Here is a 72,089-nt window from a genome sequence, read left to right as displayed (position 1 = left end):
GGTTCGGAGGTACCTTGATTTCCTGCCACCTGCATTCATTTATCATGGTACCATGTCTCACCTATACATAAAATAATGCGCTTGTTAGGAGGCAACCTAGTTAGATTTGTGTTCTTTTCCTTTATTTGTTTTCTTTTACTGCATTCTATTCATTTTTTACGCATCAAAGACAACGCTTAGTTTAGGTTTTGGGGTGTGGGATTGAAATTTTCTATTTGCTTTTAGTTTTGGCTAAAGTTTGTTTTTGCTTACTATTGTGAATGTATATGAAGGCTATGTTTACAATCAAGACTATGGTGTTGTCATGAAAATGTTTCGTATCATAATTTTTTTCACAAAGCTGGTACTCTTTGACTTGTTATAGTGATAAAAGTATCATGCTCAAAATTCTGGAAGAAGGATAGTGGAGACTACCTTGGTGAGCTATTTTGAGCCTATCTACTTCTTTAAGATGGTTTAAAATGTTTCTAATCCTATCTTTTTCTTTCAGACTCAATTCAAATGATCTCATTATTTCTCTTTGATTGAATGCTAAGAATAATCATATGTTGCAAATACCATATGCTTGTTATCACTAATGAATGAACTCATTGAGGCAATGTTAGGCTTTGCATGTTTTAACCACTAAAAGGCTTAATTCACATCCTTTTATGTGCTCCATTCACCCTTGTTACAGCCAAACACTTTTAGCCTGATTCTTTCATCACCCCCACCAAACTTTACCCATCTTAGCCCATTACAACCACACCTTATAGTTTGGGGAATATTGAAGTGATGAAGACAATGATAGATTGAGCTCTGGATCAAGAATGTGGCGTGTACAAAGGTAACATGTGCTGGAATTGCAAAACAAGAAACAAAGTTTCAGAAATAAATAAAAAAAAAAAGAAGGAAAAGACAGATCAAAGAAGTTGTAATTTTCAAATCTTTATCACACATGGGTCCTGGACGCCAAGAACAAACAACGAAGACCATTTCAAGAGGAGAGCTTGCTAGTAGTACAAGGAAGACACTTTCATATGTCCCAAGCTTTAGTATTTCCTATCCATTCTTTCATGGCCTTAGCCTAAGCCTTACATTACAACCTTATGAAAGACCTAGTTGATATTTGAGGATGTATTCATGGGTGCTAGTAAGTATGTCTGTTATCCATATTCTTAGTATTTGATTCCTTTCATGAGATTTGTTCAAAATCGTGCTTTTGTCTCATATTTCGTATGTGAGCATTTTGATTCCATTTCACATAACTCCACTCACATATGTTTGTTTAGAGACTACACCTTAGGATCTGTGTGAAAATTTGAGTGATATCTATAAGGACTAGAGTCGAGGCGAATTCTAGCTTTGGCATTTAAGTATGGTGTCTTTGATGTCATGAGTCATGGAGTAATAATTTTCACTATACACATGATACGATTCATTGAAGTGGCAGACTTTTGGTTTGAATGTATGACTAAACTTTCATTGGTTCTTATTAGTTTGTTTTAAGTATGCTTTAACCAATTTATTTGCATAGTCTGTAGATGTTTGTGGGCATCATCGTTGTAAAGCCTCAGGAGACACAACTCCTCCTACTAGGGACACCTAGAGGTTTAAAAGCTTGTTGCACATGCTCAATGCAATTGTTTAGCCAGTGAAAGTGGTCTAGTTAGACTTTTCTTTGTTTTGTTTGTTTTTAGTTTTAGTTTTGCTCAAGGACTAGCAAAAATCAGGTTTGGGGGTATTTGATAACTCATATATTTCAACATTTATACCATCGATTTCTAGTCTCTTTATGATGGTTTTGAGTTAAATTGGTTGTGTTTTACCCTATTTTGTGTTAATATGCAGTTACATATGCTTTAGGATCAATTTGAAATCATAAGAAGTGAAAACATGCTATTTTTGGAGCTGGCCCTTATTCAAACGTGGAAAGAAGTTTAGTTGTTGTTTTGAAGCCCAAATAATGAATCCAAAACAAATCTGGCTTGCTCGAAGACCAAGAGCATAATGGGAAAGGAATTGAAATCTCTAGCCTAATTTGGAGGAGCCAAATAAAGAAAAACGTTCAAAAACTTGGCTTCATGGTTAGGACCACCTTGTAATCTGCTGCTGCCTTATTTAGCATATAAATACTAGGGTTTCACATCACTTTTACACAAGCCCCCTTTGGGGACGCCCAAAGCTCTCTCTCTCTCTCTCTCTCTCTCTCTCTCTCTCTCTCTCTCTCTCTCTCTCTCTCTCTTCTCTTTCTTTGGCTTTTCTTCTAGAAACAAACCCCTATTTCCCTTCACCATCCACTGCCACTGAAGAAACCATGCAGCCGCGATGTGCTTGAAGGAGTTCCACACTTGAATTGCTTTAGAGGGGTTCTTCTATGAATTTAATTTCACTCATGTTGTTCTTCATATCTATATATTATGTGATCATGTTGTGTAATAAGTTCATAACTATGGATTTTAATGTAGCCTTGCAAAACTATATTATGTTATTAAGTTAAAGCATTCAATTCATCAATCTATTTTCTTTTTTATTCACTGATTTTATAGTTTAATTTGTTTGTTCATCTTAATGTTTGATTACCATTAAGGTTTCCTACAGATTATTTGATCCAGGTTATAGTAAACATTGTTTGTATCATACTTCACTAACCCCGAAAGTACTAAGTACCAGTCAACTTCATACTTTCAAGGACCCGGTGAAAGAGCCATGTTGAGGCACCCCTGTCGAAGCACAAAAGTTTCTTTCCAACCAGGAGCCCAATCACTTCGTGACACGTGTCAATATCAGAATAAAGCTCCTAGAGTCCCACATCAACTGCGAATGGAAGCGAGTGACTCTCCTCAACTATAAAAGAAAACCATTCTCCTACAATTTGGGGTTAATGTCATTACTGTGCTTAAACTCATCATTAGAACCCCCTAATGATGATTATGCTTGAACCTATGTATTGTGTAAACCCTTCATTATTAATGAGAACTCATCTACCCTTTGGACGTAGCCAAACTTAAGGTGAACCACGTACATCTTGTATTAATTCCCTATTTGTATCTCTTTACATATTATCATCACTAGGTGACCGAAGAAACCGGACGAAGGTCACAAACTCGACACTTTACGTTGTTCCAAAGTCTCACCAATTTAGTGCATCAACTCAAGGAGCAAATGAAAGAAATGTAAGGAATGGAAATTCATCTTTCTTATATAGTTCAACATGAGGAAAGGAATTCAAACTCAACTCATGAAAAAGCCCCACATGTCAAGCTTTGGAAGTTCCGCACAAGCTAGGAAAATTCAAAGAAAAAAAATCCAAACCAATTAATTAACAAACTAATAATTATTTCGATAACCATTAATCAATTAATTAATTGTTAATTACTAATTAGTTATTTATTAATCAACTAATTAATCGATTATTAATTATTAATTAATTTCAAACATGTGGAGGTCAATAAAAGTTTCAACACATAGGAAGCAACTACAACATGTCAAAAGCTTCACAAGTTCTTGATCAAGACAGTGTGAAACAAAATCAATTTATATGGTTCTCTGAACCTTCAACACTCCAACATGTAGGAAGCTTCACACATAGGAAGCAACTACAACATATCGAAAGCTTCACAAGTTCTTGATCAAGACTGTGCGAAGCAAAATCAATTTATATAGTTCTCTAAACCTTCAACACTCCAACATGTAGGAAGCTTCGCACACTCTTGAGACTGTGCAAAGTAAAATCAATTTATGGTGTCCTACGACTAGCTTCACTTCAACCACTCAAGATATGTGCCTAACCAAAAGGCTTCAACACTACAATATGTAGAAAGCTTCACGCACTCTTGATCAAGACTGTGCAAAGCAAAATCAATTTATGGTGTCCTACGACTAGCTTCAACCACTAAAGTTATGTGCCTAAACAAAATGCTTCAACCTAAAAGTTTCAACCAAGAAGCGTCAACTAAAAAGTTTCAACCAAAAAGCTTAAACAGTACAAAATGTAGAAAGCTTCACACTATTGATCAAGACTGTGCGAAGCAAAACTAATTTATGAGGTCTTATGAACAACTTCAATTATTCAAACTATGTGCCCAAACAAAAAACCTACAATCAAAAATCTACAATCAATAAACATTCACTCATCAAACCACAACCATCAACTTTTACCTATTAAACCATTTTTCAACACATAAATCTTTGTCACAAATTTCAATAAATTCACAAAGCCCAACCATATGAACAGAAACTTTAAACATAAACTTTCTTTTTCTTTTTTCTCCATTCACATGGTCCCTAGTATATACTATGTAAAAGTATGTGTACATAGTTTCATACATATTATATAAACAGAGGTTTGACTAACAAATCATATTCTAAGTTTGAACTAAGCTAAACACAGCTTGGAATAAAAAATGCAAACAAATGATGGACAAAAACACAAGAGATTAACCAGTGATGAAGATGCTACTAAATTCTGAATCTTCCTCAAACTTATGAGCCTCGCTGACAGCGACAAAATGCCCAAATCATATCGTGACGGGGAGAGAGAACCCAGCAACTTGCAGACCCGCGACTCACAGAACCACTCCTCTTCTGTAAATCACCAGCACAACCCAGCTACAGCCACCCACCTGCGACCTGCACAACACAACTCAGCTTCTGCAACCCCTGCTAAGCAGCGGTCTCAGAGCAAAACTTGCAAACTCCCTTCGCAAATACTGCAGCGGTCTCATATCAACCTGCTCGTGCTCTTCTCTGTGTCGCAGCCTAATCGCATGAAGGAGGTGCAGAAGCTGGGTTTTTACTTCGAAGCAGTAGCTACCAACAGTTTGTGTTCTGAAGCTACGACACAGCAGAGAAATTAAAGAGCAATTTCCTTTGGGTTTTGGTGCGTCTGCATAAGGAACACCGAAGAGAAAGGGCACAAGGAAATGTTATGTTGATACAGACTGCACAGTCACATGCAGAAGGATAAAGAGAGCTGCCACTGTCTACCCTGATGCGTTGGGAAAATGATCATTTCCAAGGATTCTAAGGATGCCGCAATCGTGACTGTTCATTATACATCGTGCAGTCCATTTTTATTAGGTACTATTTATATTTAATTTTAAATTTTGAAATGATTTATGTCTGCACGATGTATGATGAACGGTCACAATCACAGAATCCCTAGGAAAAAGATCCGACGAGGATCCTTTTCTGATGCGTTGGGTTGTTGAACAAAAAAAAAAAAAAAAAAAACTTAGTACTGGTTTCGTACTGATGTGATTTTTAAAAAGTGGGTATAAAAAAAAAGCTAAACTCAAAAAGGTGTTTGGTAAACACTTAAAAACAACTTATTTTCACAGTTTTTTGGTGAAAAAAATAGCTGAAAACGTGAAACAACAAAACTGAGCTTATTGTCACAGCACAGCAAAAGCAGTTTTTTTTTAAGCACAGCAATATCAAAACAACCTTCAATAGAGTGGGGAGCTGCGCCAAAAAAAAAAAGAGAAATTAGAAAGAAAGGGGACGGATGGCAAAGGAAGAATGATGAGGCTAGTGTAAGATCCCACATCGCCCGGGGGAGTGATCCTTATATGTATATTCTCATCCCTATCTAGCACGAGGCCTTTTGAGAGCTCACTGGCTTCGGAGTTCATCGGAATTCGGAAGTTAAGGGAGTAGCGCACGAGAACACTCCCATTATGGGTGACCTACTGGCAAGTTCCCGTGTGAGTTTCCAAAAATAAAACCGTGAGAGCGTGGTCGATACCCAAAGAAAGGAGTGATCCTTATATGTATATTCTCGTCCCTACCTAGCACAAGGCCTTTTGGGAGCTCACTGGCTTCGGAGTTCATCGGAACTTGAAAGTTAAGCGAGTAGCGCACGAGAACACTCCCATGATGGGTGACCCACTGGGAAGTTCTCATGTGAGTTCCTAGAAACAAAACCGTAAGGCGTGGTTGGGGCTCAAAGCGGACAATATTGTGCTACGGCGGTGGAACGAGCCCGGGATGTGGTGGACCCTGGGTCGAGATGTGACAATTTGGTATCAGAGCCCAACCATGGTTGTGGTGTGCCGACGAGGACGTCGGGCCCCTAAGGGGGGTGGATTGAAAGATCCCACATCGCCTAAGAGAGTGATCCTTATATGTATATTCTCATCCCTACCTAGCACGAGGTTTTTTAGGAGCTCACTGGCTTCGGAGTTCATCGGAACTCGGAAGTTAAGCAAGTAGCGCACGAGAGCACTCCCATAATGGGTGACCCACTGGGAAGTTCTCATGTAAGTTCCCAGAAACAAAACCATGAGTGCATGGTCGGAGCCCAAAGCGAACAATATTGTGCTACGGCGATGGAGAGGGCCTGGGATTTAGTGGACCCCAGGTCGGGATGTGACAACTAGGGTTGAAAATCTAAAAAAATAAAAAATAAGGGCTTGTTTGGATATGTTTTTAAAATTACTAAATACGTTTTTAGAAAAGAAAAAAAAATTGGTTCCAAAACCACTTAAAGTGCTTCTAGGAAAAAGCACATAACTTGTGCTTCTTCCAGAAAGCACTTAAAGTGACTTTTCAGAATTTACTTACATTTTTACTAAGAATTGGTACAAAAATATTTTCACCAAAAGCACTTTCAGTCATTTCAAAAACACATCCAAACGAGCTCTAAATGAATAGGAAGGTAGTGCTGGGCATAAGTGACAAAAATGGGGAACACCCCGAAAAGGGCCCTCGGCCTCAAAATTTGGGCTGAATAAAGCTTGAAATAAAGAAAAATGGGTGTGGGCCTCTTCTCCCTTGGGCCTAACAATCTTCATTAAAAAAAGTGAGAATGGAGTTTTGGGCTGCCACTTAGAAAAGAAAAGGTAGAGCTTTGTTATTTTGACAACTTGGCTACAAGCAAAGCACCTCTTTCGGCAATCTTCCTAGCTGAGGGACTCTTACTATATAAAACTACACTTTGGTACTCAAAAGTTTTGTGATTACTCCACAACTTAGATTTTTGCAAGTCCCCAACCAAAAAACTTTCCAAACTCAGGGACTTGGGGAGTAATGTTTGTACCATAATTCACCAATTTTGTAACTACCAAATATTGGTCAACTTCGTACCTTCAAGGACCCACTGAAGGAGTCGTGTTAAGGCACCCATGTCGAAGCACAAGAGTTTCTCTCCAACCAGGAGCCCAATCACAATGCGACACATGTAACATCCTACATCGACCAACGAAGAGGGGGTGATGTGCCTTATATGCATGCCCACCTCCATATAGCACGAGGCATTTTGGGAACTCACTGGCTTCAAATTCGACTCCACTATAGCATGATATTGTCCATTTTGGACCCCGACCACACCCTCACGGTTTTCTTTCTGGGAACTCACACGATAACTTCCCAGTAAATCACCCATCATGGGATTGCTCTCGCCCGAACTCATTTAACTTCGGAGTTTCAATGGAACCCGAAGCCAATGAGTTCCTAAAAGGCCTCGTGATATAGGAGGTATGCCCCCTTTAGGGGCCCGACGTCCTCGTCAGCACACTCGCACCGAACGGCAGAGTGGCTCTGATACCATTATGTCACATCCCAATCCCGACTCCGCCGTAGCACGATATTGTCTGCTTTGGCCCCCGGCCATACCCTCATGGTTTTGTTTCTGGGAATTCAGACGAGAACTTCCCAGTAGGTCACCCATCCTAGGATTGACCTCGCCCGAACTTGCTTAACTTCGGAGTTCCGATGGAACCCGAAGCCAGTGAATTCCCAAAAAGCCTCATGCTATAGGAGGTGGGCATGTACATATAAAGCATATCACCTCCTCTTCGTTGGTCGATGTACATATAAGGCATATAACCCCCTCTTTGTTGGTCGATGTGGGATGTTACAACATGTGTCAACATCAGAATAAACTCCTAAAGTCCCACATCAACCGCAAATGGAAGCAAGCGACTTTCTTCAACTATGAAAGAAGACCATTCTCCTACAATTAGGGGCTAATGTCATTACTGTACTTAAACTCGTCATTAGAACTCTCCAATGATGATTATGCTTGAACCTATGTATTATGTAAACGCTTCACTATTAATGAGAAACTCCTCTACCTTGTGGATGTAGCCAAATTTAGGGTAAATCACGTACATACTTCCTTGTCTCTATCTCTTTACATATTACCATCACTAAGTGACCAGAGCAATCGGGCGAAGGTCACAAACTCAACACTTTACATTGTTCCAAAGTCTCACTGATTTTGTGCATCAACACACATCATGCTTAATCTTGGTGGACATGTGAATGAATGAAGAAAATGCTATGCAAACATCATGCCATGTGATTTCTTTGGTTCTTTGAAGTTTTCTTGTTCTTAATGGATTCTTAATTGGTAATCTAAGTTGAATATCACAACTAGGTTGCAAATTATGAGTACTTGACCACAACCGCACATCAAATGGATGATCATAAATAAGTAAAATGAACCCTACTTGCATATTGGAAGGTTGATTACGCTTGGAATTAATTTTCATGGAATTGGCTTGTAATGGTCAATCAGTATCCCTAGTCTCATCCCAACGTTAATCAATTAATCATCTTTATCTTGTCCTGCATTTTTAAATTAATTTAGTTTTCAAAAAAAAAAATCCAAATTCAGTTTGTGTTTTCATTGTTTAGTTAGGGTTCCTATAAAGCTAAAATTTGTAGAGGTCTAATCAGTCCCTGTGGTTCGACACCCTTATTTGACCCATTATACTATCCTTATATTTGCACTTGGAAGGAATACAACAACAATCATATAATCGCTCAAACAACTTTTTAAATTTTAGTGTTTAAGTGAGAGAAACATAGTTTTTATTTATTGGATAACCTTATATGACCAAGGGCTAGTTTCTGTTGTACTGTAAAAATAATCAGCTATGAAATAAAGAGTTAGGTATTTGGTAAATTAGACTTACAAAAGTATTTTGAGTTTTAAGCAGTATCAAAGTATTTGGTATATAAAAGTGTTGTGAATACTATTAATGACAAAAAAGACAAGCTATTCATCTATATTTTTTAATATTTTATTATTTTCCACAAACTCTACGCGTGCTCTCTCTCATCTCCCTCATTTTCTTCGTCCTCTCTCCCCATACCCATCTTCCCTCTCTCTTCGCTCTCTATCATCAAGATTCTTTGCAATCAGAATTTTTATTTTGAAGCAGCAATTGGAAAGCAATAAATTGAAAACAAGCAAAAGTTTGTGTGAATGAGCGGCTTTTGTGGTGTAATCTAGGCAAGTCCACGACTCCAAGATTGAATCCAAATACAAATTTCTCGCCATAAAAGATGGTGGTTTTTAATGATGTTGCACAATAAAAACAAGAACAATATTACCAGAGAATGAAGAACTAAAAAAGAAAATCTATCTTGGGTTGAGTAGAGGACAATGTCACTTTCTTTAAGACATTTTACGACTCTACCCAATGTGTGCAAGTAGTTCAAACAACACCACGCTGTCCCCAAGATAAAACAGCCCATAATCCTTCTCTCTAGACTTTCCTTGCACTGAGGAAAGTCTGAAAACTATCACCCTCAAACTGCTCAGAATGCTCAGTGTTTTTAGCTAGTTTTTTTTTCAGCTTTTCGTCCCTTATACTTCAACTAAAGAGAGGTCCTTATATTTATACAGAAAACCCAAAGTTAATGTTAAAGAGGTTGAAGAAAATGTGGCCTAAGAATCAAGCCAAAAAATCTGGAAGTGATCACCTAGTTGAGGAATACTAGGTCTTTACTTTTATCTTCAAAACAAATATGTTTAATAGAAAAGAAGTGGTCATCCCTAAAAATAGGAGAGCTAGTTTCTGAATAAAATTATAACTAGTTTTTAAATAAACACAAGGTTCCAACAATCCCCCACTTGTTTATTAAAAACAAAACTTGTTTATTGAACATTCACGTTATAGAGATGTGCTTAAGCATAGGTGTTATTCAACTTGAACCAGTACATAATGTCATTGCTTCAAAACAACAAGAGTAACACTTGGTTTTGAACTTTACCTCTGACAACAAAGCACACACAACTCTTCTAGGGTGAAGTTAGAAGCCAGCACATACCGGCCTTGTGCTTGTATCCTGGTTTAGTGATAATGCTAAGAAGTTTGCCCTTAAACCTCATAATAGGTAGCCTTACCTTCATTATCACATAGATGAAACTATCAAGGACATTCCTACAATGAGATGTCTCACTCAATAGAGGAGTATAGTTCTCATTAAGAGTATTATAAACTCATCCTTTCAATCGCTATAGGATGTCATGCTTCTGTAAAGAATTAAAATAACATTTCCCAGTAATATAGCAGGACTTCATATCACTTCATGACTTGTTATTACCTTTTGAACCAATTTCTTAGGATCTTCAGTCCATTGGTTAGATTACCATCACAAGTGACTCAACTATCCAAGGGTTTTAACCCCATTCCTGTGGAGGTTTTCCAAACTTTTTCACAAGCTAATCCTTTCGTCAAAGGATCAGCAATATTATCCTCGGACCTTACATGATCCACTCTAACAGCTCCACTGGAGAGAAACCTTCTAATTGTGCTATGTTTTCAACGTATTTCTAATTCCATTGTAGACTGAGCTAATATAGTCTGTTTCTTAGGCTTCTATGACAATACAGCTCCTGCTATCTTAAAGATGTAGCCATTTGTGGCTTTGGAGTCTTCTGACAGTGTGTTCCAATCAACATTGTTATATCCTTCAAGGACAGCGGGAAACTTCTCATAGTTTAAACCATGGTTAATGGTTCTTCTAAGGTATCTCATTACCCTTTCAATAGCCCGTCAATGCTCATCATTAGGATTGCTTGTAAATCTGCATAACACTCCCACGACATAGGTTATATATGGTCTAGTGCAATCAGTAGTATAATGGAGGCTACCAATAATGCTCGTATACTCAGGTTGTCTAACACTGTCGCCAGTGTTCTTGAACAATTTCATGCTAGCGTCATAGGGAGTGCATGCAGGTTTACAGTCAAAATAGTTGTACTTCTTCAGAACCTTTTCTATATAGTGAGATTGGTCTAAAAAGAAACCTTTTATAGACTTTGTATTCTTGATCCCAAGAATTACATTTGCCTCACCTAAGTCTTTCATATCAAAGTTATCACAAAGCATAGTTTTAACATCATTCACAACATGCAAATTGGACCCAAATATCAAAAAATCATCAACATATAGACATATCAATGTGCACAAATTACTTTCAGACCTTGAATAGATGCATTTATCACTTTCATTAATTTTAAAACCTTTAGAGATAAGTAACCCATCAAATTTAGCATGTCATTGCTTTGGTGCCTGTTTTAAACCATAAAGAGACTTGTCTAACTTACATACTTTATGTTCTTGGTTAGGTATTACAAACCTTCAGGTTGTTACATATATATCTCTTCTTCTAAGTCCCCATTTAAGAAAGTAGTTTTAACGTCCATTTGATGCACAAAAGATCATGAATGATAGCTAAAGCAAACAAAACTTGAGTTGATGTTATTCTGGTGACTAGTGAATAAGTGTCAAAGAAGTCAACATTCTATTTTTGTCTAAAACCTTTAGCTACTAACCTAGCTTTAAACTTCTCCACTGTATCATCAGGATTTAGCTTTCTCTTTAGCACCCATTTGCAACCGATTGCTTTACACCCTGGAGGAAAATCTACTAAGTGCCAAGTTTTATTTGATTCGAGAGAATCCATTTCATCATTTATAGCTTATTGCCATAAGTCTGCATCCAATGAAGTTAGGGCTTTTTGAAGAGTTCTTGGATCTTCTTCCAAAGTATATGCATGAAAATTTGAACCAAAGTCCTTGGCTACTTTGATTCTCTTACTTTTCCTTGGCTCGATATCAGTTTCGGCCGAATCAATTATGGCATGTTCATTAACTCTAGGTGCGTCCATATTAACAGAACCTGAGCCCCCACTATTTCTTAACTTGAAAGGGAACTTATCTTCAAAGAAATCAGCATCATTAGATTCAATAACAACATGGTTTTTCAAATCATAAAACCTATATGCTTTGCTATTATATGCATAACCAATGAACACAAGCACTCCCTAAGTTAAGTAAAACAACCACAGTTAGTTCACAAAGTGTCCTATTTTTTCTCTCAGCTTTGCCGTTCATTTCTGGGGAATAGGGAGCAGTAGTCTCATGTATAATTCCTAGTTTCTTACAAAATTCAGTGAAAACTCTAGATTCATACTCATGTCTTCCATCACTTCGTAGCCATTTAATTTTTTGGTTGAACTGGTTTTCTACTTCGCTTAAGAAAGATTTAAATATGTCTAGAGCTTCACTTTTATGTTTTATTAGGTAGACAAAACAGTAGTTTGAATGATTTTGAATGATCATCTATAAAAGTTATGAAGTATCATTTTCCATTTCTAGTTACTACACCACCAAATTCACAAATATCAAAATGTATTAGGTCTAGTAATTTAGTTTCTCTAAGAACTGACCTATGTGGAGCTTTTGTTATTTTAGCTTGACTGCAAAACTCACATTTCTCAAAATTATTACGTGAAAGTTCTAGTAATAAACCTAAGTTGCTCATTTGTTTTACTAGCCTTTTATTTACGTGACAAAGTCTTGCATTCCAAACATTAAATGAACACAACATGTAAGCAGAAGAAACAACTTTATTCATAGCATCAAAATTCAATTTGAACATTCCATCAGTGGCATACCCATTCCCCACAAAGACATCATTCTTTGTGAGAGTATACATATCAGCCCCAATAGTTTGAGTGAAACTTGCCTTGTTGAACAGATAGCTTGAGACCATGTTCTTCCTTATTTCTGGAACATGAAGTACATATTTCATAATCATAGTCTTCAAGGTGAACTTTAACTCCACTTCACCAGTTCCAGCAACAATCGTTGAGTGAGAGTCACCCAACAAAACTCTTCTGTCATCAGCTTCAATATAGAACTTGAAAAGTATGAGATCATAGCAGACATGGCGCGAAGCTCCAGTGTCTACCCACCACCATTCGGATCCGTCAACTAGGTTGAGTTCTGATATCATGGTAATGAGTTGATCCTCAATCAGATTGGCTTGAGAAGTAACCCGACGTTTGTGACAATTCCTAATCAAGTGCCCAGGTTTGTCACAGTTGTAGCACAAAAATGGTACAACAGCTTCATCCCATTAAGAGGGGATACCTTCCTATTCTAATTTCGCTGAGGATTCTGAAAGTTTGAAGGGTTTTTGTTATTGTTGCGATTCTTGGTGGAATTCTTCATATTCTTACCCATGGGTTTGAGCACTACTGCTACATGAGTCCTTGTATGAGCCTTCCTAAGATTGTTGTTGTTTGAAACAACCAGCACTTCCTCCCTCATATCATGTTTCCTAGCTTCTTCCTCAATTTGATGGCGAGTGATCAGACTTTCCAATGAGAATTCATTTGTTTTGTGCCGCAGATCTTTCCTGAACTTCTTCCAACTTGGTGGAAGCTTGTCTATAATCACAGCAACTTGGAACTGTACATCCAGATTTATGCCTTCAGTGATAATCTCATGAGCAATCTTCTACAGCTTGTATGATTGCACTTCCACCGACTTGTCATCCACCATTTGAAACTTCATGTAGCGACTGACTGAAAATTTCTTTGTTTCTGCTTCTTCAGTATCGTACTTCTTCTGGAGAGCATCCCATAGTTCTTTAGATGTCTTACAGGAAGAGTAATAATCATATAGGTCATCACACAAGCCATTCAAGACATAATTCTTGCAGAGAAAGCCATTGTCAGTCCATGATTGAAATAATTTGAATTGTTCAGCAGTGGGTTGATCAAGTAGTGATGGCATTTCAGATGTGCAGTGAGTGGCAAGTTTCTTGGTAGTTAAGAAAAACAACATCTTTTGCCTCCAACGTTTGAAGTAGAGTCTTTCAAACTTGATAGGTTTGTTCAGATCATTAGTGAAAGTGTTGTTTTCATTCTCCATTGCAGAAACAAAACGTCTTAAAATTGTTAATGATGTTGCACAATAAAAACAAGAACAATATTACCAAAGAACGAAGAACATAAAAATGAAAATCTGTCTTGGGTTGAGTCGTGGACAATATCGCTTTCTTTAAGACGTTTCGCAGCTCTACCTAATGTGTGCAAGCAGTTCAAACAACACCACGCCATCCCCAAGATAAAACAACCCATAATCCTTCTGTCTAGACTCTCCCTTGCACTAAGGAAAGTCCGAACACTATCACCCTCAAACTGCTCACAATGCTCAGTGTTTTTAGCTAGTTTTTTTTTCAGCTTTTTGTCCCTTATACTTCGACTAAGACCTTCTCCAACCCTGGGCTAAAACTCAAATTTCCACTTCTATTCCCAGACCCCCCCCCCCCCCAAAAAAAACCCAACCCAATGCTAAAATGTGGCCTAAAACCTAAAACTCAAATGGAAGCCAAATTTAGCCCAAGATTAGTGGGGTTGGCCCACCATATATGTATATTTTATTTAGTTTTATATTTATAAATTCATTGAATCTAACGGTTATAATTTGATGAAATTCTACGGTAAAAAAAAATTAATAGTTCAAATTTAAATCTAACGGCTAAAGTAATTAAAAAAATCTTTCATTTGTTTCATATTTTTTCATAGTGTTTAACGAGTTTCATGGTGTCGGCTAGTGATTTTTCAGTATTTGTCAAAATCTAAATATTTTTAGGTTAAAATGTTCATATAACTAAATTAGGATAGTCTACATAATTTTTTATTTTAAAAAAGTTACTTTAAGAAAAAAAATAGTCTAAATTCATTCTTTAATAATCTAGGACTAAAATTTTAAATAAACACAAGGTTTCAATAGTGGTGTTTCTCTACATGGTTTTGTCGGCATGGGAGTAAGAAAGGACGAACGAGAAATAGGAGGAAAGACAAAGGCAGAAACAACCCAACACCAATGGAAGAAGAAACAAAGCCAGCCAAGTTTACAGCCGCCGAAATCCTCCCAACCCCTCTTAAGCTCCGCCGAGGTTCATCCTCATTTTCTCGAGGTACAATTAAAAACCCATCTCCCAAATTTGCATCTTTATGTGAATTTCTTATTAATTTTGAAGATTTTTGTGATCTGAGCTTTCGTTTTATTGAATTGTGGATTTGGGTTTCTTGTGATTATTCAAGCCAGGCGTACTGAATGATGCCATTGGGGCGTCAACGACAATGTCCTTCCAAGTGACCAACACTTCTTCCAGTTGATGTCGGTGAGATCGGCGACGACATCCTCAACGGTAAGATCACTATCTTAAAATATTCATTAAAGGGTAGTGTTCATCCCCTACAATGAAAAAAAAAAAGGCACAATATTTATAAAAGGAATTAACATTTCCTACTACTATAAATAAAGGTACAATAGGGTGGAATAACACACACCTCATAATTATACATTTCCTTCTTTCTCTCTCTATGCCGCACCTTTCTCTCTCTATGGCCTCCATAATTGTTCAGTAAATTATGCCTACAACACGTTATCAGCACGCTCTTGACGCTGCGTTAACAAGAGAATTTATTCTTCAATTAGGGGAGTATTACGTTTTAATCATTTTTTTATGATTAATTTACTATTTATTGTATTGATCTATAAGCCATTGATTCAATTTAATTTTTTTGTGTTGAACGTGATACAACACATTGGAGATGCAATTTTGGCTTTTCGAGAAGGATCTTCTACAAATTCAAAGGCTTTTGCTGTTTTCTGCCAATCAGATACACTTAAAATAAAGGAAGATATTTGAAACGACCTTCAAGCATGAAAACATTCCCCATGATGCATGAACCCCTCTATGTTTAAATTTTCCTTACGATATATATATATATATATATATATATATATATATATATATATATTGTATATGTTTATATATTTGTCAATATCTATATTTGTTTCATGCCTTACGCAATTAAATTGCTGTGTGGAATATGTGAGTCAAAATATATTCATAAATTAGAAGCAAATTTAGGTTTTGTAAAACCCTAACAATTTCGAGAAAAAAAAAGAATAGGAATATGGGATTTTGTAGCACCACTGTTGTGGCACCACCACAAGGACCATTGTGCTGGCCTGAAGCCCAGCCACGTGGAGACCCCATTGAGACGATGTCGTTCGACGTCTTGGACCCTTTGCCAAAGCCCTTGGGCTTCGCTGCATCTATGGATAATTAGGTCGTGTGCCTGGTCCAGTTTCTTACCACAAGCATGTAGCCCCGATCCACATCAGCGTCTGCTGGGCTGGTCCTCCCGTCTTAGCCCACGCCAGCAATTGTGCTGCTGGGCTTAGCCTTGCCACGGCCTACTTTTCCATAAGCCAGCCCATGGCGCTGGGCTTAGTTTATGTGCCCAAAACCGAAACCCAGTTATGGTTAGGGTTTCACTTGTAACCCACAAGCCTTTGGGCTTGTTCCCACACTTTTCCTTGGCCCAAAATCACGCCAACCTCTTGGCTGGGCTCTCTGCGCCAAAACCAACAGCTTGGGCTGCCCCTTTTAGTTTCACACCCAAGCTCGTGGCCTATAGCCCACTCCTGAGGCCTTTAGGGCCTTTGCCTACTTACAACACCCAACCCAAAATTTTTGGGCTATGGTTTTTGACCTAATGCTATTATTTAGCATTCTTTTTCGACCCAATGCTATTTTATTTTTTTTGGCATTTTAAATAATTTTAACCCGAATGTTATAATTATTTTTACTTCTACGATCAACCACGAATGGTCCCGATCTATTGAATTAATTAAAAGTGACCTGCAATCCATTAATCTAATAATGAATCTAAAATTATTAACCTAAAGATCACTTTTTGACATTAACAATTCCATAATTTATTTTTATACTTTGAACCGTTGACTTACTTTCGTAGTCCCGAAGCTCTCACACTTGAGTTTCCGAAGAACCTCAAATCCACTACACTTAAATTAGCATATTGCATTATGTGTTATTGCAAGAACCTCTCTTTTATGAACTAACCATTCATAAACTAAATTGAACCTATAGTTTCCAATTTAGTGCCTTTAAAACCTGAAGTTTTCATAAAACAATACACCCATGAAACCAGACGTTTTTCATGAAAACCATGTCTTAGAACTCGAATGTTCTAACTTTGATGCTTATGGATGATTCATTCCCATAGCACTAATCACAATCTTGTTCCTTCCAATTCAGTGGATTGTCAAACTGTAACAAGTTCGATTTTCCTGATTTGGACGTTTCTAATAGAAATCACTTTATGTGGGGTACAAGACATGAATCTCCACTTGACTATTAAAGTAGATGAGAAACCACTGAAGCTAACAATGGCATGGAAGAGCTAAATAAGCCTCCGCCATAATCTTCATTCGAAGACTTATGCCCAAAGCATTACAAATGGAAGTACCTCCCAAACAAGGATTCCATGGCTCTTTGGCTCCCTCCTATGGACTGTCTAATCATGAAAGAAATTGCCTGGAGCACACCATGATTACGTCCATGAATGAGTACAATTCTGAAGTTTATAAATCTGATCGAATTTTGACTAGAGAATACTTTTCTCATCCTTCCTTGTTTCTAACTCGCTACTGAAGTAACAAGTGTAGAAAGTGGAAGCTTACCAAATTTTCGGATCTGATTACTACCACAAACATATGGTAGAATCAAGGTTTGCCAAGGTGTGGCATCATGCTCAAAGAGTGATCTTTGGCACCTAAGACCTAAGACTTCAAGAATAAAGGGATAATATTCCCAAGCCCTAACCCTACAGAATCTACTTCCGTCTCGAAGGAATATATCATTGGTTATGCACATGTTTGTGCCCCTACCAATGTTGTTAAGAAGTACCATTCTAGTAGTCAATATGTGAGACTAATTTTGCTCCACCAAACACCGTTGGAAGAGCAGAATTTTGACATGGATGGCCTTGTTAGCCGAATCCCCTTAGTAAACCATTTACTTTGTGAACATTTTCCAAGTTCTTGGATTCACGTTTGGTGTTATGTTTTACTTATGGATAATCTTATTGATATTGTTCTCGAATATGAGTTAATTGAATCATGATTCTTGATACATGTGACCGATTCAATTAAACACATGATTAGGTAGGAATGTGGGAAAGTTAGCTGTCTGGATGAATGCGTACTACGCACACTAAGTTTACACCTAAATCACATCTCTAACAATGACTTCAGGTCTATCTAACCTGATTAATAGCATTTGGCAAGCTCCTCGTTGTATGAATGGTACTGACTTACCATTTAAGGGACCTTAAATTCTCCATGATGTTGAGTTTTTAAGGATATTCGATATGACAAAGATCATAAATGAAACCACTGAAGAAAATAGAGTGAAATATCTTTGCACCACCTCTAAAAATGAGTCTGAAGCTTTGATTTAGGGCTAATGAGTTGTCTCCCAACTGGGAATACACCTAGAGCCAAGTGATTGAGCAGTTTACTTGCTTTGGCATGACCTTTTGGGACACTTAGGTCGAACAATAATGCTACGACGCATCTCTTTACCTGAAGTAAGGATCTTGTGCCTATAAACACACTTTGCCAAGCTTGCTCATTAGGGAAATTGATTTTCTATATCATTTCTCACAAAGATACGAAATCACCCATTTTCATAGTGGATTCAAGGGAATATATATGGACTAATCCAACCAAAATGCTGACCATATAAATACTTATGGTTTTGGTTGATGAATCGACAAACTGGTTACATGTTTGTCCACACACATTGCTACTAAACCCCCCGGCTAATTAAGGGTTCACCACCCTACTTATCCTTTAAGGTCCGAGAGACTGGATAATGCCGAAGAGTTTATATCGACGATCTTCGATAAAGCATTACATGTGTTTTGGGTTTATAATTGAACATCAAATTCCCATTTTCACCTAAAATAGCCTCGCCTAGTGATCATAGAGTGCAATTTAAATGATCACTCGAATTTTGGTAAATGTACCAAGTTTTCGGTTTCTGCCTAGGGCTATGCAATCTTGTACGTAATTATGTTGGTCAGCCTTGAGGCCCATTGCCACCCAACCTATATGACGTTACAGTTGGTTACTGGGTACGAACCTGACGATTTTCGTATTTACGCATTTGGGTGTGCATTCCATGTGACAAGTTGCGTCGCCGCAACATACCAACATGGGTCCTCAAAGAAGGATGTGAATCTTTGTCGATTATGATTCTCCTTCACACTAGCTCTCTTCCAGCCCTTGCATACGATCTCTTTACCACTCATTTGCGGGTTGTCACTATAATGAGACAATCTTCCCGCCGTTAGGGGGAGATAAGAACGTCAACATTCCTGGAGAACAACACAAATTTGTGTGGACTTTGCCCACTATGTCTCATCTCGATCCCCGTACTGCACTATTGTGATAAGCAAGTGCGATGAATTCTAGCTTTCAAAGTGTTGCTTCAGACGCACTTCTCTTATCTAGCTAAAGTGACTATAGGAGCATATTTATGCGACTTAGTTAGCTTGTTTTCTTGCATTTATGTTATTAGTTCATAGTTATTTTAGTATTTTAAGCTATTTTCGTGTGTTTGTAGGTCCAAAGGGCTAAAGTGGCAAGAAAGTGCATTTTGGAGCCTTTTGGAGCAGTTTTGGGCTTGGAATGGATAGCACATGCATGGAACAAGGTGGATGGACGAATTTGAAGACCAAAAGAGGCTAGGATTGTGCTGAAGTTATGAAGAAATTAATTCAAGAAAATGAAGTAAAGAATGCAAACAAGAAAGAAGGAATGTTTGCCAAAGTTACCTTATTTGGTCCTAACCTTTCCTAATCCTTCACCACCTAAGTTCCAGCTGCAAGGAGATCTCTAATTATTTTAGGACACTTAAATAAATGTTCTAGAAGACCTAATCCCAGTAAAAGAAGGTGTTGCACCAAATTTGTAAGGGATCCTTCCTTGCCGTGTAAGGGAGCACATTCCCTTTCCTATTTTCCTTGCCGCAAAGCACATTCCATTTTCCCCCTTTCTGCCACGTATCCCTTTCCCTTTTCCCCTTGGATTCTGAGTTTAATTACCCTTTTTCCTTGAGGATTTGGTGTACAAATCCTTCTCCAAATTTAATTAAGCCATGCCTTTCCCATCCCTATAAATATAAGCCTTTGCTGCACCACTCTATACATCCATCAACACATCCCATTCTAAACACACATCCTTTCATACAATACATCATCCAAACCTTCACCCACACCTTGTGTTGCAACAAAGAAGAAGAAGGAGGACCCTTGGACATGCTTGCCATTCAAGTTGGGTTGCTGGAACGTTTTTAGGTGTAATCCATCTTTTTGTTTTCAATGTTTAAGTTTAATTATCTTTGTTTTGTGAACATGAGGAGCTAAACTCGTTTTAGCTAGGGGAAATTCAAAGCCATGAACATATTTGCAATATGAATTGATTACTTCCAGTTGTGATTCTACAAATCGTGAATGCAATTTACTTATTATTGTTTGTGGATTAAGGATGCATACTTAGTTTGCATGCATGAATTTGATGCTAGAATATAAGGGAGTTTCACCTAATAGTTATGAACTTATATTCATAAGTAGTGGAGGTTGCTAGTCATAATCGTGTTAAGTAGATTCCTGGCAGGAGTATCATGTTGTTCATAGTTACGAATGCCTTGTCAATGCTTATGATTTTCACAAAGCTCAATGATCTTTGATTGTATCTCTATTATGTTGTTCATGTAGGGAACTATTGAAGAATAATTTGGTTGCCAATGCGTTGTCCATCCAATTCAATGACTTAAGGAAAATCTGAGAGTTAATTAGTGCTGTTCATGGTTAATCTGGGGTGTTAAGGTTCATGGTTTATTGGAAAAGCAACTGGAAATCGATTTGTATGCAAGTGTGTCATGTGTGGAGAATGACCCTCTAGCTAGCCAATCACCCATACTTTTCCCCTAAATTCGTGCAAATTTGTCTAAGTCTTTAATTTACTTATTTTACTTTAAATTCGTCAAAAACCCAATCCCCCTTTACTTTGCTATGTCAAGTTAGTTAGAATCTGTCCAATTTGTGTTTTGAGTCAAGTTAAAATCAATTTTCATCCAAATCACCTTCTAGTGTCTAGTTTGAGTCTATTTGATTGTTTTGTGCTGTTTTGAGTTTTTTTAATTTGTTTTGAGTTCTTTGAGTCTAGTTAAGTGTTTTCAAGCTTAGTTTTATGTTTTTGAGTCAGTTTTAAGTAGATTAGCAATCCTTCCTAATCCCCAGCCTAGAACGATCCATGATTACATCTTTACTACAATTGTCAATAAGAGGGTTTAATTTGTGTGTTAGAATATTTCATATCAGTGACAAGATCATATATCAGCTGCAAACATGCCTGCAAGGATAGACATACTTAATTGACGTCGAGTCAACATCCCTAGAGGGTGTGTCGTCCCTGTTGGACGATTTGGACGCTCTTGTTGGATGGCCTGGTACACTGGCGGATAACCAATCAATATGTCTTAGCTGGAGCACAACAAATAACTCGGTTCGTATGATTCACTTCGCTAGAAGAGGAAGACATGTCACAACAATGAATCTAAACTTGATCGATGTCTTAAATCATTTCCATCTTATGAGATTAATCCAGATTACTCCCGAGACTTGAATTCTTGGTCCAGTATACTAGTTTGGATGAGAAAATGGAATTGAAATAAGATTACCATCGATGATGGTTTCACTTATATGGTAGCTACCGACATAAATGAAAAGCGACGATATCGAACCGTGTTCCGTTGATTAAGTGACAACATAGAACTAATTGGACAACCAAACTAACAATCCAGGTCAAATTCCTTACCAAAATGTGTATTAGAACTGTCGTTCCTACACTGCCCAAGGTAACCCTATTATGTTACAAGTGGGAAAGGAAGCGTTATGAGATGAATGAAATAATGCGATATGATGCACGCCTTACGGCTCAAGGTTTCTCTCAAACGTCCTTGTGATTGATAGCAGCATGATGAAATGTGGTTAGTGTTTTCTCCATGGGGATATGAATACGGATATTTACATGTAAGTTCCCGAAGAATTACATAAACTGGTTCAAATAGTTCCAAAACCACGAAACACCCTCTTAACTTGTTTAAGGCGTTCACTTAGAATACAACGGATGTGGTATACCCTTGCGTGTTAAACTATGAAGTCTTATTCCAAATTGCTAGAGTTACAGTTTATGTCATTGACACAAATCTCACTAAGACTCTGGAAGAGCTTGAGAAAACTACCTCGCACCTGAAGATGGAATTTGAGGTGATGGATCTTAGGAAAACTCGTTTATGCCTTGACCTGAAGTTCAAGTGTTGTTGTAACAGTATTTTGGTCTACCAGTCGAGCTACACCCTGAAGGTGTTACTTTTGAGTATACCTTTGATCATCCATAAGATATATGCAAATGAGACCCTTAAAAAGGTTATGGAATCTGAAATTTCATATCTAAAGTTCAACTTTGCGCTTTGTTGACTTAGCTCATTATATTTAGACAAGACATCTCCTTCGCTGTTGATCTTGGTAAAGATGCAGCACCGCCCCTACACACAACCACTGAATTGGTATTAAAGACGTACCCGGAATGTACTATGATGCTTGCCTTGTTTGTTATGATGATGCTGGTTACTTATCAAACCCGTACAAGGCAAAATCCCCGCATGGTTATGTCTTTACCGTTAGGGATATCGCAATATCTTGGAGGTCCACAATATGACCTTAGTTGCGAAACCTTCGAATCGTTCTAAGACTCGCCTCACTTCACTATGCCACAAGTGAGACATGGTTAGAAGTTCTTGTTGAGCATATACGAAGTACTTGCTATTTTTTATCCATCGTTGAAGTCCCAATGACTATCCATGAAGACTATGCCGCATGTATCCACCCGACCATATATCAACAAAGTCAACACCAAGACATATTGAGTCTACATCTACATCAGCAAAGCATCAGGAGATTGAAGTCATGCAAGCCGATCCCAGACAATCTTGCCAACCTCTACACGACATCACTACTTAAGTCAACCTTCTAGAAGCTTGTCCGAGAAATTGGTATGCCTAACTATCATATGCAATGCTTGTAGTTCTCATTTAGAAGTTACGTCAAACTCAGGAGGAGTATCCAGAAGTATACTTACTTGATGTTAATGTACTCTTTTTCCCTACAATTATGAGCATTTTTCCCACTGGGTTTTGGCTACCTAACTAGGTTTCAACGAGGCACCCATCCTGGGCTGATCATACCCTTGTGAGCTCTTCTACTTGCGGCCAAAAGACGTATAGTTTTGACTTAATGCAACTTCTCACTTTTCTCCTTAGCGTATGGGTTTTTCTCCCACCTTGGGTTTTACCATAGCAAGGTTTTGTGAGTTTTACCTTTTTATGCATTCTTCCGTTGATTTGAGACTCGCATTCGCTCATTGTGTTGACAACTTCATCAACTTTACTTACTTCATCGTTGAAGACCTGATGTGCCATTTACTTGAGTATTTACACACTCAAGAATGAGTGTTGCAGTCCTATTAGATTAGGAATGTGATTGTGTAAATCCTAATAGATATAGGAATGTATCTTATATTCCTATTAGGAGTAGATTACCTATTAAATGTTGTAATCCTAAAGGGTAAGGAATTAACATTTCCTACTACTATAAATAAAGACACAATAAGGTGGAATAATGCACATCTCACAATTATACATCTCTTTCTTTCCCTCTATGCCGCACCTTATTATGCCTACAACAACTTCCACTTTTCTTCGTTTTTCTACTTTGAATGGCGGTGACTTTGAAAAAAAAATATGGGTTTCCTTGAGTTACCAAACACAAATTGGAGCCCAGTTTTTTTCACCCGTGCGTAAAAAAAAGTTGAGCAGTCCCAAATCAGTACTAAACGATTTTGGATGTAGTTAATTTTTTACATAGATGATTTTTAAAGGGTTATCTAAATGAAAAGGGATCCTTTCCATATCCATTCCACCAAATTCACTAATTCAGGTCCTTAAAATTTGATCCAACGATTAAAAACAAGGGCTCCTTTAAAAGCTATAATAAGTTTAGCCGTTTGATCAAATTTCAAAGGCCCGGATTGGTGGATTTGGTCGAAGGTGTCCTTTTCCCATCTAAATAGTAGACGATTATGATCATAAAGCAACATTACCTAATGAGAATGAGAACCAAAAGATGCATTCATCTATTCTTGTAAAACTACCTTGCAAATATATATATATATATATATATATATATATATATATATATATTCCAAAAAAATATAATTAAAACTTGGAACAAATATTCTTATAATACTTTTTCTTTTAGAGAATTACAAGCGACGTTATTACTTTAAACTCTAAGGAAAGCAAGAAGAGTTCGAATTTGGAAGGCAATAGATTTAAGAGGAATATCCTATTTACAATAGTAATTTACTACTTACCTTGTAATACTCTCCCTTTTATTTTAAGGAAAACTAATTAAAAAGGTTTGAAAACTTTGAGTTTTAATGATAAGGACAAAATAAAGGGTAAAGTGAATAGTACCATGATTGACTTTTTAGTGTAAAAATGTGGTTTTTCGTTAAAGTGAACAGTATCGGGTGCTTTTCGTTAAAGTTCCCTTTATTTTAATTATGCTACAAGAGTAAATTAACTGAGAGAACCACGCAGAGTGCCCAGTTTATGTATATCTTTGACGAGAGAAGCCTCAAATCAATTTTGCAATTGCATTCCCTTCCTGCTCAGGGTCAGCGACAGTCCACTGCACCCGCCTTTTAGTCCTCCTTTCGTCTCTTCCGCCCCCTCCCACTCTCCCCCCATCTATTTCCTTTATCTCCCATCCTCATAATCCATCCCTACCCCAACAACCTTTTATTAGACTCACGATTGACGAATCGAAGATGGATATGTCAGATCTATTATTGCAGAAGCCAAATAACACTTGGATTCGGACACTGCCAATGCAGTGTCCATTTCCTGGTTATGTTTTCTACATTTGGATTTAGTATCTGCAACTAAGTAGCATTTAAATTCTTTTATTTCGAATCAGGCCAATCCCATGCATCACTCATGCACCTCCTACGCTTCATACCTCACACAACTCTTGTTTCTTACGTTTGGATTCAGACACTGCAAGGTAGTACACTAGTATCAATTTGCTAGTTTTTTTTTTTTTTTGGCAAGTGCCTTCGTCCATGAGCGGTAGGTCTCGGGTTCGAGACTTGGGAGCAGCCTCTCCATAAATGGGGGTAAGGCTAGCCGACATTCACCTCTCCCAGACCCTGCGTAAAGCGGGAGCCTTGTGCACTGGGTACGACCTTTTGTAACGTTTGGATTTAGATGTTTCGTTATAGCGTTCATTTTCTGGTTCTCCAACAGCTGATGTACACGTGTGACCATTCCTTCATGAACCCGCCAGCACCATCCGCTTCATGATCTCTTGGAGGTCATTGATGGTTCTGCAAGGAATCATGTCAATCACAATATTGTAGTTGTTGATCGGCTGAGTCATAGAAATCTGGTGCTCCTTGTTGTTGTCAATAACCTCTTCTTCTTCATCGGAGAGAAGGACATGAAAGAGAAGGGAGTAGATAAACGAGAGGGGAAGAGATAGGGAAAGGAATAAAGTGAAGAGAGAAAGGTATAATAGTTATTTTCTAACTAGCTTAAACTCATGTGGCATGTTTCATTGACCTATACATAGTTATAATCAATATTTCAATAATTCTGTCAACAAGAAAAAATTGAACATTGATATATGACTAACTAGTGTAGATCTATCTACCTTTGTCTAAATTACCTTAAAAGTATAACCAAGCATGTCACATTGGGTTTTCTTCCCAAGCTTTAAAAAACCAAGCACCTCAATTGGACAAACTCTAATCTACTAACCTCTTCAAATGGGCCCATCTTAATTACACCCCCTAGAAACTGAAAAGGCCCAACGATATAGAAAGTACCTATATTTTCTACCAATTGCTTTTTTTTTTTTTAATACTCATTAATTAAACTATTATTTTTACAGATCCTTGGTTGAGAAAAAAAGGAGGCATTGCTTGCTTCCCTCAAATCTTCTCCCATCACTTTCACATATAATGAGGGCTGAGCCTAGCTTTAAACTTTAGACATGGACCATCCTTGTAAGCTCAAAACCCTAAGACAATCTCCAACCGTGGCCTATAACCTAATTTTCCCCTTCTATTCCCCCTCAAATCCAACCCAACCGAAGCTTAAAATTGGACCTAAAACCTATAACCTAAAACAAAGCCAGATTTAGCCCATGATTAGTAGGGTTGGCCCACCATATGTATATTTTATTTAGTTTGATATTTATAAATTCATTGAATTCATCGGTTAAGATCTAATTTGATAAAATTCAACAGCAAAAACAAAAATTTAACAGTCCAAATTTAAATCTAACGGCTAAAGTAATTAAAAAAAAACTTTATGTGTTTCATATTTTTTTCATAGTGTTTAACGAGTTTCATGGTGTCGGTTAATGATTTTTCAGTATTTGTAAGAATTTAAATATTTTTAGGTTAAATTGTTCATAAAATTAAATTATGATAGTCTACATAATTTTTCTTTTAAAAAAGTTACTTTAAGAAAAAAATTAGCCAAAATTCATTCTTTAATCATTTGGGGCTAAAATTTTATGCCATAAGGGTTGGAGCAGAAGAGCTGTTTCTGGCAAGCCCCTTCACAAGGGGTTGACAAACCAAAAACTATGAGATCAAAAATACAGTCTAATATTATTTACCTTTATTTGTAACTGTAAGTTCTTTAATTCAACTTTCGTGAATGACGAGTTTGGTATCAAATTTGTTTTGATGGCTCATTATGTGGGTAACTTCAAATATTCCGACATTATTTAATTTGTAAGTTTAGTCTACCTAGCATTACTCTTAAGGGTAAACTTTGGTTATTTGTCAAGAGTGGTCAAAGTTGGCTTTGTAATCTCGACAATTTACTAAAACCTAATTAAAGGAATATTGAACATGTTGTCACGGCCCAACTGACATGTCCAACCTCAACTAGACATGTTGCCTAATGTGGCCCATGGCGTCCTTTTGCATATGAGGTAGTAGAAGCTTATAGAAAGTGACCTAGTGGACTTTCTTCAACCGAAACCGTTATCATTAGTGTAAAGTTTGGAATTAACTTGGCTCCTCAATATATGATTAGGAGTTCTTCTTCAATTTACTATGTAGCTAATTTACAGAACTCTATATTTATGATCATAATCATTCGTATTATAATTCATTACGTAAAAATTATATATGCAAAAAAAATAATTAAATATGAGATCATTTGGTTATCGAACTGTATAAAAACAGATGGATGGATTAGGTAAACAAATTATGAACCATTTATCTATTTACTACAATTAATTGATAAGCAACTTTAGTTTTAATTGATTATTTTATATAGATGATCTTTACAGAGTTATTTATAATATTAACAGTTTCATAAATACAAAGTTCTGCGAATCGATCATTTAGTGAATTAAGGAGGAACTTCTAAATCTTCAGGAGCCAAGCCTTTCTCATAACGTTATATTTGTATTGAACAAGGATAATATAAATAAAGAAGTTTAATCAATTAGGTGATCTTTAATGAATTACTTTGGCTCCTCAATGGATGAGGAGAAGTTAATCCTCAATGTTAAAATCCCACTTCAACTTTACTCATATATATTTAGAAAGAAAAAAAAAACCTTAACTCATATATAAGAGATATTTACATTTTTTTTGTCAACATATGTAAGGGTTATTAACAAAAACACCAATACAATCGAAATTCATTCACTCATTTGCAAATATCTTAGCTAAACAATTCAAGATGCTTTCTTACCAATTTATAAAACTTCGTGCATATAATTAGAATATTTCATATTGTCACATCCCGGCCCGGGCCCCCACCACATCCCGGGCTCGACTCCACCGTAGCACGATATTGTTCGCTTTGGGCTCCGACCACGCCTTCACGATTTTGTTTCTGGGAACTCACACGAGAACTTCCCAGTAGGTCACCCATCATGGGATTGCTCTCGCGCTAACTCGCTTAACTTCGGAGTTCCGATAGAACTCAAAACTGGTGAGTTTCCAAAAGGCCTCCTGCTAGGTAGAGATGAGAATATACATAGAAGACTTACATGATCCACTCTTCTGGGCAATGTGGGATGTTACAATTTACATATTCTATCGATAAGATTTTTGAAACATGATTTGATAATTGTTCTAGGCGCCAATCGTTCGTGACGTCTTAATGTTTGTGCTAGGGAGTTATAGCACAGACTCCAGGTGAGTGGGCTTTTGATTTTCTATATGTACGTATGTATGCTTTATGTTTTCCAGAAATAGTTTTAAAGGGTTTTTACGTTTTAAAATGCCATCTCATATTTGCTTTATATTTTAGTACATGATTTAGTATAGCTTTGCATAATATTGCATGCTATTGCAGAGGCCAAGGAAAGTTCAAGTGAGTACACATTGTTGGTATGATTGCATGGTAGCTAGTGATGAATTGTTGTGCGTAGAATTCATTGTCCTGCACCCTGGTGTTAGTGCTCCGCTCGAGGCCAGGGCCTAGCCTTCACGTGATCGTTCACCTCTCACACCACACGCTTTCCTTGGATCCAAGGCAGGTGCCTGTCTATCGTATAGACCATATTAGGTGGTTCCGACTCGTAGATAACTTGCAATACTTCGCACAACCTTCACGTGATCGTAGCACTTAAGCGTATGTATTTACACTCAGCCTGTTGTACATACCACATTAGGTGGTTCCAACTCGTGTGCAGGAATTGGTAGATGAGCTATAGGCTTAGCCATACAGGTCACGTTAGGCGACTTTGGCTGACATATCATTTTACATTGATTTATTCCTCTTGGCTTACTTATTTCATTGTTGAGATGCTTGACATGGCATACACTTGATTTTCACTACTCCCGAGCATGATTTTTACATACGTATGTATTATTATTTTCTGGGAAATTATACGGGTTTTATGGTAAGGGGTTATTATGTTTAAAAAGAGAAATGTGTTTTCAAAAAGCTTTGATTTTGCCCACTCACGTTTTCTGTTTTGCGCCCTTCCAGGTTTTAACTATTGAACGTTCGTATCAACAAGGGTTCTTGGAAAATCTCAGGATAAGTGGCTACCTCTGAGGGTATATTCCTTAACCACTCTACTGTACTTGCTTATACTTTGACGATACATGTGAAGTGGGTTTATTCCCGCTTACTAGCGCACTCTGGTATTTAGGCATTTTTAGGTTTAAATTTATTTACATTTTCCACATCACTACACTTTATGGCTTCGTCACCTTCCAGGTGGTGGCCAGCACAGCTCGATTCGGAGTCCTAATAAACATTCTAGATCGGGGTGTGTCACATATCATATAAATCATTATGTAAAGATCATTTTTACAAATAAAATAATAATAATAATAATTAAATATGAAATCCTTTAGTCGTCAAAATGTATAAAAACAAATAGTCGAATACGGTAAAGCATTATGAACCGTCTACGTATTTACTACAGTTGATTGACCAAACGACTTATTTTAAGTTTATTTTTTTTGCAGAGATATTCATTACAAGCGATTTTTAAACCTATATTTTGTGAAGATAACACAACATGTATCGACCATATTAAGAAGGAATACATCAAAGGAGACAACACCAACTACATTGCGCCGAAATTCTTCTTTCACATCAGCAACAAGAGCAATCAGAAGATTGAACTCAAGCAAATCTATTCCCAAGACAACTTGACCGATCTATTTACCCAATCATTGCCAAGGTCTAATTTTCATAAGCTTGTCCAAGGAATCGACATGCGTAAATTATCTAATTTGAATTGCTTGTAGTTCTCATTTGAAAGCTTTGTCAAACTCAAGGGGAGTATCTAGAAGTATACTCACTCCATCTTAATGTACTTTTTTTCCCTACGATTAGGAACACTTTTTCCTTTAGGTTTTTGCTATCTGACTAGGTTTTAAAATGCACCCATCCTGAACTGGTCATACTGTTGTCAACGTTCTACTTACGTTCTAAAGATGTATAGTTTGACTAAATGCAAGGGTTGTGTTATACACACACTATTTACTTCTCACACGGACTCTCAATTTTCGATCGTCTGATCAGAATGAATTGAACAATGGACAAAAATTAACGAGGGATGTATGAGAGATAAAAAGGGATGTGTAAACAGCACTACCCTCAATACAACTTCTCACGTTTCTTCTTAGACTATGATTTTTTCTCCCATAATGGTTTTAACTATAGCAAGATTTTGTTAGTTTTACTACTTATGCATTTTTCCCAATGATTTGAGACTCACATTCGCTCGTTAGAACGATCATCAACTGAACTTACTTCACCGCTGAAGACCTAATGCGACATCTTGAGTGATTTACACACTCAAGGGAGAGTGTTGCAGTCTAATTTAGTTAAAAATGTAATTGTGTAAATCCGATTGAGATTCTATAATATCTTTTGGATATTGTCCTATTTTAGTTGTATTACTTGAAAGGCAACTATAAAGGCACAATGGAGTGAGATATTATACACATCAGGATTCACCAAAATTCTCTCCACTCCTTGTTGCACCACTCTCTCCCTCTTTATAATTTTCAGTTAAATAGCCCTCCAACACATAAATCATATTTTATATTGTTTGATTTCAATTGGTTCAGCTTTTGCCAAAATAAAAATCGATACCAAAATTTATGTTCGATTCGATTCAATTTTTTCAATTTTTTATCAATTTGGTTTTTTTTTTAATAAACCTTAAGATGTTTTTCTTTTAAATCTACAAATTCACGAGAAGACTAAAAATTCACGAGAAGAAAGATGTGGCTTGGGGGCCGCCGCCCCGGGGGGGGGAAGAGAGTAGGAAAAAAATCGAACTCCATTGTAATGGAGTTGTTCACTCAATACCAATGGAGGAGATCATTGAGCCACAACCATCCAAATCTCCAAGTATAAAAAAAAAAAGGCTTAATTTGATTAATAGTTTTCGTGGTGATATGATGGTTAGAAGATAGCCCATGTGGTAAAAAAAATTAGGATTTAAGCCCCTATGGTGAAGTTTGTTATGATTTATGCCCAAAATTAAAAATTCTGTAAACTTTTGGTTAATTATTAGCACGTGAACCAGTTTAACGTGCTAACAATTAACAGAGAGGTTCGTTTTAGCCTAATATATGTACAGAAAGTTCCGTTTTAGCCTAATATATGTGGCTCACGTGCTAATAATTAACAGAAAGTTGACGAAATTTTCAATTTTGGGCATAAATCCTAAAAAACTTCACCATAGGGGCTTAAATCCTAGTTTTTTTTATCACATTAGCTATCTTCCAACTACTCTTTCATTACGGAGATTAATAATCCAATTAGGCCTAAAAATACAAGAATAAATCCAAGAATACATGTATATAATTAAAGTTTCTTGCAGATGAATACCTACAAAGAAAGCTCTGCCAATCCACCTTAGTAGGCCCTTCTTCGTTTGGTCGCACCACTTGTTCTTCCAAGCGCGCTTGAGGAGAGGGAAATTGCAGGTGCTAAGGAGAAAAGCTGAAAAATATTCTTTGTTTTGGTCTTTTCTTACAGTGCGTGGCTTGAATTCTATACGCTAAAGTTCTTTGTTTGGGATTTCTATTTGACTTGAAGTTTTCAACATATTCGGACCTAAAATTATATTAATGATTAATTTGAAATTGGGCTTAGAAAATAAATATCCAACATAAACAAAATAAATAAAAGTAATTATATTTAATTTGATTCGGTTCGGTCTGATTTTCAAACGACTAAAATCAAAACCAAATCAAAACGTTTCAGTTCGATTTTGTTTAATTTAGTTAGATTTTTTCGGTTCTTGGCTTTTTAATTTTAATGGGGTGACAAATATTAAACAAGTGAGTTGATATGGTAGTACTTTTTGAATTATTATTTTAGGTGTCCAATAGTTAATATTGCCCCTAAATAAGACACAAACTTGAATGAAATCATAAGAAATTAAGCTAAGGTCCCAAATTGACACCATTGTCAAAGTTGAAAGAAAGAGACAATAAAAAATGGAAAGGAGGGGTGCTGAGGACTTTAAGGGAGAATATAGAGGGAAATTTTCCCAGATCTGGAACAACCGTCCGTGACTAAACCCTGTTGCTCATAACCCACATTCATCGTGCCGCGTGTAAAAGATAGGGCCCACCCCTCTCCTTCTCTCTCGTAGGTCGTAGTCCGTAGGCCTTTGTAGTTTGCACTGGAAAAGGTCATTTTCCTAGACTTCTCTTTCTGCAAGTTTCTCTTTCCAAAATTCAAACCCACTCGCCCCCTAAACCAAACCCAACACTCCCGCGCCACCTCGACCTCGAATTTGAATTTGGATTTTATCTAGATCCTCTTTCACATTTTATGAATCCACCGTTTATTGTACATCGTGCAGTTAAAAATTATTTTAAATTTTTATTTAAAATTAAATTTGACGAAAATTGACCGCACAGCATACGATAAATGGATACAATGTGAGGATTTCTAAAATTCTCACAAAAAGGATTCGAAGAGGATTCTCATCCCTCAAACTCTATAACAACTTACATGACATCGGTAGATTATCACATGATATTTTTGTGTTAATGAAATAAGGAGTCGTGAACAAAAATTATACATTTATTTATTTCATTGACATGGAACGTCATATGAGTAAAGGTATGGGTAAGATGTAAGTCTTTCTCCTCAAATTCAAATGGAATTCAAATGGTACGAGAGAGCGGGTGCGTGGAGGAAAAATAGGCGTTGCAGTGTCTGGTGTAAACATTTCACCTCGAATTGAGAAGGGATCTAAATGTTACTGAAGCCGGGCGCGTGGAGGAAAAGTAGGTGTTGTTGTGTTTGGTGTTTTGGGGTGAGTTGGGAAGCAAAATAAAGTAAAGAGAAAGAAAAGGGAAGTGAGTGGCGGGTGGTAATGTTTGCAGGGCTCGAGGCAACCTCGGCATGTGCGTTCTCTGTCCCCATCTCTAGCTGGTCTATATACTGAGAGGGGCTAGCCTACACTATGCTCTCCCTCCAACTGGGTCTGCTTTGTGTCGTATTAAAATCGGTGTTTAAATTTTTTTTTATACGTCCATACTTTCACGAAAATATTCAATAAAACAGAGAAAGATATGGAAATAAAGAGTAAAGTCGAACCTTCATCTCATATTAGAAAACCTCTTACGTTTTATCCAAATTAATATTTAACAATACTTAAAGTTTCATTTTGAACTTTCATAATTAACAAAAATAACCGATATCAATATTGATATTTGATATTTTACAAATTTGCATATCGATATTTTCAGCTATACTAATTATAATAACAACACAATCTATTTATCTAATTTAATAATGAATAAGTAGCTCTTAAACATGCTTTCCTGGCTCCCTCATTGTCCGCGCGCGTAGCAAACGTGCACCAAAATATAATTTAATTAGCTAAAATTAAACTTTAGAAGATCATTTCTGATAACCTTTTTATCTTTCTGTACATTCTTTTGTATATTTTAAGTTCATTTTTTTAATTTGTTCAGTCCAAATGACTAGAGAAAGAAGAAATCATCAGCTTTAATAGAATGCTGGCTTTGTAGTAACCTGTCCACTTTGTTTTGCATCCAAAATCCAACAGATAGTGGGTTTGATTGTCATTAAGTAAATTTTTATGCGTGTGATACATTTTGTGTCAAAATTATTACATGGTCATGTACATAATAGTTTGAAACTCAAAACAGCAGCAAAATCTTGGAAAACAACAAAATTAAGACAACACATTTCTCGGAAGTTATTTCCGCACATTTTGTTGCTTTCCACATAATGCGTGTAATTTTTTTTCTTCAATTGAATAAAGCAAAATACAATAAAAATTGTTCAGTAAAAGAAAAGTACATAATTATTTTCCTCATTTGTATTATAAATAAAATGAGTAAATTGAAGCAATGATCCTTTAATTTTAACTCAATTAGAGCAATGGTCTCTCAACTCATTAAAACGTGCAACTATGGTCATTTTCGTCAACTTCGTTAGAACTTCTGTCAAAGTTAGTCATGTGCCATGCACATGAGGCTAAATCAAGGGGTAAATATGGAAAATCAAATAAGAAAAATTATATCAATGGTCTCTCAACTTTGATTCAACTAAAGAAACAGTCCTTCAACTTTAACCTATTTGTAGCAATAGTTCTTTCAACATAATTCATTTTGACATAATTCTGACGAAGTTGATAAAAATGATCATAACTACACGTTTTAGTAAGTTGAAAACCAATGGTAATAAATTTTTAATTGAGAAACTATTGTTCCAATTTAATTAAAATTGAGTGATCGTTGCTACAATTTAGTGTAAATAAACTAATTAAGATAGAGATTGTGTTAATGGAGAAGTGAGCGTGTGTGGTGGTGATAATTGGGGCCATCATATTCACATTATGAAGTGACAAATGCGGTGCAAGTGGATGTGGAAAAAAGGCAAAGAAGCAAGCAAGCAAACCAACAGAGGGACTTGGATTCTCTGTCCTCCCAATTCGGTGCCCTCCCCGTGACTTTCTGTTTGTGTGGTCACGGTTAAGCCACGTCAATATTTTATATTACTATTTTTTTTTATCTTATTATTTTTATAAAAAGCAATATAAAATGTTAATATGGATTAACCGTGACCACACAAAACAGGAGAACACAGAAAGAGCACCGAAATGAGAGGGCAGAGAATCCAAGTCCCCAACAGAGAGTGGAGTGGGGTGGGGTGGAGTGGAGTGGAGACTTTGGAGTGGAGTGGAGTGGAGGGTTGCCTTGGTTTGTGAGAGCGCCGTTTTCTTTTTGAAAAAGGAGAAGAAGCAACTGTGCACTGTGTAAACAGCACCAGTCACTGCTTTATTTAAATTATTTTAGATCTCAAATACATTCCCTAGTAATTTATGAAATTGTCATTGATATTTTAAAATTTTTATATATTTTTTATAAGCTTACTTTATTGTTGAAAATAGAGTAGACTGTTACTCTGAAAAATCTATCGACTTATAACTGTTACTCTGTCCACTTTCTCACTCCCTTGATGTTTTAAAAATGTCTTTATTTACCACCTTCAAATAATAGTAATACTAATCATTCTAATTATTATTTTTAAAATTTAAACCATCCCAACAATAATAAATAAGCTGATAATAATGCTTGTCACTGGAGAATGGCTACCTTTTACTGATTCTTGTTTACCTCGGTAAAGTCATCCCAGTCTTCTATGGTAGAATGCCAGCTGCCCCATTGCATATTTTTCTGTCTTTCACCACAAAATGAATTAATTAACAGTGAAAGATGGACTACATGCAATTGTTTCTATCCTGCCCTAGGAGCTACGACGGTACCGCTTCACAATTTGTTCAGGAAGACGATGGCAAAACATTCAAAGTACCACTTCACAATTTAGCTAGGAAGACAATAGCTAAAATTTATTAAACTTCTATGGCACTCTAAAAATTTTATTATACATTTTTGACAAATATATTTTATATTGCGTAAATTGTTAATTTAGTTTATAAATTATTTTCTGAATGATAATTAGGTCTCTAAACTATTTTTCTTTTCTTTTCTTCAGAAAAATCAGTTATTGAATTATAAAAATTTATCAATTACATCCCTAATATTATATTTGAAACTACTATATTCAATTTTTGGTCAATTTAAATCACTTTATTTGCATGTAATTATCCAAAAAAAATCGCTTCTTTGCAAGTCGCTCCTCCGGTCCCGAACTCCTGCGGCGAAGATGCCATCGCACAAAGTCCTTCATCATCAAGAAGAAGCTGGCGAAATTTGCTTTATGATTTTCATTCTGAGAAACAGATAGAAACATTTTATGTTAAATATCGGGAACTTCCATGGAGTCTTGTAAGGGAGATTGCCATATGAAATTGGTATTTGATTTGTAGTTCAATTTAATTAGTTTGGTTTGTAAAATTAACAAAATTTAGGAAACTTAATCATCAGGAAGAAAGAGACTGGGAGAGTTGAACAAGAAGAGAGAGGTCGCGGTGCAAGTCGAGCTCGTTAGTAAGGTGGCAGAGGTGAGACATGCAGCGCATCTCTTAATTAATTGTCCTAATTTTTACTATTTATTTTTTTAATTTTGTTTTAATGACTTTAAATTACTTCTTTATGTAGTACTTAAAACTTATTCATATGATAATATTTAATTAGATTTGTAGGTCATACATATGTGCCACATCAGCCACTAATAGAAGTTTTGACAGAATTTTAACATAAAGATGACATTGATTGTGACACCCATATTCACACTAGTACAAAGACACACTTTCGCAATGGAGCGAATTACGTTGTGCAAGGACATTTTGCGCAAGGTTGACAACCAAGCCTCACGCAAGGGCATTTTGCGCAACGAGACTTTGCGCGATGAAGCATTCCATCGTGCAAAACGATTTTGCGTGACATACCAACCAATGCATCATGCAAAGGGTGTTTGCTCGACTAAACAACTACGTTGCACAAAGGGTTTTTGCACGACAGACAAATGTGTCGCGCAAACACCCTTTGCCCGACGTTATGATTCTTCGTTGCTCAAATAGCCTTTGTGCGATGTGGTTGGTCCGTCGTGCAATTGTTTGGAAAAAAATCATTGCAATCGGAGTTCAAATAACGATCAAATTAGTTCATTGTATTCATATAGGGTCAATGAGTGTAGTTATAAAAAAATCTTCAAAATCGGAGTTAAAATAATTGTTAAATCATGATTTTTCGTTTATAACTGTCGAAAAATTTTGTCCCCTTACTTAATCTTTGAATGTTTGTTTTTCATGATTTTTGGCGTACGCAATCTCGAAGTATATACAAACAAGCTTGAAGGTTGGATCGTTGAAACTAATTTCGTAGAATGCGTATCCCATCAAAACAATAAATTCACTAACATTTAGAGTTTATTTATACTTTCATTTAGTATAACATAAGATTTTGTAGTATCTACTAGTGTAAATATTTTAAATTAAAGATCGAGTTCATACATTGTATTCATATGGGGTCAAGGAGTGTAGCTGTAAAAAGTCATCAAAATCGGAGTTAAAATAATCGCTAAATCGTGATTTTTCATTTTTAACCGTCAAAAAGTTTTGTCCTGTTACTTAACCTTTGAATGTTTATTTTTCACAATTTTTGGCATATGCGATCTCGAAGTATATGCAAACAAGTTTGACAGTTGGATCGTTGAAACTAGTTTTATAGAATGCGTATCCCATCAAATTTGCCCTTCTTTGTAAATCATGTTTGGGTTTTTCTTGTGCTTCTTTTGCTATTCAAAGTGATTAAGGTTCACAGTTGGTGCATGTAAGTGTGTTACTCTGTTGTTTTACTGATGATAACAAGGATAATGATACTGATAATTGTAAACTAAGAAGAAGAGAATCACAGATAGTAGTCTTAGAGAGAAGTCAGAGAAAGAGATTTATAGAGAGAGAAAGATATTTCTATTTCTTTTCTTAATCACCAAGCTATTACACTATAAGAGTATATATACTACACCCTACTTACATTTGCATATTCTTAACAACTATAACTAACTCTCTTAATCTGTTTACAAGTGTCACAATCCTATGTGTACATTATCTCTAACATCCCCCCTCAAACTCATGCATGGGAGAAGAACCAAGCATGAGATTGGTACAATGAGTCCGAAAGAGAGGAGCACTAAGACCTTTGGTAAGGATATCGGCAAACTGCTCTCCGGAAGATACAAACTGCACAAGTAACTTCTTTTGAGCAATCCGTTCACGAACAAAATGAACATCAATTTCAATATGCTTGGTCCGTTGATGTTGAACGGGATTGAACGAAAGAGCAATGGCGGACAGGTTATCACAGAAAAGCACAGGAGCACAAGACAGAGGAATGTGGAGAAATGTAAGAAGTTGCTGAATCCAATCAAGTTCAGCAGCAGTGGAGGACATGGCTCGATATTCGGCTTCAGTTGACGAACGAGAAACTGTTTGTTGTTTCTTAGAAGACCACGAGATGGGATTGGAGCCCAAGAAAACAACGAACCCAGTTGTAGAGCGCCTGTCATTCGGATCACCAGCCCAGTCGGCATCACTAAAAGCTTTGAGACCAACTTCACCAGCAGTATAAGTAATGCCAGAAGACAAGGTGCCTTTCAAATAACGCAGAATGCGTTTGACAGCAGTGAAGTGAGACACCATAGGGTTTTGCAGAAATTGAGATACTTGATGGACTGAGAATGCAATGTCAGGACGAGTGAAAGTGAGGTACTGCAGGGCACCAACGATACTCCTGTATGTACCAGGTTCTGAAAATGGAACTCCATCATCCTTCAGTAAACGATTATAAGGTAAGCATGGAGTGTCACAAGGTTTGCAATCACGCATTTCAGTCTTGTGTAACAAGTCTTGAATGTACTTGGTTTGTGATAAAAACATCCCAGTTGCTGTGCAGGATATTTGAATGCCCAAAAAATAATGAAGTGTGCCCAAATCCTTGATGTCAAACTCAGTAGTAAGGGACTGGATGACATGTTGTATAGCAGCTGTAGCATTCCCTGTTAAGATAATGTCATCCACGTAAAGCAGTAAAATCACTATCTCAGAACCAACATGCTTCACAAATAGAGACGAATCAGAATAGGTGGAGATGAACCCGAGAGAAGGAAGAAAAGCTGTGAATCTCTCATTCCATGCCCGGGGGGCTTGCTTCAATCCATACAGAGATTTATGTAACTTGCAAACAAAATGAGGATGCACAGGGTCTGCAAAACCAGGAGGTTGTGCCATGTAAACCTCCTCCTGCATTATGCCATGCAAAAATGCATTCTTGACATCAAGTTGCCGTAGAGACCAATGAAACTGAGCAGCTAAGGCTAGGACAAGCCGTACTGTGGTAGGCTTAACCACTGGACTGAATGTCTCCCTATAGTCTAATCCTTCCTCTTGACTGAAGCCCTTTGCAACTAAGCGAGCTTTATGTCTTGCAATAGAACCATCCGAGTTCTTCTTTATTTTAAAGATCCATTTACAGCCGACTAAGTTTTTCTGAGAGGGCAGAGATACAAGAGACCAAGTACCTTGAGAGTGCAGGGCAGCAATCTCTTCCTTCATAGCAGCCAACCACACAGAGGATTTCATAGCAGTCTTATAAGAAACTGGCTCAATGAGAGACATATCAACATCTCCAGATGGCGCTAAAGAACTGAAAAACACTTTGGGTTTGACTATACCATTTTTACTCCTGGTCTGCATAGGATGCATATTCAATGGTGCAATAGGTAACACCACTTGTAACCGATCGGGGCTGAACTCATGATCCACAGGGAGAGAAGGAGTAGTACTTGATGGAGCAGTAATGGAGGAATAAGAAGGTAAGGAGGAGAATGGAGGTGAAGCAACCATATGTGGAGAATGAACAGCAACACTAGAGTCAGGGGATGGAGGGACAGGTGGAGAGGTTGAGGAAGAAACCGGAGGAAGAGGCACCACCAAAACATTCTGATGGTTAGGAACAGGTGTAAAAGATGAAGGTGAATAAGGGACATGGGCCACACTATTTTGTTTGGACAATTGAAGAAGACTAAGATAAGGATATTCAGTCTCATTAAAGATAACATGTCTGGAGATAAAGAACTTGGCTTTGGACACCTCATAACAAATATAACCCTTATATTGGGAAGCATACCCCAGAAAAACACACTTGGTGGTCTTAGCTTGAAGTTTGGAAGTGTTGTAGGGTCTAAGTAAAGGATAGCAAGAACAACCAAAGACACGGAGGTGAGTAATGACAGGATTTTGACCATACAAAACTTGAAAAGGAGATTGATTCTGTAAAACTGGAGTTGGCATCCTATTGATTAAGTAAATTGCTGTTTGACAAGCAAAGGTCCAGAATTGAGAAGGCAGTGTGGCATGTTGTAACAAAGTGACAGTAGTTTCAATGATATGCCTATGTTTCCTCTCAGCTAATCCATTCTGTTCAGGTGTATAGGGACAAGATTTATGATGTACAATACCTTTAGATTTCAGAAAAGTGTAGAGCTTAGTACTAATATATTCACCCCCCCATCAGTTTGTAGTATTTTCACAGAAGTAGAGAATTGAGTGGAGACAAATGCATAAAAGGTAACAAAAACATCAGTGAAATCAGATTTATTGGATAAGGGAAACAACCAACAAAACCGAGTGCACTCATCAATGAGAGTAACATAGTATTTATAGCCATCAATGGATGTACATGGTGCAGGACCCCAAAGGTCACTGTGAACAATTTGAAATGGTATGACAGACTTGACATGAGTGGAAGGAAATGGTAACTGTGTGAATTTGCCCTTGAGACAACTTTGACACATATGAGAGACAACATCCTGATTACATGGAATATTTGCTTGTTTAAGAAGTAAAGAAACTACATTATTGGATGGATGTCCGAACCTAGTATGCCATAGGCTGGAACCAACAAGATGTCCAAGAAAAGCAACATGTGAAGAATGAGAAGGTAGGAAGCTAGTAGAGAGTGAGTGGATAGGATAAAGTCCATTACTGCACGGGCCCTTGTACATGATTCTCCCTGTGACCTTGTCCTGAATCCAGAAGTAAAATGCATCAAAGATTAGCCAGCAATTGTTGTCCAAACACAACTTATGAACTGACAATAAATTCTGTGTCAATTTAGGAACATAGAGAATGGAATTTAATGTGATAGGATTTTTAGAAGTGTTAAGAATAGAACTGCCAATGTGAGAAACTCGCAAACCTTCACCATTGGCAGTTTGAACAACTTCATTGCTTGGATATGGAGAAGCTAAGGACAAATTGTTAAGATCAGCTGTCATATGTGTAGTAGCACCGGAATCTGTCAACCAGACTTGTGGTGATTGAGAAGGAGATGCCACAGAGCCCATATGAGAAGATGGTGATGTGGGAGAAAATACAGTATTCATAGCTTGCAGGGAAGAGGGGTGAGAGCCATGCAACACCGGAGGCACATTGTAAGAGTATCCCTGCATTGGAGTACCTGCCCGTTGAGAATACTGAGGTCCCATATAGGAAGGCCCTTTTTCATTGTAAAAACAATACCAAGTTGTATGATTGAACTTGCCACAGATTTGACACTGTTGGCGATCAGAAGACTTATTGTAACAATAAGGAGCAGTGTGACCTTCAGCATTACACAATTGACAAGTCGGCAATAGAGGTGCGGAGGGCGACGAACCAAGAACACCAGGAGTAGGTGTAGGGAAGACATGGGTTTGTGTATGATACATTGGCCGAGGAGTGTAGTATCGCTGACCTCCATTGAACTTGCCCTTCCCTTTGTTCTTGTGAACATACGGCTTGAAACCTCCTGAAACACCATAGGATTGACCCCCAGTATGATGAAAGGAATGACCACCGCCAGAGTTAAATGCCTGATTAGAACCTTTGTGCACAGTGGATGAGTTATTATTGACAACCATCGCAGACAGAAAAGGAACATGAGAATGACTATCAACAATTTCTTCTTCAGCAAGGAGTTGAGTCCGAAACTCTTTCATAGTCATAACACTTTCTCGACCTCGAACAACCGTGCGGAATGTATTATACTCTGGAGGCAAACCATTAAGAGCCAAAATTATAATGTCTTCATCATCAAGAAACACACTAGCAGCAGACAAATAATCCCTTGCTTCTTTGATCTTCTGTAAATACCGAGTGACCGAATCGGACCCCTTTTTAATGGTTTGAAGATTTGACTTCATCTGAAAAATACTTGTCTTGGAAACAGTAGAAAACTGTTCCTTAAGCCGAGTCCACAACTCCCTAGAACTAGCACTACCAATTGCACATGACATAGCTACTGGGGACAAGGTGGCAGTAACAAGCTGCATAAGTGCCCGATCATGTAATTTCCAAACAGTATATTCATCTGTTTCTAAACCAGAGGAGGAAGTAGCAGAATTAACTCCAGAATCACCAGAATTAGGAGCAAACCGAGCAGGACAGGGTGTTGAACCATCAACAAACCCCATGATTCCATTACTTTCCAGTAACAATTGCATTTGGAAATGCCAATTAAGATAATTCGAATCATCAAGCTTAACATTGATAGATGTTGAAAGAGTAGAAATGAGAGCAGTAATAGGCGACTGAAGGAGTTGTAATTGAGATGCAGACACCATTTATGCAGAAAGAAGATAGAAATCCAAGAGAGGAAATATCACAAACACCTGGTGTGCACACTCTGGAAACACCAATGCAAGAATAACAAGAAACACCAAGAACCTTAGAAATCACAGAAGGAGAAGAAGAATACCAGAAGGCGTCCAAGCATACAGAAATGAAGCGACGTCAAGGACGAGAAAGAATCACAGAGTGAGAAGATGAGCGGAAGCAGCCGAAGGATCGAAGAAAACAGCAAGAGCGAAAATGGCGATTGATACCATGTAAACTAAGAAGAAGAGAATCACAGATAGTAGTCTTAGAGAGAAGTCAGAGAAAGAGATTTATAGAGAGAGAAAGATATTTCTATTTCTTTTCTTAATCACCAAGCTATTACACTATAAGAGTATATATACTACACCCTACTTACATTTGCATATTCTTAACAACTATAACTAACTCTCTTAATCTGTTTACAAGTGTCACAATCCTATGTGTACATTATCTCTAACAATAATACTACTATCACTATTACTACTACTAATAATAATTGTAATAATTTCTTTTAAGGGAGGAGACTGGTGTTCCTACGAGGGCAAAACCATTTGGACTTGAAGTGTGTATAAAGTGTATAAGGTGTGGAACTATTGGTATCAAAGTGGCGATCGTGAATGTCCGTTGAAGGATGCCATAATGCCCAATGAAGGAAGCCGATTGAAAAGAGACGACCCTTGGACTGCTATTCTTGCCCACACGGATCCAAGTGAGGTTAGTCTTTCTATAGCTATCTGGAACCTACTAGGGAGGCTGCTATTTTCCCTTGCTTACAAAATTATTTTATCTAAGTTCCCAGAGGCCAGAGGTTGACATGTTCAATGACGTTTATGTTCGACTTGGCAATGAGACCATTAAGTAGCTCCATGTAAGTATATGTAATTGTTATTATTCTTATATTTATGAATCGTTCAAATATTAATTACATTTTTTTAATTAAATATTAAATATTTTTTGTTTATTATTACAGGCCGCTATGGTGGAGAAGGGCACTGCTGTTCTCCAACAAGTAGCATCTCAACTTCCCCCAGAGAACCGATCAAGGATGTCACTTTACCCGAGGATGTAGGTCTTCAGATCCTGTATCAAAAGCTTGGTCGTCATCATGACAAGGTTGTTCGGGGTATGGGAAAGGTGCGGGTACGTGAGATAGGTGCCTCCTCTTCCAGTTCGACCATAGGACATGTCATTGCCCTAACGGAGGAAGTGGAAATCCTAAAAGGTAAGATTGCGGCCCAGGAAGCAGCCCGGGATGCCCAGATTGCAGCCCAGGACAAGAAGATGAGCATAATCTTACATGCCTTATTGATGTCCTGCCTCCAAATCCTGATGCCAGCACATGATCTTACTCCACTTTCGACCTCCTAGCCACTTTGTCTAGCTGATACCAAATAGCTTGATGCATCAAACCCAGACAATTATTTGTTGTAGTTTTTTCTTTTATGTTCGGACAGCTTGTATGTACATTTTCATATATTTTATAATTAAATACTTTTTATTGGTTTATTAATTATTGTTTATAATTTAATTAAAATATTTATAAAAAATTAAACAAAAATTATTTTGTCAAAAAATAGAAAAAAAAAGGGTTTGCGTAATGACGACAATGCTTGCGTCGCGCAAAGAATGAAAATACCTATGTCGCACACCTATTTTGCGTGACAACGAGAACAAGATGCATCGCACAAAAACTTTTGTGCAACGTAGGTATGTCGTCGCGCAAACCCTGACGTCACGACCTTTGTGCGTTGTTTTTCGCATGATGAAGTTTTGGTTGGGCTAACTTTTTGGCGACGTTTTTTGACTTTGCATGACGAACTATGCTTCGTCGGGCAAACTGTTATTTATACTAGTATCAGTGACTTCATTGATTGATTTTCAATTTGAGAGACCATTGTGAGTGGGTGGGTCAATGTCATAGATTATTTGTGATAAAGATCCTTTAAAACAAATTTGTCTGGTATATTATTTTATTCAATTTTTTTTGTTTTAATAAAATATTGAAATTAACTAAATTACTTAATTTTAGTAGTATTAAAAATAAAATTAACTAAATTACTTAGTTTTTAATAAAAATAAAATATTAAATAGAAGAAAGATGCTAATCAACACCTAAAATACTCTCCACAAAATATCATTTGGTGTTGAACAAATCCTTAATTTATTGATCAAAGAGTTAACGAATAGAAAACAAATATACAAATAAGGAACATTATTATTGGATGAACACATAGTATGTGCACAAGAATGTCACAAATCATATCTCTCAATGGGATTGATGTAATTATTCTGCATTTTGTCCTTCTTCTTCTCCTTTGCCTAACACTGTGAGATGGTCAACTGCATGCGAGGATGGTTTGGACGGTGAATGGAGATGGTGATGGTGATGGCGATGGTAAGATTATTTTTTGACAGCGTAATTTGGACATGGAAAAGGATCCTTTTCCTATAGATTTTAAGGATTCCGTGATTATGACCGTTTATCGTATATTTTGTGGTCAGTTTTCGTTAGATACTATTTTTATTTAATTTTAAATTTCAAAATAATTTATGACAAAAAGATTTACGATAAACAATCACAATCACGAAATTCCTAGGATCTAAAAAAAAAGGATTCGGCGAGGATCCTTTACCTTTGGACATATCATCTGATGTGACTTTGGAGCTGGCTTGGCTACTTTCAACATCTCAATCCGGCTGTCTGGTCATGGCAATAAGCCCAAACCTACTACATTCAATAATGTCGATCATTCTCGTTCGGTGTTTAGAATTGAATTAGAATAAACAAATAATTTACCATGTAAAATAAGGGCCATGTTTTGTAAACGTCTACATTCAATAAACTTGAAGAGGTAGGGTTAGGGTTTGTCCCTAACTTAACTCAATCGTAAAGTTCTATTGACTCATAGAATTCTAAGAACATCTCTAAAAGAGATAAAATGTCCAAATCAATAGTAACGTTTAAAAAAGATAACAATAATATTTGTTAACCGAAAAGCTAATTTTAATGTGACATGTTGTGAATTGGCAGTCATAAGTTTTGCCACCAAAATTGATAGAAACTTCAAATTATTTTTATAATTGAGTATTAAGTGTTTCTTACATTGTTGTTATTGTTTTCCAATTGATTATTAAATGCTTTTAATTTAAAATATTGGATGAATAACTAATTTAAAAAAAATGTCAATATTGGGTGAATATTTTTGCTCACCACCCTATATATCACAATTGAGCTTAAATATCAAGATTTGTGTAGTGGTTAGACACAAATCATAAAATTTAAACTCATCTAATGGTAATAAGTAGGTTGATGAGCTTTACCATCACTTGAAGATGATGGAAAAAAATGCATCCTTTCATTAATACATGTCCAAGTTTTAATCCTCCTTTTTTTTAACCCTACTTGCAATTTAGCATATATAGAATCATAAAAGGAAATTTAAGGTCATGGTAAAATAAACAATTATACAAGTTAAATATTAGGGCCATGATGACTTACCACCACCATCACAAAATGCCTCAGTTATATTAAACGTGAACATTTCACATTGTAAACTATTTTGTCATATCTCTAAAAGGGGGACTATTCTCTAAATATATTATCAAATTGTAAAAATAAGCTACTTGAATTTCAAAATGATATTAAGTGCATAAAAGAAAACACACTATTTCGAACTATCTTGGTTAAGCGCTAGTTTGGTATTGCTATGCTTTTTAAAATAATTGTTTTTATTGTGTTGTGAAAATACATAGTTGTAAAATAAAATTGTTGAGTGTTTGATATTTTTAGTTTTTTTTGTAAAAGTTTTTTCAACAAAGAATAGTGTCTGAATGTTTGGTAAACTTTATATAAATTGTTATGAAATATGTTAAAGGACTAAAAAAGATGTGTTATTTAATTTATAAAATTTTATTTATAAATTTAGTCCACAACACTACTGTAAACAGTTGTTATAGTGTTGAATACAGGAGCAAACTATTTGCCCTTATGAATGGTGGGGTATCTCATGTGACTTTAAAGACTCAACAAAACAACAAAAACGAGAGAACAAAAGTCTTTATACTCTCTCTCTCTCTCTCTTCCTCTTACTTTATTGCCCTTTGTCTCTCACCCTATGCTATTTGTTGTATTGCTATTCAGCTAAGTGATTATTGGAGGGAGAGAGGGAGAGAGGGAGAAAGAGAGGGGGAGCCCACCTCCTTCTCAGTTGGCTTTCTAGGAAACATGTTGAGGAAGGGTTTCTAGGGGGAGAGAGAGTTAAAGAAAAAGATAAAAAGAAGCTCATCAGTACTAGTAGCTCAGAGAGAGAGAGAGAGAAGAAGAAGAAGAAGAAAAGAAGAAGAGAAGAAAAGGGAATGGATGGATATGGATCCACAAGCAGAAGCAGAAGCTCCCTCTCCATCTGTTTCTATTTCTGATCAGAAGTAACCAACTTTTTCTTCATAAAAAGCCAAACGAGTGACAGTGGAAGCAGCAGCAGCAGCAACGGAACCACCAGTGGCAGCACCACCACTATTCCAATTACATATATAAAGTCACACACAACCAACACAAGTCTCCTAGCAATAGCTTTATTCTCACGTCGATCCAACAACCTTCTGTTGCGCCAATTCTGATCAAGTTTCAGACACCAACTTTTTCATACAAACACATAACACCCACACATAGTTTTTCTCCCTTCTCTCAACTCTCATCCTCTAATATATATATATATATATATGTGTGTGTGTGTGTGTGAGTTCAGAAGAAGAAAGAAGAAGAGAATATAAAATTTGAGAAAACTGCGTAGGTTTTGAGCTAGCTTAATTTATTCAGTAGTTGTGGCTACTACAAGGAGGCTGCCTTCCGATTCGGGTGCTTTTGCAGATTGGGTGGGTTCATCTTCTTCCAACAACGCCGCAGCCACAGGACGATCCACAACCCACCATCCCGACATCGACGTCCTCTCTCTCGGCTTCAATGCTGGCCCCGCCCCCGCTGGACCCTCCTCAGCCTCCCCCTCCACCATGTCCATGTGGTCCTCCGCCCCTTCCAGCAGACCCCTCACCTACGGCCACGTCCCTCCCGAAATGGCCGGCATGGTCGGCCTTCGCGATGTCTTCGTCGTTGCCCCAGCCGCCGCCTACCACCACAACACACATCTCCACCACCACTACGGCCACGACCCCAATCTCCTCTCATCCTCCGACCATCACCACTCCATCAATGCCTCCAACAACCCTGCAACCGCTCTCGGCGTCGGAGTCATTCCTCTTCTCACGGCCGCCCCTTGCCTCGCCCCACCCAATATGTCAAATGTCGATGATGATGACGAAGATACTCACACTCCTGCGGGTATGAGTATGGGCATGGGAATGAGTATGGGTATGGGTATGATGAGTGGCGGCCATCAGCGCAACAACAGAAGCTCCTCGGCAGCAGCAGCAGCAGGAGGAGGGGGAGGGATTCAATTGTGGCAGCAGAACCCGCCACATTTTTTCAAGAAAACTCATCATGAAGCCGCCGTTACTACTGATCTAGGCGTGGCCCACTTAAACCAAGGTGGGGGTGGGGGAGGGAATAACGTTATAAACGCGGGGTCTGCTGCCGCCTCGTCGGGGTCGTCCACGATGACGTGTCAAGACTGCGGGAACCAGGCCAAGAAGGATTGCACGCACCGGCGGTGCAGGACGTGCTGCAAGAGCCGGGGTTTCGACTGTGCGACTCACGTGAAGAGCACGTGGGTGCCGGCGGCTCGGCGCAGGGAGCGGCAGCTGATGTCTGCAGCCGCTGGCGGTGGGGCTGGGTCTAATTCTGGGTCTACTTCTAGTGCCAAGAAGCCTAGACTCATTGGCGCCTCTCAAACCACAACTTCTCACACTTCCACTTCCAACACTACACCCCCCAGAAGCTACGACACCAGCTCTAGTCACCAAGGTTTCACCCCTTCTCTCTCTCACTAGAATCAAATATATATTACTTGACTATCTAGGGTTTTGATTCATTTGTATCAATTCATTAACAAAAATGTACAATCAATATAAATAATGTATGTACATGATGCGTACAGATGCTGGTTTCAAAGATCCATTGCCGGGACAAGTACGTGCGCCGGCGGTTTTCAAGTGTGTAAGAGTGACCGCGGTGGAGGACGGCGAGGATGAATACGCATACCAGGCTGTTGTCAAAATTAACGGTCATGTGTTCAAAGGCGTCTTGTATGATCAAGGAGTTGATGGGAGAGACGGGTTTCCTAACATCTCTGAATTGCATTTGGGGGGTGGTGGCAATGGCAGAAGAAATGGGGCTTCTTCTCCGATCCTTGACCCGTCGGATGTTTATGCTGCGTCTGGTGCAGGATTGCTGGGAGGTTCAAACTTTGGTAATCCAATAAATTGACGATATCTTCTTCCCAACTCTGTGGACTTAAATAATTAGGTACCCCTACCCCTTATGGTTTTGAAGGGACAACATTGTACTTGTCTGATTTTTCTTCCTACTAATTAATGATTAATTAATTAAAACTAAAATCTTATGATGTCTTAATATTTGAAATTTGTATTTTATTTACATGTTTAGGAGTCCTTTAACAATTATTTTGTTTTCATTTTTTTTTTGAAAAAACGAAAACTCGTTTGTTAAATGCTTTCAATTAACCAATTTTTTCGTATTTTTAAAATGACTTTCAATTTTCATGTTTTTTGTTAAAAACTAAAACGGTTGTCAAATGAGTGAAAACTGAAATAGTTACAAGTAATCCTTTAATTTCTCCCCTAAATGTTTTCAGATTCACGGTTTCTGGTTTCTAGTTTCTAGTTAATTAGTTGCATTTGCATTAGATGCACTGAGAGGATTAAATTAAACAAACTGCATTTTAAGATAAAAATACCATTAATCGATTCCCATAGATATTGGTGTTATTTCTTTTTTAATCTCTTTTCCTACACATGGACGCTGCATTTTGCTTTCTTCTCGTCTGCTTGTTTCCTGATCTTGTTCTTTCTTTTCATTACACTTTGCTTGTCATAGGTGAAATCTACAGTGTAAAGTATTCTCTAAGTATTTTTCATAAGAAAAGAAAAAGTATAGAAATTATCCAAAGTATTTTGGTAGACATGGTATTTATTATTCCAGCATTTTCGATGTTTGCTAGATGTTAGGAAGACTGAATTTGTAGATTAAATTTTGTAAACTAAATGATATGAAAGTTGATAAATGGATTATTACCTCAGGGTTGATTAACGTCCTGATTTCTTATTGGTGACACGTCATTTAGTTTGCAAATTTAATCTTCAAATGCAGTCTACCTAGTATTGCTCATATTGTCACTTCGAAGGCTGATTTGCTTTCCCTATACATTTAGCCCTTTGATTAATTTCTGTCTAGGTGTAGGTAGCTTAGCTTGTTCATCAACTATTAAGGATAGGCGTAAATGTGGCAATGGTGATAATTGTAGACTTGGGTAGCAGTAACGGATCTAAGATTCAAACTTTGGGTGTCCTAGTGTTAAAACTACAAGGGTTTCCAAAAATATTTCAGTATATATCGGGGGCATCTCGTCAAACACTTGCTTGGAAGTGCTGCTTTAGACTCTTAGGGGGCGTTTGTTGCGCCGGACTATCTCGGACTGGACTAGCTTCAAGGACTAAGCTGGATTGGCTTAGACTAGACTAAACTGGACTAACTTAGTGAAGCGTTTGGTGCAGTGTTAGACTAAGAAGCTGGATATTAACAAATTCTAATATTATATTATTTAATATATAAATTATTAATATTTTATTATGATCTAAGTGACCGGAGATGACGGGGAGTTTATCGGGAGTGGTTGTTGAGCATGACGAGGACGAGAGAAGATAGTCTTAGCTAGTCCCATGGTTATTGGGGGGTCTCGCTAAGACCTCTTAGTGAAGGGTTTTGTTCATGCTAGTCCCCTTTAGTCTCATTAATGTTAGTCCCAGCATGGAACAAACACAGTATTGGACTAACAGCTAGTCCAGTCTAGTCCAGTCCCACTTAGTGAGGGCAAACAAACGCCCCCTTAAGCTCTTAGCATGAAAGAATGAGAGTAGTTGTTATGTTACCATCATTTGTTGCCAAAGAAGAAAAAGCATTTTATATAAGTCCTTTTCCACCCACTTTACTACTTTAAGCATCTCTTCACTATTTCGACAATCCTGCATTTGCATACGTTTATCAACATTATGGGTAATGTTAGAGAGATTAAATTTGTAAACAAAATTTACAAACTAAATGATGTATCACCAATAGAAATGAACACATTTATCAACATTTTAAGTCATAATCCAATCACCTACTTTCATGTGATTTAGTTTGCAAAATTGTGTGTACAAATTTAGTCTCCAAGTACTACCCCAACATTATATATCTCTTGTTTCTCCTTTGTATTCTAGGATGCCAAATGTTTTTTAATTTATATATCCAAATTAATTCTAATATATTATACTCTCTTTCAGCCTTTAGGTTGTTATAATTTTAATCTTTTATCTGTAAACATTACCTAATTTTCATGTATTATTGTTCCCGTATACATATAGGTAAATAGTAATCACACATCATTGTTGTCCTCTGACAAGTTTTGTTTTGAGTTAATCCGTTGTTTCTATTTGATTTATTCAATATGATAACTAGAAATAATAAGATCATGTTTCAAGAGATCTAAGACAACCAGTCGACTGTCAGTGCACCATCGATCGATTATTGGTTGTCACATCTTGCGAAATGGATCCCATCTCCAATTAGTTTAAATTGGAACTCTCTTTTTCTCCTTTAAAATTTCGGATCATATATATGGTACTGTAGCTAGCTAGTACATTCTTGCACTCATGTACAGAAAAATAAAATAAAGAACATTCTCTCTTCTTCCTCTACTGAATGCTTGCTTTACGATTGAACAATACCTGTGCATTGTATGGAACAATATTATTTATACTTTTCTTTCTCTCTTTAAAATTTCGTTATTTCCTCAATAGTATATGTTGCCCTAATATATATATATATATATATATATATATATATATATATATATATATAAGTTGCTTAATAGCTGGATAAGTGTTGTCCAGAATGCTTATTGGGTTTCTTGTGATGACTCTTTATTCTTTTGTGATTGATGCTGCCGCAGATTTGGGTGACTTTTTTGTTTTAGTTGGAACCTGGAAGTAACGTTGCATACAAATGTTGACTAATGCTGATTAATTAAGGGCTAATGAAGAAGGTGTCTAAATTCAGTTTGCGCGGGTGCGCGCGCACACACATATATATAACTAGATTGGTTTAATCATGTGGGTTTCCTTACTTTCATTTTTTATTTTATATTAATTTTCCCTATTCTGCACATGATCACCTCTACTAAGTATAATCATCTTCAGTTAATAAGAAAATAAGTATAATCACCTTAATTATATGACATGCCTTCGCTTTTCTCTCTCTCGTACACGTAGATGTATAACTCTTATCACCTGCTATTCCGACTATTTTGTGTATTTTATTCTTTTTCCCGAGTCTCTCTCGTAACATTTGTCCCGTCTTCTTGTTGGCTGCATGTACCTGAATTGTATTCTTATATATTCATCCTTCAGATCTATGCACTTCATATACATATATATGCAGCTCGAAATTTGATTCATTAATATAAGTTGGCAAGGTGCTCATTGTTTAGGCTCTTCCTGCTCGTTCCATGATTTGTTTCCAATCATTGTCTTTCAGATTTGATTAATTAACATAAAATGTCTTTAATAATAATAATAAATAAGGTAATGCTGCATGCTAGGGAGCTAGCTTAATTTGTTCTGATTGAAATTATGTTTTCATGAAATTTCACGTAGAACATATAAAACAGTGTAGTTTGAGTTAGACGACAAATCTCTAAATTATAGATGCAGTATTACGTACTTTATCATACTAACTAATAATTATCGAATAAAACCTAGATAGTTACCTGTTGCATTCTGTAATTAGGGTTAAGATGATGCATATCATGCCTGGGTTTCGGAAAGACGAAACTAGCTAGCTAGGGTTGTGGTTAGAATGTTAATTCTTTAGTAACTTGGGCAGACCTCGCATTGATTCATGTTAATGAAAGTATAGCAACCTTATGTCTATTGTTAAAAATAAAATAGAAAAATTGTTGAATCCTCGCTTGTCACACTGTATGTTATGATTATAAGCTCGTTTGGTAGACATGATTGGATTAGAATTAAATTGAAATGGAGAACTTGCAAAGGTCAAGGTATATTAATTGAAGGTGCAAATGAAGGATTTTTCATTTGGAGAGGAGTAGAAAAGGAATAGCCATAGCCATGCAAGATATTCATCCTTTCTAATCCAACCATTTTAAGGAGGATTAAAATAGATGAAAAATTGAAAGTTTTTTTCATGAATAATCCATCTTCCATCCAGCCTCTAGGTGGTTGTAATTTTATAATATCTACCTTCGACTTACCTTTAATATAGTAGATTATTTATTAGAAAAACTAATGAAAAGGGTTTGAAAATTTTGAGTTTAAATGATAAGAACAAAATAAAGGGTAAAATGAATAGTATCAGGTTTGACTTCTTAGTGTAAAAATGTGGTTTTTCGTTAAAGTGAACAGTATCGCGAGTATTTTTGTTAAAACTTCCTTATCTATTCCATTTCAATCATGAGTACTAAACGAGCATATAATTTTGATATTGAGTATGGGAAAATGGTAATAACATTTTCAGTCATAATGTAGTTTATTCCACTTTATTTCTTTTATGTAAGGTGAGGTTTAATTTCTATCCTGGTGACATTAAGGAAAAGTTTACATTTCTGTTGACCAAGGTATATAGAAAAGTAATTGATCTCGCTAGTCCGATCAAAATTTGGTGAATTCGTTTTTTATTTTTTTAAATGTCATATGAATTTGTATACATTTATCAATTTGTCATATGAATTAAAATTTTAAGCAATTTGTCATATCATCTTTTTGAAATCATGAAATTGTTGTTTCATTTTAACACTATTAAGTTTTCCATTCAAAATACTTGCACATGACTTGTGTTTGGGGTGATTTCGGACATTTGACCTCATTTTTCATTTCATTATTGTCATGAGCAATAATTTTGTAAAAACAAACAACGTGAGTTTGATTTTTACCATTGTTTTAAAGGACATCTATATTTCAAGAACATATGATACTATACTGTTGGAGAGAAACTCGATAAGTATTATATCATGACATTATATTAGTTTTCCTTTTTTAGTTTGTAGAAACCTTAGATTGTTGTTTCGCCAAAAACAATTTTTTAAAAAGGGAGTGGAGAGTTGAAATGTCTTAAATAATCCTAAACGCAAGTCATATGTAAGGCACAAGACTTATTTTGAATGGAAAACCTCATGGAGTAAAGGGCTTATGACAAATTAATGATTTCAAAAAGTTGATATAATAAATCGTTTAAAATTTTAGTTCATATGACAAATTGAAAGTGTATATGTTCGTATGAAATTTTAAAATGTCCTAATTTTATTTTTTTTCCTTCTCAATTAACCTTTGAATGGTACCAAAGAAAGCTTCTTTAAATGGATACCTTAAATATTAATATGAAAATTGCTGATAGAAAATATAAGGTATATAGTGAGAGTGTGGGATGTGAGGGTATTATAGGAAAGTAAATGGGGTGTATTAAGATAAGTTTTAATTAAAAAAGCAAATGTGAGGTGTATTCAACAATATGTGAGGTTTCAATATAATCAGCCAATTTTAAAATGACCTAATTTTATTTTTTTTCTTCTCAATTAACCTTTGAATGGTACCAAAGAAAGTTTCCTTGAATGGATACCTTAAATATTAATTTGAAAATTTGATTTTTTAGCAAATGATATCATCTTTGCCAAAGGGTTAGGAAAGTGGATTAAGCCTCATAATGATTTAGCAATAATGTAGTTCAAATTCGCATTTAGTGAGAATCGAACCTAAGATGTATCATTTACAAATGAAGAGAAATATCATTAGGCTGTAGTATTATTAAGTGGCAATTTTACAAGTTAAACTTGAAAAATTTATAAATATATAAAGAATAATTGTTTGGGTATCTCTTGCAGTAATTCAGGAATGTTTGTTTTCATTGAATCGTATGGAAAAGAAGATGCCCTGAATTCTAAACGAGAATTGGAAAATCAAAATGCACTATTTGAATTTGGAATTTGGAGAGGAGAAAATAATTTTCGCTGCTTCTCCTCACACACCACATGTATGCATGGATTCCTTCCAGGCTTTTTACTACATTTTATGTCACATCCCGGCCTGGGGCGGACCACTTCCCGGGCGCGCTCCACCACCGTAGCACGATATTGTTCACTTTGGACCTCGACTACGCCCTCACGGTTTTGTTTCTGCGAAACGGGAAGATATAACTATGGATTTCGTGTATAAGCTCCCTCGTACATGAAATGGATTTGATGGTGTTTGGGTGATTGTAGATCAGCTTACCAAGTCAGCACACTTCATTCCAGTGAGGGAAAAGTATCATCTGAATAAATTGGCTAAGTTGTTCATCACGAAGATTGTGAAGTATCACGGAGTTCCAGTGAATATTATTTCTGATCGAGATCCAAGATTTACTTCTAAGTTTTGGGCAGCTTTTCAGGAAACTCTGATACCAAACTGACACACCCCGATCCAAGAATCAAGGCGTGCTGGCTGTCGCGTAAGCGTGACGTAACCAAAAGTGCGATGCGGAAGCAAAAGATATGAGAAAAACGAAGGAATAAAAACCAACTACTAGCAGTAATATCCAACTAGCATGCTAGAGTGAGTTTAAGTGTGAAACACACATATTCAGAGCCTTAAAGTAGGTAACGTGAAACTACATGCTTAGGGCTTCATTTTGATATAAAATACGAAGAAAATGGTTGAGAAATGACGGAGAACAAGGAGATTGAAAAATCTCCAGTTTTCCGGCCATCGGAAAAACCAATCCGACGAGCCCGAGGTAGGAGACGCGCGTGGGGGGCGCGTGGACCCGTGCCTGTCTAGGCGCGTGGGGGCGCGTGCAGCCTCAGAAAATTTTTCTAAAAATTTCTCGACGTCCGTGACGTCCAGTAGGTCGATGTGGTATATTCATATACCCAATTTGAGCACCGTATGAGAAGTTATTACGAATTGTCAGTTATGTGCTTTAATCAACGTTTTTACAGTTGTTTCGCATATAGGTGACACCTATCCCGAGGACGAGCGCATCCAGGGACGTCACGGGGGTTACGACCCATCGACTTACCAGTGAGTGGGCAGTATTTCTGTTTATACCTATATACTATTGATATTTTTTCCCAGAAATTGAGTTTAAATGAAAGTACGTTTTAAAATGCCATGCATGCATATTGTGAATTATATGAATTGATATTGATGCACATATATGAAGGAAAAATTTTGTCCTAACTAAGAACAAGTAAGAACATTTGAATACATATGCAAACTATTAACACATTAAAGTAGGCATGCATTAAAAAACAATTCATAAAACCCATGACTTTCAAAGCCTAGTATATGGTGAACCAATAAACTCTTTAACAACATTAAAGAGAAGGAAAGATTTAGAGTTTCTTTACCCTTGAAGCTCATCCTTGATTACACAAGGGATTCATCCAAGTGGAGGGCCTTCAAGTCACCTCCTTGCTTCTTGGATCTTCCTTGTGATTTTCCTCCTTTTAATGCTCCTTTGCTTCTTTGAGGATTTGAGGATTTGTTCTCCAAAACATCAAAAGCTTGATGTCTCTAAGTCTCTTCACCAAGGATGTGATGTGAAGATGAAATGGATGACTTAGGGAAGAAGAGATTGCTAGCTATTTCTTCCCTAGGTGGCCGGCCTCTTTAGAGAGAATGAGAGAAAATGTTTCACCTCATTTCACCAAGAAAAACCCTAAAAGAAAATAAAGCTATAAAGTTGAATTTATACTTCATCACTTGTGAGTGGCAAACTTGTAATTAATCCAAGTTTGATAATACTCACCCTAATGGCCGGCCATATCAAATTGATTGGGCTAATTGCCCATTTTGTTTTAGTTGTCATACAACTTAAACATAATGGGCCTTGTGGACCAAAACGCTTTTGGGCCCCGAAACCCAAAACCAACATATAAGCCCAATACGAACATTTCGTATAATTAATTAACTAATTAATTAACCTTGACCATTCTTCAATTAAACCATTTAATTGCTTATCCATTTCATATAATTTCTTCACCAACATCCTTACTCGGTGTACGATCCATTAGGTTCCATTTAACGAGGTAGTGGGCGATTGTTACTCTTAACGATCGATTGTGAATTGAAACCACATTTCAATTCTCCCTTAAAATTAGTGTTTGCTAATCTTTAGGGCTTCCACAAACCATGAGTGACACCTAGCAGCATATCATGGTTACCCAAGCAAGGTAGAAGTGGTTGGAGAACCTATCCAGTTACAACTACAATGCAATACGGTCATTCTCTAATACAATACTCTTAATCACATTGTTTAAGTGATAGTTTGTTTCATGTCTACTATCCAATGTGATACTTATCTATATGATTCAATTGAATATGATTTGGAACAAACTTCCTAAGTCATATTCATATGCTTTGGCCAAAGACTCTCGAATCATATCTTAGAGTATTCTCCTTCCACCATGGAAGGTTAGAGATTCCTTGTTGTGCATTCATATGCCTACATGACTAGGTAGCTTGACCACAACAATGCCGTGGACACTCCAATGGAATGCCTTTGACATTATCAAAGATCAAGGACCTAACCATTTGACATCTATGATGCCTCAGGTCAAAGGACTACTTTGCATATTGCAACTTTCGAGTTCTTACATGACATGTATGCTCGAACTCTATTTTGATCGTTGTTCAGTGTACTCGATCACTCTTTCGAGCACCTATGTGTTTGCCTTAGTGTCCAACACTAAATGACATGAGACTAGTCATACTCACGTTTGAGTCGACATAACACATACTAACCTTAGCGGATTGTCAATGCCCAATTGGCAATCCTATGGCTAGGAACGTTTTAGGAATGAACATAAGAGAAAGGTCTCGATAATCTAACTTACTTAAATCACTTATCTCTTAGATCAAATACATTCCTTGGATTCCCTTCATTAAACATATAAAAGTTTAATACAATAAGTATTCCAAAAGCTATTACATCAAATGAGTGGCTTTGTGGGTATATTCATATACCCAATTTGAGCACCGTATGAGAAGTTATTACGAATTGTCAGTTATGTGCTTTAATTAACGTTTTTATAGTTGTTTCGCATATAGGTGACACCTATCCCGAGGATGAGTGCATCCAGGGACGTCACGGGGGTTACGACCCATCGACTTACCAGTGAGTGGGCAGTATTTATGTTTATACCTATATACTATTGATATTTTTTCCTAGAAATTGAGTTTAAATGAAAGTACGTTTTAAAATGCCATGCATGCATATTGTGAATTATATTAATTGATATTGATGCACATATATATGTGAATTGGTGCTGTGGGCGCACAGGTGAGTATCAGGTGAGTTTTATGTTATTCATACGATTTATTATAATGTGAATTGCGTTGAGAGCTCATAACATGCACCCCTGGTGTTAGTGCTTATATTATTCACCGCACCACACGCTCACCTTGGATCCTAGTAGGTGCATGTTGTACAGACCATGTGAGGGTTCCGACATGCTAGTCGTATAGATCACTAGAGGTGGTTCCGACTAGTAGGTGACCTTAGATTATGCGCGCAGATGATTGATGAGAGAAGCACTATAGCGTATTCTTACACCTTTCTTATCGTACAGACTACTTTAGGTAGTTCCGATTTATGTGCAGAGTAGTGCCGTACAGGTCACCATGGTGACTCTGGCTGGGTTGGATATTAAGCTATAGAATGAACCGTACAGGACCAACTGCAGGGTCTCCGGTTGTTTCATTATATCACTTGTTATATTGATGCATCCATATTCTGTCATTGACATTATTGCATGGCATACTTGCTGGATTTTGGTAAAGATTAATGTTTTGAGAGATTTGATCAAATATTATGCTATTATGTTATTTTCTGGGAAAATATACAGGTTTTACGGTGATGGGTTAGAAATGTTTTAAATGAAATGTTTTAAATGAAATGTTTTGGAAAAACTTTGGTTTTACTGACCCACTCAATTTTGTTTTGCGCCCTTCCAGGTTCTAGTTAGCAGCGTTGGTGGCTCACGAGGTTTTCTTCGGCGTTCTGACAGACTTCCTGCATGTAGGACTCACTTGCGGGTGTTGTAATCTAGTTATGGTCCTACTTGACTGCACCTAGTTCTTAGGCTCTGAATATGTGTGTTTCACACTTAAACTCACTCTAGCATGCTAGTTGGATATTACTGCTAGTAGTTGGTTTTTATTCCTTTGTATTTCTCATATATTTTGCTTCCGCATTGCACTTTTGGTTACGTCACGCTCACGCGACGGCCAGCACGCCTTGATTCTTGGATTGGGGTGTGTCATTTTAAATATTTTTCATGGAAAAGGCAAAGAAAAGAAGAGGAGGGAAAAGTTGATTCATTAACGTTTGGTTAAAATTAATGAACGTCCAATATAAAACAAGGCTCAATTGAGCTCTTCATTTCAATTTTCGTCATCATAGATTCTCTAATTTACAGATTGAATCAAAATAACGCAAAAGTAGTGTTATCAGGCTAAATTAAACTGAACAGTTGGAGTTATCTTGACTACTGATATGCATGCTGCAAAAATTCAAATTATACATTTACGCAAGGTGTATGTTTGCTTTCAAATTTCAGTATTTTCTATTTTTTTAGAACGAACGATATTATCTACACTAAGGAGGAGGGGGGTGGTGGGCTTAGTCTCACAATGAGAATAATATGGTTTAAATTCGCTTTTGACAAGAATCAAACCTAAGATCTCCACTTACAAGTAAAGATGAATGCCACTAGACTGTAATACTAAGTGACTTGATATTTTGTATATAGCATTATAAAAAAACCTTCAAAAACATGTTTCAAAAGTTTGAAAATCAATTTAATGAAGGGATATGTTCCACATGAAGTAGGGCCTCTTAAGAAAGGGATGTAGCCAAAGTGACATACGTGGATTTGAATGGGTCTTGAGCCATTTTCTTGTATATTTAAAGAATAATCATTTTCTAACCCATAAATCCTTAGATGAGAATCTAATTGCTATATTACCTTTTAAAATTAACTTCATTCACATCATTTAGTACTAAGGTCTAATAGTATTCCTCTTCACTTATAAGTGAAAGATCTTAGATTCGATTCTAGTTAAAGGCGAGTTTAAACCACATTATTGCTAGCCACTGTGAGGCTAAGCCTATTTCCCTCGCCCTTAGTGTAGATAATATTTATAAAAAAAAATGAATAAAATAACCTCAATCTTATAGTATGGAGGAAATTGATAAAGTTTAAAGAAGTTAAGGACTTGTTTTATTCTGGAAAAAATATTTTAACAGTTTTAAGTGCTAACAAAACCAAACCTAGTGACCAAATTGACAAAACTATAACGACCAAAACTGAAATCGAGGTAAAACCTAGTGACCAAACACGCATTTGACCCTCTAAACCAAACTACCGGACACGCATTCTAAACGTTTTCCTGCAAATTTTCCCATGACATAAAAAACACAACATTTCTTCTTCCACATCAAGCGCTGCACATTACGAAAGCTTAATGCATACAATGTGAATAGTAGATAGCATCACATTAGTTTAGCAAATAGTTTCAATTATCTGCAAGAAGATAACATCTATTAACTATATAATTAATCCTACTTTTCATTAGAGGCTAAATAATACATTAGGACACGCTAACGTCTGTAAGCTCTACTTGGGCAGCCGCTGCATTAACGGCATCCAGAACATCCATCTTTCCCCTGCTCACTGCTTCATCAACTGGAGTCCTTTCGTAGCTGACGATAACAAATGCCACAACCATTGTCATGAATACAAGGTGTATAATTTTTTTTTTGTCAAATAAAGTCAGGGTTTAGTTAACATGCTACAATGCGTACCTGTTCAATACACCAAGATTAGATCCTGCTAAGATCAATTTCTTAACCACCTGCAAAGGCATGAATGTTAAACGAAGAAGTAGCATGAGTGGATATCAATGTGCCTAGCAACCAAATTAATCACCTCGACATGTCCATTCAGGCAAGCCCAATGTAGCGGTGTATTCATCTCCTCATTTGTAACATTCAAATCCTTACACGAACAACACAAACTTATTAAGTTTACCATATTGACATATCATCACAAGTGGAGATTGGATAACATGCAATCAGTCTATTCCAAGAAATCACAATGGAAATAATAAATAGGTTTTTTAGCCAAAATGGTCCCTGAAATTGACATAACTCCTAACTTTGGTCCTTAACAATGAAATCGATAGAAGTGGTCCCTGAGTATGTCCATCATAAATCAACCTTGTGTGAAAAAATCAGTAAATATCCTTGTTAAGTGGAGGGGTTTGTTTGACAAAAATACTCTTAAAAAGGTGGTCACGTGGTCGCACACGTGAGTATTTAACGAGGATATTGACAGATTTTTTACAGAAGGACGAAAATGATTTACAATGCACAAACTGAGGGACCACTTCTTTCAATTGTCATTGTCAGGGACCAAAGTGAGGAGTTGTGCCAATTTCAGACCATTATGGCCAAAGCCTAATAAATAAACTAAAAACTTCAAGATGAAAACGAAAATAACAATCAAAACTTTAAATAACTAGACTTTTTTATGAGTGGCAAACACTAACGTAAATGCTTTGTATCAGCTAAGTAATTGCTTTAGTAACAAGATGAAAGCTTATATGTGGAAGAAAACTTCTTGATGTTTCACTGTATTACTCCTATAATCGATTAATGAGTCATCCACCTAAAAACGTAACTATAGTAAAACCAACTGAATGCGACATAGAGATTAAAGTCCACAACATAATGAAAATATTAAACTGAACTGCCATGATAAAAAGATTTGTACCCACAAGGAGTTGGATTGAGTATATAACGATTCAATACTTCGAGTCCTTCATTCACTTTCTTAATCAACATTAGACATTATTCTATATTATTATATATAAGTATGACCTTGGGGAGTTCAGTTTGGACGATTATGCATCAAACAGATTAAACACATTGAATTAGCTTGACTAACTTTCTGCATTAAGAAGCCAATTAATAATATAAACTTACATATCCGAAAATGTATTCTTATGATGGATGCTCATGTAACAAATGGTCAACTTTTATAATGAAATTTGATCTTTTCTTCGTTTCTTTCGGAGCTAGCTAGTGATGATACTCATAGAATAAAGTGATCAGCCAACATCCTAAAATATGGCAGCCTAAGATCAGATTTATGATATCATCTCTGAATCAATTACATGTCATCCATGTTAAACACTAAGTCAATAGTGTAAACCATTATCCCCACTTCAAAGAAATCAAAAGAGTATCAACTTAGAAGACCTCACCACTCCTCTACTGATCAGATACTCCACAATCTGAAGATGTCCATTAGCAGAAGCCATGTGTAGTGCTGCAGTTAAACCGTAACTAGTTCAAACACAGTTTCGCATAAGCTTGTAAAGATATTCACGATGACCAATAGTTTAATTATCACTAACTATAACAATTAAAAATGGAAAAAAAAAAAAAATCAACATTCACATCAAGGTCTAGAAATTCAACTTAGAAGTTGGAAGAGACTGATTTCTAGAGGTATTTGTTTTTGTGTGCATAAAATAATTATACAAATCCTTGACCAAGAACCAAGAGAAGATCACGGCAGAAGATTAAGCTTAACAAATAACAATTCTCACTTAAGGCATAAAAGTAGCAACATGACATTAAACACCATAAATCTCTGAAGACTCTGTTACGCTTTATTAATTCTTATCATGTGAAATTTCATTTTGGTCAGCTCTTTGAACTAGTTTAGAAATCATAAACACCTCAGAAACAAGGAAGTAACAGAATTTGGAAATTTGGTGAAAGGAAAGCAAAAGGATATCCGTTGCACACTGCATAAACACAAAACCTAGCTCAGTTTATGATATATTTCAAAATAACTAATACGCCTCATTTATTGGGAGGCCATACATCAACCCAATTATAAATATCTCAGCTGAAGCCAAAAGTAAAGCCACTTAATCAAGAAAAAGGGATATGCAATGCCACATGTCAAATGTCAGTTGAAGTCCTGATAGGGAAGAAACAAAGAGGAACCGATGGGGATGGAATCTGCAAAGAAGAATAAAGAAGAGGGAAGGATGCATCCCATAACTAACGCAACGTTGCACCAGCAAGTTGCCTTAACATGCCACTCCTAGTGTTAGCGGCAATTTAGATTTCACATAGTATTTTAACCCAACACACATTATGCAGAGGAGCATCATTTTAAAACACCTAAGGAAGCTTGATATTTTAGGAGTATTTTAGTAAAATCATGCAAAGCAGCATCACTTCATTAGAAACTAGAAGTTCAATATTCTAGGTGCATCCAAGCCAAGCTTGTGTAAAATCCAAAGCTATTCCCCATATGGGCATCTGACATATAATTTTGTTCCTTCATCCTAACAATAATGAATAGACCTTCATGGGTAAAAAAATTGAATTTTAATTATATTAATTAGTAAATTTTAAAATGGATTAACTCTACACAAGGAAGCATTTCGATGAGGAGGTTTGAAATTAACAAGGAATTTTAAAATGACCAGATTTAAAAATAGGAAGGGATATGGTATTTTGACTAAGACACTCTTCTAACTTCCAACTAATTATCATTAAATAAAATAATAAATTTAAATTAATCATATTCATTCATGTTTTCTTTTATTATTAGTGTATGTTTTTATTATCGTATTGACTATGCTTAACCCCTTCGGACCCTGTACCATGGAAACTAGCGTACCGCAAACCTGTTCTCGTTCACATACCCCCTCAATCCAGATACCAGTTAACATGACCCTATATTAACCCAGATCCCAATCAAGCTTCATACAAACACACCTGTGAGTGAAAAATTCCGCCTTTTTGAGTTGTCCATAGACTTTGGAATCCACTGTTCAGGAGGTGTTACTGATGCACCCAGAGTTATGAAAGAATTGAGGGATCACCACTTTTTTTTGGAAACAAGACATTATCAATAAACACAAGATGTCCTCTAAAGGAAGAAAATAGAAACCCAAAACCAATATCTACCTACACCAAAGCAACTACAAATTATACTCAATATGCCAAGAAGAGACACTAAGAAACAACAGCATTCCCAACCGAAAAACTAAGAGAAAATGAGCTCTCCCTAAATGTTTATCACACTGATGTCCTAAAGAGATTCCAGAAACAACCTTCACCCACAAATAATCTGCCTCATCACCCTCTCAAATATGCTAACACCAAACTATTTTCTGATGAAATGGAAAACCTAATTCTTTACTTCCAACTTCCAAGATAAATTAGGTTTTGAGATGCCTATTCTTCTAATACCGCTCCTGCATCTCTTCAACTTCTCTACATTTGTCACAAAATTCACAGATTGCTAGCAATGCTATCAGTCTCTGAGAGCAAGTGACCTTACCTACTGAATCCCAAATTTATTAACCACAAAAAGATATTTCAGATTTTGTATACGCACTTTTGATGGCAGAGCATTGTTCTGTTGTCACAGTATCAACCTTATGGAGACCAACTATACAAGAATTGACAAAGGAAGAAAGAAAGGGTCACTTGTTACTGCAAGTTTTGCGAAAGCAAGGCCTCCGAAGGGGTGATTTGATCCAGTCTAAGTTTCAAACTTGATTACATGGAAGCGATGTTTCTCAGGAAAAAGCAACAAGCAAACCAAAAAAAAGTCCTGACATTAAAACAACTAGATAATGCAACAAAGTACCATCTCATGTTGAATCTCTGAATCGAATTACATATAGCACAATCTAATTCTGTAACGAATAATAGAATGATAAATGTGCTACAAAGAAAATATCAATAAGGTACAACTCAGACAGAAAATAATAACCTGTTCGGCCATGGAGATCCTTAGAATCAAGAGAAAGACCGGCAGATTCTAAGCTTATAATGTCATCGATGTCATCGTACCTAGCAGCCTGCCAAACATTGAAAGGACATCTCAAACTACAAATTTCTATCATGAAACAACGATCTACAACTCTAATAAACATCTTAGTGCACAATCAGACGCTTTGGAAAATGGAATTGGATACCTCCAGCAAGGCCTCTACCCTCTCCAATGACGCCATTTCGACTGTATCTCCAACTGTATTTCCCCCTTCTCCCATTTTGCCACCGCCGCTACAAGAAGAACACAATCGCTTCCATTAGCTTAAACCTAAAACCCTAAATACACAAGCTTAAACCCACAACTCAAACCAGAATTCAATTTGTAGGAGAGATTAAAAAAAAACATTACAGGAATGTAACGCACCATTCACAAAAAATTTACCGGCAAATAAATAGAGAAAAATACCAAAGCTACATGTTCATACTCTAGTTATTGCTGAATTACCGTAAAATATAAAAGAAATGAGCAAACCAAATACGATTTTGCTTACCCAGAAAAAAGATAACTTCTTCACAACAGAAATTTAAGCAACGAAAAAAGATGTCTTCTTCTCTTCGGCTGAACCGAGAGTTCCTCCTCCAACTGGAAATTTCACAATATGGAACAATCTGTTACAACTTTAACTCCTTATTTGCCCCTCTACACATTTTTATTCCATGTGGAAGTTCCTACTGTATTAATAATGATAGGCGGACTAAAATTTTAAAACAAATTTGTGGATGATTAGATTACTATTTAAATATTGATTAATGAATTTATATTTTATTAGTGACACATAATTTGATCTGTAAATTTAGGGGGTGTATTCAATTTAGATTTTGAGGGATTTTAATTCTTTTAATAAATCTAGAGGCATTCAATAAGGATTTTAAGTGATTATCTGAAATTCAAGGTGTATTCAATTAGATTTTTAAGATAGTTTATTAAAAGGACAAGGATTGTCTGCCCTCCCACTTCTCGTGCCCTTATGTGCCCTCCTGTTTGTGTGGTCACGGTTAAGCCACGTCAACATTTTATATTACTATTCATTTTTGTCTTATTATCTCTATAAAAAACAATATAAAATGTTGACGTGGGAGTGAGATCAAGGCATGCTGGCCGTCACGTGAGAGTGACGTAACTATGTGCACAGTGCGGAAGCAATAAAGATAAGAATTATACGAATAATAAAAAACCGAATTACTAGAGTGCACTACTAAACAGGAAGTGATAAGAGTTAGTTACAATAGTAAACACTCCTAAGCAGAGCATAATAAGTCTAGGTGCAGTCCAGTTGGACAAGTACTAATTATACAGTACCAGGAATGTCCTACTATTATTTAGATAGGTTAGAACCGCCGACGTCCTCAAGCCTCCAACAACAAGCTTACTTAAAACCTGGAGGGCGCAAAACAAAAAACGTGAGTGAGCAAAAACAAATGTTTTACAAAATCATTTTCTTTATCAACATATCTAACCCCTCGCTGTAAAACATGTATAATTTTCCCAGAATCAAGATATAAGTATATATATATATATATATATCTGAAATCATAACAATTCAATTTATGCTTCACATAATCATATTCAAATATATGCCATGCCAATATATAACAGAGTAAGCAATTCAAGTAAGAATAAATTCATAGAAATATGATATGTTAGCCGAAACCCCTGTGGTAGTCTGTACGGCTGAATTCATAGCTCAAAAGTCAATCTAGCCGAAGTCACTACAATGACCTATACGACAATATACTGCATATAAGTCGGAACCACTAAAAAGGTCTGTAAGACAAGATTGAGTGTAATATAGTTATGCTCAATTTTACTCTCTCATAATAGCCGGGCGATAAATCGCTAGTCACCTACGAGTTGGAACCATAAATAAGGTCTGTACGACAAGACTGTGCACTTAAGTTGGATCTAATATGAGCATATAGTGCGGGAGGTGATGTAAATAAACAGGCATGTACTTCATATCTCTAGCTAAATCACAATTACTCTATGTGCAGTTTTATGAGCTCAACATTATTCAATCACATATCACATCATCGATGATTCACATAACCAAACATAACTTACATGAACTTACCTATGCCTCAACAGCACCACATTTATATATATATGCAACCATGAAATGCATATTCAGAATATAAAAGCATTTGGCATATTATTTCAAAGCATACTTTCCTTAAAAATGCATTTCTGGGAAATATATCAAGTATATAAATATATATTGAAAATAAAAACCCACTCATTGGTATGTTGACGGGTCGTAACCCCCGAGTCGCCCGTGGATACGCTTGTCCTCGGGATAAGTCTTACCTATATGCGAATTAACTATAAAAATGTTATTTTAAAGCACATAGATAAAACTAACTAATAACTTCTCATACATTGCTCAAAATGGGTATATGATTATACCATAGTGACCTACACAACCTCAGGATCATCCCTAATTTTTTAGAATATTTTTCCGAGCTCCCACGCGCCGGCCACGTGCGGCTACATGCCTGGCATGCGTAACGGAACAGAAACAGCGTTAGGAATATTCCCATAAATATTCCGTTAAAACCCAACGGTAACCGTCCAAACTAATTGACGGCGTCAGTATATTCCGTCCAAACTGACGAAATATTCCGTCTTCGTCCCAGGCGAGTCGCCGGTCGTCGGAAAACTGGGTAAAACTTTAAACTCACTAATCTCACTCGTTTTTCAACCATTTTTCATGAAATTTAAACAATATGAAAGCTTACAGTGAGAAGAATGGCGTTATACCTATTTGAAGCTTCCAATCTCACGAAATCACGTCGGGAAAGCTTCGAAATTCTGACCAAAACTGCAACTCGACGTTTCTCGTGATCCCGAAGCCCAAATTCCTCGAAAGAACTACCCCGAGACTCGTGAGGACCTTATTAAGCTTCCTATGAGCTTAGATTTCACTAAAATACAAGGTTTTACGTGAGTATGAACAATGCATGAAGATTGGGTTACGAGTTCACAAGTTTTCGAAGGATTCCTTACTTGAAATTGGTGTCAAACGATTTGTAGCATCACAAGGAACACAATGGTGACAATTACACCCTCGATCTGCAAGGTTTGGGGTGAGTTGAAGCTTGTCTGTACGAAAGAGGGAAGAGATAGAGTGAAAACCGAGAGAGAGAGAGAGTACGGGAGTGAGAGAGAGAAGGAAGGAGTAATGTGTGTGGTCCAAAACTAGCCAACAACCCAATCACAACCAAAGCTTCTTAGTTCCTAAGTGGTTCCAAAAACTTATGAGAAGCTTAATTAATCCATCTCAAAACAAATCACGCACCTCACATTTATATATCTAAGGGTAAACTAGTATTTTCACATCAACGATAATTATTTCTTGGGATGAGCTTTGACAATCTCCCCACCTTATAAAATTTCGTCCTCGAAATTACATACAACCAATACATCCACTAATAATCGTAAAACAAGCGTGGGTACATCTCTCTCATCCGATCCTTTGTCTCCCAAGTAGCTTCTTCCACTGAATGATTTCTCCATAAAACTTTCACCAAGCGCACGGTCTTATTCCTTAGTTCCTTATCCTTCCAATCCAACAGAGTCACTGGCTCCTCATCATAAGTCAAATCCGAATTGATTTCCAAGGGTTGAGGAGGAATCACATGTGAAGGATCCGAAACATAATGTCGAAGAATCGAAACATGAAATACATCGTGCACCTTGGACAACTCTGGAGGCAACTCAAGCCTGTAAGCAACTTCACCGACTCGCTCAGTGATCATATATGGTCCAATGTACCTAGGACACAACTTTCCTTTCTTTCCAAATCGTACAACACCTTTCCAAGGTGATAGCTTCAGAAATACCCAATCGCCTACATCATACTTCCGATCAGTGGCATGCTTGTCTGCTACGCTCTTTTCTCGATCTTGGGCTGCTTTCAGGTTAGACTTAATTATCTGAACATTTTGATTAGTCATATCCACAATCTCAGGGCCCACTAAAACTCTTTCGCCAACCTCTGACCAACATAGAGGCGTACGACAAGATTTTCCATAAAGTGCTTCAAATGGTGCCATACCAATACTCGAATGATAACTGTTGTTGTAGGCGAACTCCATCAAATCCAAACAATCATGCCAACTATCTCCAAACTGCAGCATTGAAGATCTCAACATATCCTCTAATGTCTGAATGGTCCTATCAGATTGTCCATCTGTCTGAGGATGATATGCCGTACTATAAAGCAATCTCATACCAAGGGCTTCCTGGAATGCTATCCAGAACTTGGAAGTAAATCTAAGATCCCGATCCAAGATAATATTAACTAGCACACCATGATACTTCACAATCTGCGATATAAATAACTTAGCTAATCGGCTTAACGAATACTTCTCCCTCACTGGAATAAAATGCGCTGACTTTGTAAGCCGATCAACTACCACCCAAATGCTGTCATAACCATCTTAGTGCACAATCAGACGCTTTGGAAAATGGAATTGGATACCTCCAGCAAGGCCTCTACCCTCTCCAATGATGCCATTTCGACTGTATCTCCAACTGTATTTCCCCCTTCTCCCATTTTACCACCGCCGCTACAAGAAGAACACAATGACTTCCATTAGCTTAAACCTAAAACCCTAAAGACACAAGCTTAAACCTTAAACCCATAACTCAACCCAGAATTCAATTTGTAGGAGAGATTAAAAAAAACATTATAGGAATGTAACGCACCATTCACAAAAAATTTACTGGCAAATAAATAGAGAAAAATACCAAAGCTACATGTTCATACTCTAGTTATTGCTGAATTATCGTAAAATATAAAAGAAATGAGCAAACCAAATACGATTTTGCTTACCCAGAAAAAAAATAACTTCTTCACCACAGAAATTTAAGCAACGAAAAAAGATGTCTTCTTCTCTTCGGCTGAACCGAGAGTTCCTCCTCCAACTAGAAATTTCACAATATGGAACAATCTGTTACAACTTTAACTCCTCCCTTACACATTTTTATTCCATGTGGAAGTTCCTACTGTATTAATAATGATAGGCAGACTAAAATTTTAAATCAAATTTCGTAAAAGTTGTTGATGATTAGATTATTATTTAAGTATTGATTAATGAATTTATTTTTTATTAGTGACACATAATTTGGTCTGTAAATTTAGGGGGTGTATTCAATTTAGATTTTGAGAGATTTTAATTCTTTTAATGAATTTAGGGGCATTCAATCAGGATTTTAAGTGATTATCTGAAATTCAAGGTGTATTCAATTAGAATTTTAAGATGGTTTATTAAAAGGACAAGGATTGTCTGCCCTCCCACTTCTCGTGCCCTCCTGTTTGTGTGGTCACGGTTATGCCACGTCAACATTTTATATTACTATTCATTTTTGTCTTATTATCTCTATAAAAAAACAATATAAAATGTTAACATGGCTTAAACGTGACCACACAAAACAGGAGGGCACGAGAGGGCACTGGAAGTGGGAGGGCAGACAATCCTTGTCCTTATTAAAATTCTTAGAAATCCAGGTATATTCAATTAGGATTTTAAAGAAGTTTATAACATTCTAGGTATATTCAATTAAAAATTGATTTTAAAGAATTTGAGAAAGTTGAGGAATTAGAGGGAATTGGAGAGATTTCGTAGTGTATTTAAGCATCCACAAATCTCACCTCTCCTCATGAGATTTCGAGGGAATTGAATCAAAATTTTATATGAAATCTCTACAAATAAATTAAACTCCATAAAAATTCATGGATTTATAAATCCATTAAAGTCTCTCAAATTCTCAATTAAATACACCCCCTTAGTTTGAAAATTTAATTTCCCTGACATTATCTTTACTCAAAAGGCCTACATGTCAAAATGACCCTTCTGTTTTAATTTTTCGACCATTTTAATTCCTCTGTTTTCAATTTAGCCAATTCATCTTTGTATTTTACTCATTTAGCCAATATTGTGACAACCCATCCCTAGTTATACGATTTTATAAATTTTAAAAGTGTGAATTTACGAAAATGCCCTAGAGGTGAAGGTTTTGACTTTCATTGACCAACATGTAGTGAGACGTACATAATATTCTTTTATCGTATTCCTAAAGTACTTGACGATACGGACGTGTAGGCGCAAGCAAAAACGAATTTGGAGTTACGGTTAAAGTTTCACGGAGCTATGAACCCGAAAGTATTTTGAAGAAATCACTATTTTAATTATATTATATCATTTTATACTACTAAATTATTATGCCACATGTGTGTGGTTGAGAGGGGAATAGAATGGAATCGGGGAGGAGGAGAAATAGAGGAGAAGGATTGGGCAAAACTGCCCAATCAGAGGAAGAGAGAAGAGTTCCGGGAGAGAAATGAGGGAGTGGGCCGAATCGGGAGAGGAGAGAGTGAAGGCTGACCAATCAGAAGAAGAAGAAAGGAATGGAAATGAGAGATAAGTGGGTCGGCCGGATCCCTTAGTCTCGCGACCCGACCCGCACCCTTACTCAAATTCCGACGGGCTTTCCGTCCAAATTATGGCTTTCTTCAACCTCCCATTATCATCAAACCTCATCATAACCTCCCCAACACCTAATTCTAGCTAAACCCGACAAGTTTTAGCCCGATGTTGCTAGAAATTCACCCACGGGTCTGAGCACCCTTCGTCCGGAATCCACCCATTTCTGAAACACTTACCCTTGATCACCACTACCAAAACACCTCCCTTGGACCCAGGAACAAGACCCAAGCATTGGTAGTGGCGGTGGAGCACTATGCACCCATTTCTAGGGTTCCGGTGGGTTTGAAGTGATTTGAGGCTTTTTCTCGATCAAATTGGACTTGGCCGCATGTATAAAACTTGCTCTACTCATTAAGATATTCATTTATATGAAGTTTGAAATTTTTTAGAAATAGTTGGATTTTTTGGTGAGTCGGGGTGGCCGACTGTTATGTACAGTGGCGGGTGGGTCGAAGCATCCCCTAACCTTCCTAGGCTAAAGTTGATTATCCAATTCTGTATGTGAAGTTCGATTGACGAATTTCCGTTGTTTGAACCTAGTTCTATTAAGGTTCGTCACTTGACCATTTTATGAATCGATGATCCAACCGTTGGATCGTCACCAAACTTTAATAAATTATAGTATGTAATGTTTGAGAACATTGGAACTTACGGATCGGGAATCCAAATTACGGATCTTCTCGAATTGGATTTGTAAGTTCATAAAATAAAACGTTCACTGATTGGTAATTGGTAGAGATCTAACCGTTGGATCGTAATGAAACTTTAGTATGATATTTTAGAAGCATAATGCGGATCTCACAGATCGGAAATCTAAGATGCGGATCTTTTGGATCTAGTTACGTAGGGTTGTGGACCCTACCGTCAATCTTTGACCGATGGTTGATTTTGGTCAATGGGTCTCAAATCATTCTAGAACGTCCTTGAGATGTGTTTTATGCAAGTTACATTTTCTATCAATAAGAGTTATGAGATGTGACTGAATATTTGTTCTAGGTCACGATCGTTCGTGATGTCTCAATATTCGTGCTAGGGAGTCGTAGCGCGGCCCTCAGGTGAGTGGGTCTTTTCCTTTTTATTGTATATATATGATTGATAGTTCCACAAATGCTTTTAAATTGATTTATGTATTTTACGCCATGTCATATATATTTATATATTCTAAAATACTATGATACGGTTGAGTTTTAGATTGCATCATGACATATCCATATGCATATTACCTACATATAATTGTTGTGAATGCTTTGAAGTGCTAAGGTGAACGCAGGACGCGCAGGTAAGTTCAGGTGAGTTTATGGTGTTATTTGAAATG

General features: G+C 36.8%; 2 protein-coding genes across 3 annotated transcripts; one reads left to right on the top strand and one right to left on the bottom strand.

The window, feature by feature from the left end:
- The first annotated feature begins 46,357 nt into the window (after positions 1-46,357).
- On the top strand, positions 46,358-48,696 carry LOC126590852 (protein LATERAL ROOT PRIMORDIUM 1-like). The gene is made up of 2 exons (XM_050256365.1): positions 46,358-48,103; positions 48,237-48,696. The coding sequence occupies exons 1-2, from the start codon at positions 47,194-47,196 to the stop codon at positions 48,563-48,565; spliced, it is 1,239 nt and encodes a 412-aa protein (XP_050112322.1). The 5' UTR covers positions 46,358-47,193; the 3' UTR covers positions 48,566-48,696.
- Positions 48,697-59,864: 11,168 nt separating this feature from the next.
- On the bottom strand, positions 59,865-64,942 carry LOC126588196 (ankyrin repeat-containing protein P16F5.05c-like). 2 transcript variants are annotated; one of them, XM_050253261.1, is made up of 7 exons: positions 64,777-64,942; positions 64,429-64,516; positions 64,224-64,311; positions 61,681-61,745; positions 60,342-60,410; positions 60,218-60,267; positions 59,865-60,115 (listed from the first exon to the last, which is right to left on the bottom strand). In XM_050253261.1, the coding sequence occupies exons 2-7, from the start codon at positions 64,501-64,503 to the stop codon at positions 60,004-60,006; spliced, it is 459 nt and encodes a 152-aa protein (XP_050109218.1). In that variant the 5' UTR covers positions 64,504-64,516; positions 64,777-64,942; the 3' UTR covers positions 59,865-60,003. The 2 variants fall into 2 exon arrangements, with proteins under 2 accessions (XP_050109218.1, XP_050109220.1); XM_050253263.1 differs by lacking the exon at positions 64,777-64,942 and having other exon boundaries at positions 64,429-64,535.
- Positions 64,943-72,089: the final 7,147 nt, after the last annotated feature.

This window comes from Malus sylvestris, chromosome 11, assembly GCF_916048215.2.
Source record: "Malus sylvestris chromosome 11, drMalSylv7.2, whole genome shotgun sequence".
NCBI lineage: Eukaryota > Viridiplantae > Streptophyta > Magnoliopsida > Rosales > Rosaceae > Malus > Malus sylvestris.
Note: the sequence above shows the minus strand (reverse complement) of the source record. Positions and strands in the feature narration are given on the sequence as shown.

What these genes read in the sequence shown, in the direction of transcription:
- LOC126590852 (XM_050256365.1), top strand. Translation starts at nt 47,194, where the DNA reads ATGTCCATGTGGTCCTCCGCCCCTTCCAGCAGACCCCTCACCTACGGC. An exon ending in CACCAGCTCTAGTCACCAAG is followed by an intron (nt 48,104 to 48,236) that starts GTTTCACCCCTT and finishes TGATGCGTACAG; the next exon opens with ATGCTGGTTTCAAAGATCCA.
- LOC126588196 (XM_050253261.1), bottom strand. Translation starts at nt 64,503, where the DNA reads ATGGGAGAAGGGGGAAATACAGTTGGAGATACAGTCGAAATGGCGTCA. An exon ending in GGGTAGAGGCCTTGCTGGAG is followed by an intron (nt 64,312 to 64,428) that starts GTATCCAATTCC and finishes AATGTTTGGCAG; the next exon opens with GCTGCTAGGTACGATGACAT. An exon ending in AATCTTGGTGTATTGAACAG is followed by an intron (nt 60,116 to 60,217) that starts GTACGCATTGTA and finishes TGTTATCGTCAG; the next exon opens with CTACGAAAGGACTCCAGTTG.